Raw genomic sequence first — 72089 nt, forward strand, 5'->3', positions numbered from 1 at the left:
CAGGGGTCTGGGGGGTGGGCAGGGGGGGTCCTGATGGGTGCTGTGGGCGATCTGGGGCGGGGGGGGGGGAATCAGTGTGCTTGGGTGCAGACTAGGCTGGCTGCAGCCTGCCCTGGTGGTCCCTCGGACACTGGGACCACCAGGGCAGGAGGCAGCCTGTATAATACACTTTGTAAACATTACAAAGTGTATTATACACTTTGTATGCGGCGATCGTGGACTTAACATCCCGCTGGCGCTTCCGTATGGCCGGCGGGATGTTGCGGTGGGTGAGCGGCGCCAGGCGGAGGCGGAGGATCGCGTCACGGATGACGCGATCGCTCCGCCCATGCCCCTACAAGGACCGCCGCCTTTGGGCATGAGCTGGTCCTTGTGAGGTCCACTTCCCGACCGCCTCTGTGCGTTAGGCGATCGGGAAGTGGTTAAACCATTCCATTGTTGCCCTGGCTTTATGTTTAGGGTCGTTGTCCTGCTGGAAGGTGAACCTCCGCCCCAGTCTCAAGTCTTTTGCAGACTCCAGGAGGTTTTCTTCCAAGATTGCCCTGTACTTTGCTCCATCCATCTTCCCATCAACTCTGACCAGCTTTCCTGTCCCTGCTGAAGAGAAGCACCCCAGAGCATGATGCTGCCACTGCGAAATTTGACAGTGGGGATGGTGTATTCAGAGTGATGTGCAGTGTTAGTTTTCTGCCACACATAGAGTTTTGCATTTTGGCCAAAAAGTTCTATTTTGGTCTCATCTGACCAGAGCACCTTCTTCCACATGTTTGCTGTGTCCCCCACATGGCTTGTGGCAAACCGCAAATGGGACTTCTTATGTTTTTCTGTTAATAGCTTTCTTTTTGTCACTCTTCCATAAAGGCCAACTTTGTGCAGTGCAAGACTAATAGTTGTCCTATGGCCAGATTCCCCCACTTGAGCTGTAGATCTCTGCAGCTCGTCCAGAGTCACCATGGGCCTCTTGACTGCATTTCTTAACAGCTCTCCTTGTTCGGCCTGTGAGTTTAGGTGGATGGCCTTGTCTGAATGATCGCTTAACAGTGCTCCTTGGGATGTTAAAGGCTTTGGAAATATTTTTTTAACCTAAGCCTGCTTTAAATTTCTCAATAACTTTATCTTTGACCTGTCTGGTGTGTTCTTTGGACTTCATGGTGTTGTTGCTCCCAATATTCTTTTAGACAACCTCTTAGGCTGTCACAGAGCAGCTGTATTTGTACTGACATTAGATTACACACAGGAGCACTCTATTTAGTCATTAGCACTCATCAGGCAATGTCTATGGGCAATTGACTGCACTCAGACCAAAGGGGGCTGAATAATTACGCACACCCCACTTTGCAGTTATTTATTTGTAAAAAAAAAGTTTGGAATCGTGTATGATTTTCGTTCCACTTCTCACGTGTTCAACACTTTGTATTTGTTTTTCACATGGAATTCCAATAAAATTGGTTCATGTTTGTGTCAGTAATATGACAAAATGTGGAAAACTTCAAGGGGGCCGAATACTTTTGCAAACCACTGTATATTCTCCCTCCCTCTGACATACGCCTCCCTCTTAAGTGTCCATTTCCCCCACCCCTTAGATTTGTAAGCCTATTTGGAAGGGACCTCTTCCCCATGTGCTCTTCTACTTCACTATATGGATTCAGTGACTCATCTGCTATACTGATCCCTACCTTATTACATCACTTTTCTGCCAGATTCTACATTAACTACTTACTGCACCAGGGGCAGTATAATCACGTCCTGGGAAGTTTCATTTGAAGTCCCAAGGATGCAAAAGGCTATCATTACCGCCGGCTAGCGGGGACATGAATGAATGGAATGCCGTTCCCATTCATTAATCGAAGACCCCGAATGAATGAATGCCGGCGTCTATGAGAAGCCTGCATTCATTGTATCTTTCTGTTGTGTGCACGCATTACTTCTGATTCACATCCTTGCGTACATGAATCGGAAATAATGACTGAGGACATCTTGTGTCAAATAGTAAAACATCAAAAAACATTTTATTTAATAAAAATACCTACACTTGCATCTACAATTAACTATTTCCCTCCCCTCCCCCCCATAGTACCCAAAAAAAAAAAAAAAAAAAAAAATATATATATATATATATATATATATATATATATATATATATATATATATATATATATATATATTACAAATTTACATTCAAAAATACATAAAAAGTTGCCTTAGGGACTAAACTTTTTTAATCATTATTTCAAGGGGGTATATTATGGTTCTTTTTTAATTTGCGGGCTTATAAATAGTGATGGACACAAAACTTAAAAAATGCACTTTTATTTCCAAATAAAATATTGGCGCCATACATTGTACTAGGGAAAAATTTTAAATGTTGCAATAACTGGAAAAATTGGGCAAATAAAATGTGTGGGTTTTATCCATAGTAGAACATTTCATTTTAACTGTAATGGCCGAAAACAGAAAATATTTTTTTTCTTATTATTCCAATTAAAATGTGTTTAGAATAAAATAATTCTTAGCATAATGTACCTCCCAAAGAAAGCCTAATTGGTGGCGAAAAAAAAACAACAAGATATAGATCATGTCATTGTGATTAGTTGTGATTTAAGTTATTAACGAAAGAATGGGTGGAGCGCTGACAGGTGAAAATTGCGCTGGTCCTAAAGGGGAAAACCCCCTCAGTGGTCAAGTAGTTAATGCTGCCAAACTTTGTCAAGCTTCTTGTTTTTTGTTTTCTGTTTTTTGGATTGTATATTGGGAGGACAAGAGCAAAGCACACTGCTGCAGGAACTACAGTGCGGAAATACCAATTTAGTACTATAAAATCAGTCATATAAATGGGATAAAATGTAGCAGATCATTAAAAGGGAGGCCAATAACATTTGGGGACACGTAGTTTATGGTAGATTTTTACCTGAGATTGTCATCTCGGACAATGAGAATCTCGCATGTTTATCTCCTTAACACATATTTGATAAAATATAAGAAGGTTACATATTTTCTTAAACAAAGTCTGTTCTTTTTAGAAACTCAGTGTTATATATAGCCAAGAGTTCTGAGGATGAAGATTGAAGTGAAATATAAGCTTGTCATTTCTTCCAAGCTTAATAACAATGTTCATATCAAATGTTTTCTTCTTATCACGGTTTTATCTTTAAGGAACACTGTTGTGAGGAAAATATGACCATAATAAGCCAGTGAATAATAAGGTTAAAAATTAGCTGTGTAAAATTATAGTAATTTTACTTGCTCATGCCTTGCAGGGTACTATTAGCTATGCATCAACAGGATGTTAGTCTTTAACGTGAGCTTTGTATTATCAGTATATTTTGGATAAAACACAGAATGATGACGCTACTAGGATCTTGCATTCCTTTATGCTCACACTCCAGGCTTTGCATTTTGATCCAAAATGATCTACAGCGGCCCAATGCTTAAAGGGGAACTGAAGAGAGAGCTACATGGAGGCTGTCATGTTTATTTCCTTTTAATCAGTACCAGTTGCCTGGCAGCCCTGCTGGTCTATTTCTCTGCAGTAGTATCTGAATAAATGCCAGAAACAAGCATGCAGCTAGTCTTATCAGATCTGACTTTAAAGTCTGAAACACCTGATCTGCTGAATGCTTGTTCAGGGGCTATGGTTAATAGTATTAGAGGCAGAGGATCAGCAGGGCTGCCAGGCAACTGGTATTGCTTAAAAGGAAATAAACATGACAGCCTCCATATACTTCACTCTTCAGTTCCCCTTTAAAGATAAGCTCCAGATAAGTATTTTATTTTAGTTTTGGCTTGACTGCAAGAGAAGCCTTATTGTTAGATTGTAACCTTATTTTTCAGGGCCTCCCTCTTTGTGGGAAGGAAGTAGTTATGGTAAATTCTATAGGTGTGTTTAAGGGGAGCTTAGATGCTTACTATGTTACTAGCAACAAGACTGAAAGTGGATGTTGACCGTGACAACCCCATGACGTATTTGGCGTATTTTGACGGACAACGTCTTTGACAAAATTAATGTTGAGACCAACCTCAACGGAGGCTGTCGCAGAACAGGAAGTGGGAGTCGGTAACCTCAGAGGAATTGTATAGAAATGTATACCACAAGAAGTAGTTGTGGCAAATTCTATATCTGTGTTTAAGGGAGCTTAGGTGCTTTTCTTGTGTTGAAAGACATCTATGGCTATAATTACTAGGTAATTCCCATTGGTGTTTATCCAGGGATTTTATCTGATTGCCACCTGGAGTCGGGAAGGAATTGTTTTACCTTTTGGGGCTAATTGGACCATGCCTTGTAAGAGTTTTTAGCCTTCCTCTGAATCAACAGTGATATGGGAGGGTGTAGTGTATTGTTACTTAATTTTTTTGGTTGACCTCAATGGACGTATGTCTTTTTTTCAACCTAAATAACTGACGGACAATGTCTTTGACAAAATTGAGGTTGAGACCAACCGATATGCGGAGCAAGAGTTGAGTTGAGACTGAGGATGTCGCAGTACAGGAAGTGGTAACCGGTAACCTCAGATGAATTGTGTAGAATTGTGGTTTCTAGGGTTGGTCATCCTTAGAGGAGTGGTGGGTAAACCAGTACAGAAATGGTACTAGATGACCAACCGCTTACTTGCCACTCCATTCTTTGCCACGGTCATGCCTGAATACTATTTTTTTTTCTAATAACATTTTTGCACTTTGCAAATAATGAGTAGTATGACAAAAGCGCTTCTCCTGCCCTAAAACTTCAAAAATTTTGGAATGTTTACCGACTCATCCAAATTAATTTCAAAGAGACCTATGTGCTAGAAAGGGACATCAGCGTGGAGGAGAATCTGATGGTGTGTAAGAGAAGGCTAAGCTAGATACAGTATATAACTTCAACAGTGCAGAATTTGGACTAAAACCATTTAGACTGTGCCAGTCATTTTCCAGCTATAACTGGAACTCTTTAATGTACACAGGCAAGAGTACCAGTTTCGGCGAGACCTTCAGCAACTACGGCATGGCAACATCCTCAGTTTTCACAATTAAGCCATTGCTGAACCAGGTTTATTGTGTAACAACTTACACTTTTTATATGTCCCCAGAATTGTGTGAGGTTCTTGTGCAGAACAACACTAATTGCTATGGGACTGTTAGGCCTAACGGGTGTAACATCTTTTGCCTGGAGAGATTGTGGCCTGACAAAAGGGCAAAATGATGGCCCTGCGTGGCAGGACAAAAAATATGTTTGCCTCATGAGCATGGCCCATAATACCTCAACTGTTATGGTACGCACAAGAGATGACAGACATCCCAAAGCCACATGAAGTTATGGACTATAACAACACTGTGAGAGGAGTTGACAAAGCCAACAAGGAGATAACATTTTACCTGGCTATGAGGAAGTCGTAAAAGAGGTATTCTAAAAAATCTTCTGCCATCTTTTGGAGCAGTGCCTTTGGAATGCTGACATTCTGTTGCAAAAATACAGCAACCAGCCTGGGCATCACACAGACTTTATCTGAAGGGTTGTGGGGTCTGTTGTCCTGAAACCTCAAATGCCACCAGTGGCTGTGAGGAGACCTGGCTGCCATGCTGTTGGGGTGAACACCCCAGACTGCCTCACTGGCCTCCACTTTGTGGACTATGTCCCACCAATAACAAAAAAAGACAGCACCTACAGGGATGTTTGTCTGCAATGCCGGACTGTGTGCAGTCCCATGCTTTAACATGTATCACACCAGGGACATGTACTTTACTGTAATTTTTTTCATCTTTTATTTAGATTATTTTTTTCTTGCAAAACATATCTGCTGTATTGTATATAGTTTCTTCTGCAGTTTTTGTTTGCATTATTTTTTTCATGCTTAAATTATGCATGTTTTGTGTTCTTGTTGTTTGCATTGTTTTTTTCATGCAAAAAAAAAAAAATGATCTACATATTGTGTATATTTAAGTTATGCAGCAGGACTGCAAAAACATTCTTGCATAAAGTTATCATGTTATATAGTAATAAAAGTGAGTTTTTTTTAAGGTATTACACTGAAATAACTGCAGGTGTGTATATAATATCAAAATTCTTCGCACTGTTATTGGTGATTTATTCCTAAAGGCCCATACCCACTAAATGATTTTTATGCAAACGATTTTGCGCAGCAAATAATTTTTGGCAAAATCGCACACCGTTGTTTGATAAAAGTTTGTTAAACAATATTCATGCTTCACGTCATCACAACTGAGCTGATAGTTCTTCTCCCTTAAGTGCAGAAGGATTGTACTTAATTGAACTTAATCTGAGTGTAGGAACTGTGCAAAGTCGCATTTCCATGAAAACCTCAAAAGTAACTGTCATCGTATAAGTTCCTTGTTAAAGCAAGCCACAAAAAAGGTTAGTGTAAGCCAACAAGTGGGAATGATTCTGTTAAAGTGAAAGTCTTGTTTGCATTTTTATTTTAGACTATTTTTCTATAACTGTTTTTGGATTGTGGAATGGATCACCTCCGTTTCCATTAATCCTTACAGGGAGATGTGCTTTGATATAAGAGTGCTTTGGATTGCAAGCATGTTTCTGGAATTAATTATGTTCACAAACCAAGGTTCCGCTGTATGTGACTTTTTTTTTTTAATTTTGCTTGACTTTAAATAGGGGAGACCTTACAAGATTAAAGGACAGCTATGTGTAAAGTACTTTGCTGCGTAATATGTTAGCGCTTTATAAAATAAGTTTAAGAACAATTGTTAACCACGACTCTTGGGGAGGTTTTTTTTTCTCACTTCTTCCCACAGCTGACCAGGCTGTCTGCTGACCAATTTAAATGGCAAAGTGCTGTGTGGGAGTTAGTAATAACTTCTTTGTGTTTGGCATTCTGATTCTGTGGCAGTTGAGGGGGATTTCCTTGGTGGGGGAGTAAACCTGTGCTGCCCTTTGGGATTGCATGTGGAGTGGGGGTCCCGGGTAGTGGCAGAGCCTGGAGCTCCTACCTCTCCTGTGCCCCAATGTTTTGTGATTTTAAAATTGTGCTTTTGCAGCTCCTAGTGTGCAAGGCAGTGATCAGGAGGGGGGCTAGGAGAGGGATACCTGTACACAGGGCCACCTGCTGGTCACATAATCTTCAATTATGTGCGACTGAGCTCTCTCTCCTGTCTGTGGCTGTCTTTCTCCGCTCATACTAGATTTGGTACTGCAGATACAGGTTGCAAATATTTGCACTTTTTAATGGCTGACAAGGCTGTCTACAGACCAATTTAAATGGCAAAGTGCTGTAATTGCTTCTTTGTGTTTAGCATTCTTCCCACAGGGGCATGTTGTCTCTGGAGTAGGAACAGACAAACAGACAGAAATTGTTAGTGTTGTTCAGAGTAATGAAAAAAGACTAGTCTCAGATTTTCATCTCAGTCCATCAATTAAGAACGAGTGAGGAACGGTGGTGTAATGCCTGGGCACTAGATACTAGCAGATATATAGAAATTGAGAAGTCTGGGATAGCTAAAGGTCATACACATATCAGAAACAGAGGTAGTCAGTCGTAAACAGGCCAAGGTCAAAACAGAGTATCAGATGCCTGCAGTACAGGAAGCATGAGACTAAACAAATGGAGGGGCATGCCGGGTCATACACAGGAAAACAATCAGGAGAATATACAATATACAAAACTGATCTAACTAGAGTACATATATATTTGGCAGTATATATATATATATATTTCTGAAAACTAGATGACTAGGCACAATAGCAATGCAAGGTCCAGCGCTCAGCGAACTGATAGCTATAACGGACAGCAAGTAACTGAATGCAACATCCCTGCAGCAAGTGTCAGCTGACCGCAGGAATCAGCTGACACACATCAGACACGCCTCCTTAACCTATAAAGGCAGCTCTGAGCTGCGCGCGTCCTCCTAGGGAGACTGCCAGAAACACGCTGACTCACATCTACAGGGGAGTCGGGGATGCGTCTGAACAAAGAGGAAGAGGAAGCTTCTTGCAGCTGCTCAACATTGTCAGAGCAGCCTCCAGAGTCAACACCAGATAAGTTTGTTACAGGTGGCCACATGTTCAGCATTGCCACAATATTAACAAATAACCCGGGCTAAGAGTATTTTTTTTTCGTTTTTGTTTTTTGAATTCCCTGGTGAGTCTCCCTATTGGTTAATTAATTTGGACCAATGAAAAAGCTTCCTGAGGAGAATTCTCATTGGTCAAATTAAAGGACTAATAGTAAACCCCAAAGAAAAGTTGCTTTTTTACAGGAAGGACGATAGATCTATACAGAAAAAGGTGACGAAATAGGATACAATCATACAGAGATAGAAAAAAGCTTACAGCAGGGAAGATATAAAGTATATATATAAAAAAAAATTATATAAAAGTATATAAGACTCCGAGCTCTAACTAAAATCCAAATCTGAACTTACCTGGGGCTTTCTCCAGCCCACCGTAGGTCGGCAGGTCCCTCGGCGTCCATCTGGCTCTTATCCCAGGGCCTGGTCAGAAATGGCACCCCGGCAGCTACTGGCGACACTGGGCCCGAGTGTCGGGCTCCTTCTTCCTGACGTCGAGGGACCTCCCGGCCTATGGTGGGCTGGAGAAAGCCCCAGGTACGTTCAGATTTTGATTTTAGTTAGAGCTCGGAGTTCCTTTAAAATAAAAGCTTAATGTTTAATCCCTACATAAATATCAGTAACTGCCTGTGTATGTTTACCTGAGAAGGAGTTGGATTTCTGGGTGACCTATTATTATAGAAGGGGAGTCCCAGAATCCTCCATAAGTCCTCCCCAGGACATCAGGTGAGGATCCAGCATATGTAGCTACATAACTGGATTTCTGAATGACTGGCAACAAATGAGCATGTTGTTTTCCTACTTTTCTGCTTTGCTGGATGCCACTCTCTCCTGTGCCACCTCTCTAGGGATGAGCGTAATTACCTAATTACAATTACGTGAAATTTTGCTTAATTCCCAAAATTACGATTATTGCCTTGATCGAAAATTCATATTTTTGTGAAATTACATTTATGTAGAAATTTGTAATTAGGATCGTTTTTCATACTTACAATAATTTCCATAATGGAAACAAATCGGAATTGCATGTTTATCATGGAAATTTGGCCATTCTGAAAATTGTGTTCCAGTCTAGAGCCTCCTGATAGATTTAAAGTGACAGCACATGCAGTGACCTTTGCATATGTTCATAATTAAGGGAATTTCCCCTGTCAGTTGTCCTCCCATTCATCACCAATTACTTTATCACCACTGATCTTACAAAAATGATCTATGTCTTGTTTTTGTTTGTTTTTTGGCCACAAATTATGATTTGGGGTGGGGGGGGGGGAGAGAGAAATTTTTTTTCAGTAATTCCTTTATTTTCTTTCCATTTAAAAGAAAATACAAGAAAAAAAATTCTCCAATTTCATCCTTTATAGTTTTAAAATAAGCAATACTACTATAAATAAAACCCACCCATTTTATTTGCCTGCTAGTCCCGCCTATCACAACATTTAAATGATGTTCCTAGTACAATGTATGGCGACATTATATTTTTTGGAAATAATTGTCTTTTTTTCTGCCTTGTGTTTTTTTTTTTTTTTTTATTCGGACCCGAATATGTAATATGCCTACATGACATGCATATTAAAAAAAGCAGAGTCCCTGAGGCAACTATTTACCATGTTTCCCCTAAAATAAGACCTCTCCCTAAAATAAGCCTTAGCTTATATTTTGAACATGCTCAAAATATAAGCCCTCCCCTAAAAATAAGACACAGCAGCAGAGAGGAGGAAGAGGTCAGAACACAGCAGTGCAGTGCAAAGATGAACCCAGGAAGCTGTGAGTAGACACATCCTTGTCACTGCCAGCCTCAGCACCTTCCCTCTCATCAGTACTGTCACTCTCTCCCCTCCTTTCTGCAAGTTGCCCTGGTGATTGACGTAATGGCTGGCTGCTGCAATCTGTTATTTGTTCCGGGGCGTTGGGAGCTAGTGAGAAATGGCTGCAGTGAAGGAGACTGTGTGAAGCTTCTGCTGGTAACGGAGCGGACTGAACCTAATCACCACACTGTAACACAGGGTCTCTGAGAGTGGAGGGCAGCCCAGCGTAATGGAGGTTGAATTGCCCGCTCGGTTGGAGATTGCAGCACTGCTCCGATGCGCTGTACAATGCGCTGTCTGTATCAGACCAAGCCTCAGCTGCACTGTCGCTGCCATACAGCTATGCCGCCCCACATCTTCCTCTGTATAGTTGCAAAGCTGGATACCCCTCCTCGGCTGCCATGAATCCTCACTGACAGGGGAGGGCTCTGTCTCTCCAGTTCGTGCTGGACTTGCCATGTGCTACATATTCTACCATAGTTTTCTTGTCAGACATCATAAATATAACAAGTATGCTTATCGTGTTTCCTCAAAATAGGACATCCCCTGAAAATAAGCCCTAGCATATGTTTTGGAGCAAAAATTGTAATATGAGAGGTTTTTTTTCTATTTTCGGGGAAACACGGGTATGGTGTTTTTTTTGTTGTTGTTATCTTGTTTTTTTTTTTAAAGAGAAGTGAAGGGATTAATTTCATTAATTTTTAAATAAAATTTGCCCTCAGTGTATTTTTACTATTTCACCACTAGATGGTGCATATATCACTCTCCAGAGTTTGCAGGAAATGTTTGTTTTTTGGGGTTTTTTTTTCCTGTGTTTCTCTGCTTTGAATGTACATGGCCCCTGATCGTGGTCATGTCCATTCGAACCAGGCATAGGGATTGGAACGGGGAACATAATTTCCCCTTCCACAATCACTGCTGTGTAAAGGCCACTGGTAACGATTGCGCACCCACTGCAGAAACACTGGACACATATACGCATCCAGATAGACAAGAGTGGCTCCTATCTGGACGTATATAGTCGTCCAGATATAGGATTAAGTGGTTAAAGAGGAATTGTACTGAAAAAATAAAAATAAAATTGCTTATTTTTTAAGATATTACTTTATATATTACTTAGTCAGTGTGCCCATTATAAAATCTTTCCTCACCTCTTAGAGGAGAATTCCACATAGCTGAAGAACCTAGGTTGTGGCATCATTGGGAGGGCAGGGTTACATACCAATATATATAGATATTGGAAGTGTTTCTGATGCTGAAACCAGGATAATAACTTAAAGAGAATCTGTACTCTAATATTCTTACAATAAAAAGCATACCATTCTATTCATTATTTTCTCCTGTGCCCCTCTGTGCTGTTTCTGCCACTCTCTGCTGCAATCCTGGCTTGTAATTAACAGTTGTAGGCAGTGTTTACAAACAAACTAACCAGCTTCTAATAGGCTCAGCTAAGCATAGTGTATGAGTCATTCAGAGTATGCAGGGGGCCTGCAGAGGGTGTGTATCGCTTCTACCAATCACAAGCAGCCCTGCACATTCCACACAATCAAGCTTTAGCCCGACAAACAGGACAGAGGAAAGATACATTGATTTATTACAGAGACAGTGCAGTTAGGAAAGACTGCAGTAAGCCAGAGCAGATTAGAACAGGCATAGGAACTTATAGGATAGAAGAACTAAGGCTGAAAAATTTGTTACAGAGTCTCTTTAAGTGGGTATCCTGAATAATTAACTGTGTTTTACTATATGTCACTACGGTGAGCACATTTAAAAGTAGCACCTGGTAAAATGGTCATGGAGAAATCCTAATAGTTGGATATCTGTAAATATACTGATATTCTACTATCCCTCGCTGCAGGAAGGGCAGAGCTGTTAACAGCCAGCTATATTAGACATCAGGCAACCAAATTAGGAAGAGGCAGAGCAGCAAACGGCTATTACTGACTTCATTGTGTGCTGCTGCAGGGGAAGGAGCAGAGAGCCGCTGTATGTTCAAAGGGTAGGCATCATTTTCAGCAGCTACAGGGCTGAGTGCAGTAGTGTGGCACTACATTGGCTACATGGCTCTCCTCTGCAGCAGCTGCCAGCTCCTTGTTGCCCTCCTTCTTTTGTATTGTTTTAGCCTGAGAAAGGTTGTTTTGAGCATCTACAGTTGTTCAGGATTTTGCCATGTCTGCTTACCTGTGTATCTCTAATACAGCAGCACAGTGGCTTAGGGGGCAGCATGATGGCGTTAGTGCTCTTGCCTTGCAGGGTCCCCGGTTCAAATCCCAGCCAGGTCAACATCTGCAAGGAGTTTGTATGTTCTCACCATCTGCATGGGTTTCCTCCCACATCCCAAAAACACAGATAAGTTAATTGGCTTCCCCCTAAATTGGCCCTAGACTATGATACATACACTACACCATACATAGACATATGACTATGGTAGGGACTAGATTGTGAGCCCCTCTGAGGGACAGTTAGTGACAAGACAATATACTCTGTACAGCACTGTGGAATATGTCTGCATATTATAAATACTTAAAGGGAAGGTTCAGGGACTGTTAAAAAAAAAAAAATCCGCATCCACTTACCTGGGGCTTCCTCCAGCCCGTGGCAGGCAGGAGGTGCCCTCGGCGCCGCTCCGCAGGCTGCCGGTGGCCGACCCGACCTGGCCAGGCCGGCGGCCAGGTCGGGCTCCTTCAGCGTTCCAAAATGCGCCTCACAGCGGCGCGCTGACATCATCGGACGTCCTCCGGGCTTTACTGCGCAGGCTCAGAACTACTGAGCCTGCGCAGTAAAGCCCGGAGGACGTCCGATGACATCAGCGCGCCGCCGTGAGGCGCATTTTGAAACGCAGAAGGAGCCCGACCTGGCTGCCGGCCTGGCCAGGTCGGGTCGGCCACCGGAGACCACCGGCAGCCTGCGGAGCGGTGCCGAGGGCACCTCCTGTCTGCCACGGGCTGGAGGAAGCCCCAGGTAAGTGGATGCGGATTTTTATTTTTTTAACAGTCCCTGAACCTTCCCTTTAAATACAGTGGGTTGCAAAAGTATTCGGCCCCCTTGAAGTTTTCCACATTTTGTCATATTACTGACACAAACATGAATCAATTGTATTGGAATTCCACATGAAAGACCAATAAAAAGTGGTGTACATGTGAGAAGTGGAACGAAAATCATACATGATTCCAAACATTTTTTACAAATAAATAACTGCAAAGTGGTGTGTGCATAATTATTCGGCCCTCTTTGATCTGAGTGCAGTCAGTTGCCTATAGGCATTGCCTGATGAGTGCTAATGACTAAATAGAGTGCACCTGTGTGTAATCTAATGTCAGTACAAATACAGCTGCTCTGTAAGGGGCCTCAGAGGTTGTCTAAGAGAATATTGGGAGCAACAACACAGTGAAGTCCAAAGAACACACAAGACAGGTCAGTGATCAAGTTATTGAGACATTTAAAGCAGGCTTAGGCTACAAAAAGATTTCCAAAGCCTTGAACATCCCACGGAGCACTGTTCAAGCGATCATTCAGAAATGGAAGGAGTATGGCACAACTGTACACCTACCAAGACAAGTCCATCCACCTAAACTCACAGGCCGAACAAGGAGAGAGCTGTTAAGAAATGCAGTCAAGAGGCCCATGGTGACTCTGGACGAGCTGCAGAGATCTACAGCTCAGGTGGGAGACACTGTCCATAGGACAACTATTAGTCATGCACTGTACAAAGTTGGCCTTTATGGAAGAGTGGCAAGAAGAAAGCCATTGCTAACAGAAAGCATAAGAAGTCCCGTTTGCAGTTTTCTACAAGCCATGTGGGGGACACAGCAACCATGTGTAAGGTGCTCTGGTCAGATGAGACCAAAATGGAACTTTTTGGCCAAAATGCAAAATGCTATGTGTGCCAGAAAACTAACACTGCACATCACTCTGAACACACCATCCCCACTGTCAAATGTGGTGGCAGCATCATGCTCGGGGGGTGCATCTCTTCAGCAGGGACAGGGAAGCTGGTCAGAGTTGATGGGAAGATGGATGGAGCCAAATACAGGGCAAACTTGTAAGAAAACCTCTTGGAGACTGCAAAAGACTTGAGACTGGGGCGGAGGTTCACCTTCCAGCAGGACAATGACCCTAAACATAAAGCAAGGGCAACAATGGAATGGTTTAAAGCGAAACGTATCTATGTGTTAGAATGGCCCAGTCAAAGTCCAGATCTAAATCCAATCGAGAATCTGTGGCAAGATCTGAAAACTGCTGTTCACAAACGCTGTCCGTCTAATCTGACTGAGCTGGAGCTGTTTTGCAAAGAAGAATGGGCAAGGATTTCAGTCTCTAGATGTGCAAAGCTGGTAGAGACATACCCTAAAAGACTGGCAGCTGTAATTGCAGCAAAAGGTGGTTCTACAAAGTATTGACTCAGGGGGCCGAATAATTACGCACACCCCACTTTGCAGTTATTTATTTGTAAAAAATGTTTGGAATGGAGGGGTGTGGCTTGACGCTGCAAGAAGATGGCTGCTTAGAATCTTCTCTCCCGCTCTCTGTCCGCTAAAGCTTACTTTCTAGCTCGATCTGGTTGGCTGTAATAGCAATGTCGGGTACCCGCAAGCAGACTAACACCACTGCTACCCCTAAACCCTCTCAAACCCAACAGGGAAAGACGGTATTGGAGCTGCTTCGCACTCAAAAGAATGAGACCCAGGCCTCCAAGATGGCGCCGACTTGAGATGGACGCTCCACTCCCTCCTCCTCACCCGAGAAGACAAAGAGCTCCGGCAGCCAGCAGAGACCCCCTACCCTGGCAGACATGTATTCTATCGCCGACGACATCGAGTCCGTGCTGTTCTCCGCCATAACGGAGGTAAGGGCTGAAGTTGCAGCAATAGGCCCCAGAATTACCTCGCTAGAGGAGGCTGATACTAAACGAGCTGCACAATTAAAATCCTTGCGCACCACATCAGGCGAGCATGAAAACACACTGCTTGATCATGCCAGACAATGGGAGGATCTAGATAACCGGGGCCGCAGATGTAATATCAGGGTGAAGGGGGTCCCGAAATCAGTTGCCGCGAATGACATCCAAGATGCCCTAACATCTATCTTTAACAAGCTGCTGAACAGACAATCAGACTCTATGATAGAGTTTGTCCGCACGCATAGAGCACTGCGCCCGAGAGGTCTCGATAATGAAAAAGCACAGGATATCATCTGTTGTTTAGTCTCCTTCCCGCTGAAAGAGAAAATTATGAGTGCCGCCCGCACACAAGACGGCATTATGTTTAACGAAGTGCCTATTCAACTTTACCAGGATCTCTCAGCAATCACACTGGCTAAGAGACGCATGCTGAAGCCCCTACTTCAGGCCCTAAAGGAGAAAGGACTGGCATATCGATGGAGATTTCCCTTCTCCCTCACAGTGCTAGATGGAGGCAAAATCCACACTTTATGCAATGCTGCAGGTACAAAGGATTTCTTTAAAGATCTTGGGATCCCAGTGATTGACTTACCGAATTGGGACAAAGCGAACCCGTTTCAAAGAACGGGCAACACCTGGCAAGATAGTGATAGTCCTCCAGTGATCAATAGAGAAGCATCCCCCAGGAGTTTGGGAGGCCAAGGATCGGTGGCACACGACACTCCAGAGCGTGTAAGACGCGAATCCAGCTCCTCTGAAGACAATGTCTGACTAACTCTGTTGTCCTTGTCTTTACACAGTTAGAGTTTATCTTGAAATTTGAAGGCAACGGAAACAACACTCTTTTCATTATCGTATTTTTCTCAGGCCTGTTGCTGATTTGTCCGTCTGGTCGGTAAGGGGAGATCTGAACTGTTTTTTTTTTCACACTCATGTTTGGCCTTCGTGGCAATGACACATTTTCCCTTTTTTCCTTTACTTTGAGAGGCTTCTCTCCATGCTAACTGGCTTTCTGTTTATTCTTAGTAATGTTAATGGATTAATGGATCTTTTTCTAACTTGGTGAACTTTGATATGTTTTGAAAAATGACAAGTTTAATATACTTAGGCAGATAGTATACTTAGAAGACGGAGGTAGTAAAAGCTATACTGTTAAGCATCCTTCACTTATCAGGTTTCAACCCCCTCCTATACCCTTTAGCAGTTTTTATATGTTATGCTATCTGTTTTTTATTTCTTGGCATAGCTACAAATACGATTAATAGGTTCAATGACTTCATACATGTTACAGTTTTTCTTCTAGGTGATCCATAGGGTACCTAGCAACCCCTGATGATCACCCTTGGTGCCTTTGCGGGTGGCAAACTCCTAGTATCATCCTTTTAAGCATATCAATGGAGTCTGGCTCCTGCTCGGGCGCTTTGGTTGAACCATACAAGTCACTTCAAGCAGGTCTGGGTCCTCTGGATTCCTCGCTTGCCCAGTAACTGGGCGGCACGGGACCTAGGAAACCCAGCCGTAATTTATGTAAAAATGTCCAGATCAGGATAAAGATGATATTGGCGGATATAGCAGCCCCTTTATGCTACATTTTCTTCCCAATTACTTAGACGTGCATAATTGCGTGTCTTCCAAACCCCCACACAGTGTCTAATACTACACACTGAAAATTAAAACCCACAGGAGTAGTAGGCGCGGCTCTCCAAGTCGTGCTTATGTGGGACTTGATTATCTTACTGCCCTGTTTCTGGATACTCCTATACTATTGTCTTTTTCTAACATTGATCCCTGAGCCTAAACTACCTAGACCTACCTTTCCTAGCACGGGACCCAGAGCCATAAACCTCATGTTGCCCAAGATCTCAACAATTCCTGGAGGGGAGGGGGGCTGCTCAGAATGGAACTTGGTTTCCTTCAACATAAACGGCTTAAATCTACCTGAAAAACGCACTATGGTATTTGATTATTTACGCAAGGAAAAGGTCCAGATAGCTTTACTGCAAGAGACACACCTTAGATCTAAGCATATTCCAAACAGATTTGATCAGAAATATCCTATGGCGTTCCATGCCACCTCCCCGACCTCTAAAACTAAGGGTGTTTCCAAATGTTTTCACAAGGATGTGCCGTTTGTGTTGGAGGACACTGAACAAGATCCAGAAGGTAGATATGTGTTTGTTAAAGGTATACTGTCCAATAAGGAGATTACTTTGGCCAACATATATGCTCCCAATAGACGGCAACCTTCCTTTATAGCTTCTGTACTGAATAAGTTAGCGGACTTTGCCAAAGGAATACTCATAATACTCATCTTGGGAGAGGATTTTAATATCCCACTGAGTCCTCTTCAGGACTGTTCCAATGGTTCCACGACACCAGGGCCGGGCCGAGGCATAGGCTGGAGAGGCTCCAGCCTCAGGGCGCAGTGTAGGAGGGGGTGCAGAATTCATTCAGCTGTCATTCCTAATTGTGTTTGAAGCAGAAAGAAATAAGAAAAGGGGATACATGGCAGTGACTGCAAGCCAGATAACTAGATATTAAGGTGTTGGGGAGGTTGTGGGCCCTGTGCGCCTTTTAGTCTAATAGCAATCAGTGTGTGATGGCTGGGGTGGCAGGGATGGAGGGGTGCACTTTGGTGTCTCAGCCTTGGGTGCTGGAGGACCTTGTCCCGGCTCTGCACGACACTCTCCTACAAGGCTCTCAGATTTATTAAATCTAAACTCCAAAACATGACCCTAATGGACCCGTGGAGGATCTCCCACCCAGATGAGAGAGACTTCACCTATTTCTCTAATGTACATACCAAATACGCGCGGATTGATTATTTTTTCATCCCGCAGAGAGACCTTTCAAAAACATGACCCTAATGGACCGGTGGAGGATCTCCCACCCAGATGAGAGAGACTTCACCTATTTCTCTAATGTACATACCAAATACGCGCGGATTGATTATTTTTTCATCCCGCAGAGAGACCTTTCAATGGTTAAAAAAATGTCCATTGGCGTCAGAACCATTTCAGACCATGCTCCGATTTTTCTCCAGCTCATGATTCCTGACAGAATTAACAAAATCTGGTGTTGGAGACTTCACCCCAACCTCCTAGCTTAGAAGGGCAGATGCCAAGCAGCCTCAGTGGCATTGGATACTTATTTCCAGACAAACAGTGAGTCCCAGGCCAGCAAACTTTCGATTTGGGAAGCTCACAAGGCTGTTATTAGGGGGCACTTTATTAGAGTTGGATCTAGAATGAAAAGAGAAAGAGGAAGGGGTACTGAAACTTTTTGAGATAATCAAAAAACTAGAAAAAACACATAAGCAATCTTTAGCTTCCGCCCATCTGGAGGAATTAAACAATGCTAGAGCCGCTTTAGACAAATTGTTGTATTCTGATGCCAGACGTAAACTTCTGGCATCTAAAAGAATATTCTACGAACATGGCAATAAAAGTGGAAAATACCTAGCTAGAGCTTTGAGAAAACAATCTGTCCATTCCCATGTCTCTTCTTTGATAACTAACCAACAAAAAAAGTTGCACAGAACTGAGGATATCGCTGAGGAATTCAGGAAATATTACGCCTCTTTATACAACTTGCAGGATCCCAACCAAAAGCAGTTTGCAGAAACCTCTAGGAAAACTCATATCCAGGATTTCCTCTCTAAATATGCCTCAAGTTTAAACTTAGAACCAACAGAAAGAAAAGAGCTAGATTCTCCGCTTACGGAGGATGAGTTTTTCACTGCAGTTAAGGCCATGAAAACAGGCAAAGCTCCAGGCCCAGATGGGCTCACGAGTACATATTATAAAGCTTTCTCCAACAAGCTGGCCCCGGCCTTTATTACAGCTTTTAACGCCATTACCTCAGAGACTATTCCTTCACCACAATTTTTGGAGGCGCATATTGCTGTGATCCCGAAGCCTGAAAAAGACCCTCAGTTCTGTTCCAGCTACAGGCCAATCTCACTGCTAAATCTTGATGCAAAAATCTTGGCCAAGATTCTTGCAAATTGCCTGCTCCCATTCATTCCAGGACATGTTAACCCAGACCAAGCTGGCTTTGTCCCTGGCCGCGAAGCCAGGGACAATGTCATGAGAACTGTCGATATCATGACTTATGTAAAGAAAAGGGGTGTGAAAGCCTTTTTGCTATCCACCGACGCCGAAAAGATGTTTGACAGGGTGGGATTATACCCAGGCGGCCCTGTCACGCCTAGGAATTGGGACTCCCATGTGCAACTGGATTGGCCTCTTATACTCTAATCCATCGGCACGCGTCAAAGTCAATGGTTTCCTATCAGATCTATTTAAAATCACAAATGGGACGAGGCAGGGGTGTCCTCTGTCCCCCCTAATTTATATTTTGACTTTAGACCCCTTTTTAAATGCAGTCAGGGCAGATCCAGATATCCAAGGCTTGAAAATGGGACACTCACATCATGTCGTCGCGGCTTTTGCTGATGACTTGCTGTTTTTCTTACGCAACCCCATAATATCCCTACCAAATTTAATTAACAAAGCAGCATTCAACTTCCACTGGGCAACTGACTCTCTCAGATACCTGGGAATAGATGTCACAAGAGACTTGAAAAGACTCTTCCTGGCTAATTTTGATAGAATAGGTAGCTCCATAAAGGATGATTTGCAAAGATGGGGTGGACAGAATCACATTTCTTGGTTTGGTAGGATGGCCTCAATAAAAATGAATGTTTTGCCGAGGTTGTTGTACATAAGCCAATGTGTTCCGATAGACCTTCCTCCTTCATTTATGAAACAAATACAAAGACAAATTAACAGGTTTATATGGGGAGGCAAACCACCCAGAATTAAAAGGTCTACACTTTCAATTACAAAAGATCTGGGGGGGACGGGATTGCCAGACCTTCAAAAATATCACATGGCCTCCCACTTGAGCAGGGTCGTTGAATGGAACTCCTCTGAAAATCCCAAACCATGGGTTACTATCGAGCAGGAGACGGCGGAATGCCCAGTAGCAGCATTGGGGTGGACAGATTGTTCTGGTATCAAGCTACAATCATGGCAAAATCCTCTTATGACCGCTTCGGTGAAATGCGTTCGACAGAAACTACCTATTCTCGGCATGACACATCTTCATGGACCACTAACACCTTTATGTAGTAACCCTGCCTTTACACCCGCGTCTGATATCCCCTTTCTCTTTCCTCGGATTGATGGCAAAATCTTAAGGGTAAAAGACTTTATTACACAGGGGAAGATTAAAACCTTGCAGGAAATCTCTCTCTTAAAGGGACTCCGAGCTCTGGCTAAAATAAAAATTTTCACTTACCAGCGGCTTTCTGCAGCCCAGTGCTGGTCGGGACGTCCCACGCCGGCCTCCTGGCTCTTCTCCCCACGGCTGTCCATATAGGGCTGTCCGGCGGCTCCCCGGGCGATACAGGCCAAGTGTTGGGGCTCCTTCTTCCGCAAACCTCATCAATGACGTCGCACGCCGACCGCCTCACGTCATCACGGCGGCCGGCGTGACAGCACGGCGCATGCGCCGGACAGCCCTATATGGACAGCTGTGGGGAGAAGAGCCAGGAGGCCGGCGTGGGACGTCCCGACCAGCACTGGGCTGCAGAAAGCCCCTGGTAAGTTAAAATTTTTATTTTAGCCAGAGCTCGGAGTCCCTTTAAGGGAGGATGTTACGCTCTCCTCTTGGCAGTTTTTTTTAAATTAGGCATTTCTATTCTATTTCTATAATCTATTCTCAAATACCAGACCTGCTCAACACCACTGACAGGCTTTGAAAACCTACTATTGAGTGGTGGCCCACATAGACACTTGGTATCTACCCTGTACCAGATGCTTTTGGCAGCAACCTTTCCATCCAAAATTAAGTATCAGGAATCATGGGAGAAGGATATTGGACTGGAAATAGAGGAGGATCAATGGCAAAAAATGTTCACATTGAACCACAAAGGGTCCCTAAATGTGCATGTTCAGGAACTTGGATTCAAAATAATCTCAAGAAGGTATAGAACCCCACATATGTTAAATGAAATGTTTCCATCAATACCAGATCAGTGCTAGAGATGTGGCTCGCCTGGGGGGCACATCCTCCACATGTTTTGGTCCTGCTCTAAGATTATCCCATTCTGGACAGAGGTCCACCGTATTAGACAAGACAAATGACAAGACAAATAACATTTATATTGCGCTTTTCTCCTTGCGGACTCAAAGCGCCAGAGCAGAGCAGCAACCACTAGGGCGCGCTCTATTGGCAGTAGCAGTGTAAGGGAGACTTGCCAAAGGTCTCCTACTGAATTAGTGCTGGCTTACTGAACAGGCAGAGCCGAGATATTATAGAAAAGATCTCAGGAAGTAAGATTCCCCACACTCCAAATTGCTTACTACTACACGATACACATGAACCAATTAAATCTTATAAAAGATCAATTGTGATCCACCTTATCAATGCGGCTAGGGCCATGATCCCCCTACAGATTGGAAATCCCCCCAGCCCCCCTCCATTAAAAGCTGGTTGAAGCTGGTGGAAGGCGTCGAAACTATGGAGCATATGATTTTACTGTCTCAAGACAGAGCAGAACAGAGCACTAGTGTTGGGCGAACACCTGGATGTTCGGGTTCACGAACGTTCGCCGAACATGGCCGCGATGTTCGGGTGTTCGCGTCGAACTCCGAACATAATGGAAGTCAATGGGGACCCGAACTTTCGTGCTTTGTAAAGCCTCCTTACATGCTACATACCCCAAATTTACAGGGTATGTGCACCTTGGGAGTGGGTACAAGAGGAAAAAAAAATTAGCAAAAAGAGCTTATAGTTTTTGAGAAAATCGATTTTAAAGTTTCAAAGGGAAAACTGTCTTTTAAATGCGGGAAATGTCTGTTTTCTTTGCACAGGTAACATGCTTTTTGTTGGCATGCAGTCATAAATGTAATACAGATAAGAGGTTCCAGGAAAAGGGACCGGTAACGCTAACCCAGCAGCAGCACACGTGATCGTACAGGAGGAGGGCGGCGCAGGAGGAGAAGGCCACACTTTGAGACACAACAACCCAGGCCTTGCATGAGGACAAGAAGCGTGCGGATAGCATGCATTTTGCCGCCATGCAGTCATAAATGTAATAAAGATGAGAGGTTCCATAAACCGGGACCTTCAACGCTAACCCAGCAGCAGCACACGTGATGGAACAGGAGGAGGCGCAGGAGGAGAAGGCCACGCTTTGAGACACAACAACCCAGGCCTTGCATGAGGACAAGAAGCGTGCGGATAGCATGCATTTTGCCGCCATGCAGTCATAAATGTAATAAAGATAAGAGGTTCCATAAACAGGGACCGGCAACGCTAACCCAGCAGCAGCACACGTGATGGAACAGGAGGAGGCGCAGGAGGAGAAGGCCACGCTTTCAGACACAACAACCCAGGCCTTGCATGAGGACAAGAAGCGTGCGGATAGCATGCATTTTGCCGCCATGCAGTCATAAATGTAATAAAGATAAGCGGTTCCATAAACAGGGACCGGCAACGCTAACCCAGCAGCAGCACACGTGATGGAACAGGAGGAGGCGCAGGAGGAGAAGGCCACGCTTTCAGACACAACAACCCAGGCCTTGCATGAGGACAAGAAGCGTGCGGATAGCATGCATTTTGCCGCCATGCAGTCATAAATGTAATAAAGATAAGAGGTTCCATAAACAGGGACCGGCAACGCTAACCCAGCAGCAGCACACGTGATGGAACAGGAGGAGGCGCAGGAGGAGAAGGCCACGCTTTGAGACACAACAACTCAGGCCTTGCATGAGGACAAGAAGCGTGCGGATAGCATGCATTTTGCCGCCGTGCAGTCATAAATGTAATAAAGATAAGAGGTTCCATAAACAGGGACCGGCAACGCTAACACAGCAGCAGCACACGTGATGGAACAGGAGGAGGCGCAGGAGGAGAAGGCCACACTTTCAGACACAACAACCCAGGCCTTGCATGAGGACAAGAAGCGTGCGGATAGCATGCATTTTGCCGCCATGCAGTCATAAACGTAATAAAGATAAGAGGTTCCATAAACAGGGACCGGCAACGCTAACCCAGCAGCAGCACACGTGATGGAACAGGAGGAGGCGCAGGAGGACAAGGCCACGCTTTGAGACACAACAACCCATGCCTTGCATGAGGACAAGAAGCGTGCGGATAGCATGCATTTTGCCGCCATGCAGTCATAAATGTAATAAAGATAAGAGGTTCCATAAACAGGGGCTGGCAACGCTAACCCAGCAGCAGCACACGTGATGGAACAGGAGGAGGCGCAGGAGGAGAAGGCCACGCTTTGAGACACAACAACCCAGGCCTTGCATGAGGACAAGAAGCGTGCGGATAGCATGCATTTTGCTGCCATGCAGTCATAAATGTAATAAAGATAAGAGGTTCCATAAACAGGGACCGGCAACGCTAACCCAGCAGCAGCACACGTGATGGAACAGGAGGAGGCGCAGGAGGAGAAGGCCACGCTTTGAGACACAACAACCCAGGCCTTGCATGAGGACAAGAAGCGTGCGGATAGCATGCTTTTTACCGCCATGCAGTCATAAATGTAATAAAGATAAGAGGTTCAATAAACAGGGACCGGAAACGCTAACCTATCACAGATGGTCATTGTTCATGTTACTTGGTTGGGGTCCAGGAGTGTTGCATAGTCGTTTCCAATCCAGGATTGATTCATTTTATTTTGAGTCAGACTGTCTGCATTTTCTGTGGAGAGGCGGATACGCCGATCTGTGACGATGCCTCTGGCAGCACTGAAACAGCGTTCCGACATAACGCTGGCTGCCGGGCAAGCCAGCACCTCTATTGCGTACATTGCCAGTTCGTGCCAGGTGTCTAGCTTCGATACCCAATAGTTGAAGGGTGCAGATGGATTGTTCAACACAGCTACGCCATCTGACATGTAGTCCTTGACCATCTTCTCCAGGCGATCGGTGTTGGAGGTGGATCTGCACGCTTGCTGTTCTGTGGGCTGCTGCATGTTTGTCAGAAAATGTTCCCACTCCAAGCACACTGCCGATACCATTCCCTTTTGGGCACTAGCTGCGGCTTGTATTGTTTGCTGCCCTACTGGTCGTCCTAGGTTTGCGGAAGTCAGTCTGTCGGCGTACAACTGGCTAGAGGAGGGGGAGGATGTCAATCTCCTCTCTAAAGTCTCCACAAGGGCCGGCTGGTATTCTTCCATTTTGACCTGTCTGACTCTTTCTTCAAGCAGTTTTGGAACATTGTGTTTGTACCGTGGATCCAGAAGGGTATAAACCCAGTAATTGGTGTTGTCCAGAATGCGCACAATGTGTGGGTCGCGTTCAATGCAGTCTAGCATGAATTGAGCCATGTGTGCCAGAGTCCTGCCAGAATCCTCATCATCCTCTTGTGAGCGTTGTGATAGTTGTTGTGATGCATCATAGTTGTCACCTTCTTCCTGGTCTGCTTCTGCTGACCATTCGCGCTGAATTGTGGAAGTCCAACGTGCACCGCTCTGGCCCTCGTCAGTGGTGGCATGAAATTCCTGCTCCAACTCCAGCTGTTCCTCCTCCTCTTCTTCGTCATAGCTGCTGGGGCCAGCGTTTCCTGAGGCGGATGGCCTGATGTTGGTACCATCACGCTGATCGTTTTCTCCTTCAGATTCTCCCAGTTGCATCATGACAGCTGTTTCCTTGATTTTCAACATTGACTTCTTCAGTAAACACAGCAGTGGTATTGTAATGCTGACTGAAGAGTTGTCACTGCTCACAAGCAACGTGGATTGCTCAAAATTTTGGAGGACTTGGCAGAGGACCAACATGTTGGCCCAATTGGATCCACAGAAGCTTGGCAGCTGTCCGGATGCGCCTCGGTACTGCGCCGTCATGTACTGGACCACTGCACTCTTCTGCTCGCAAAAGCGGGCTAGCATGTGCAGCGTAGAATTCCAGCGCGTAGGGACATCACACAGCAAACGATGGTGGGGGAGATTGAAGCGCTCCTGCATCTTGGCGAGTGCCCCCGAAGCAGTACTGGAATTTCTACGATGTTTGGCCTCTCGTCGCACCTTCAACAGAAGATCGGCCATGCCTGGGTATGTCCTCAGGAACCGCTGAACTACTAGGTTCATCACGTGCGCCAGGCAAGGGATGTGTGTCAGCTTAGCCAACCTTAACCACCCTGGTGGTATTGACGAGCTCAGCTCGTCCAGGAAAAACTTGTTGAAAGCGGTATTGACGAGCTGAGCTCGTCAATACTGCCAGGGAGATTTATTGTTTCTCTGCCCTGCCGGCTGCACTTTTCCCTCATCAGAGGGATTCCCCAGGATGGCTGGATGCCTGTCAGCACGCTGTGGGTAGCGATCTGTGCTACCCACAGCGTGCAGAACTAGCATCCAGCCACCCTGGGAATCCCTGTGCAGCCATCGGAGCAGAGAATGTGCTCAGCAGCATGCGGGATTCCCCTTCTGTGCTGCGGGTGGCTGGTGCGGGGATCCCCTCTGTGGGGGGGCGGGGGGTGTCCCCTGCTGTGCTGCGGGTGGCTGGTGCGGGGATCCCCTCTGTGCGGGGGGAGGGTGTCCCCTTCTGTGCTGGCTGGTAGTGGCCGGTACTGGCGGGGATCCTCTCTGTGGGGAGGGGGGGGAGGGGGCATCCCCGTAATGTGCATGCGGGTGACCCTGTAGTGTGTGTGTGGGGGGGCGGGTATCCCCCCTATGGGGCTGGTCTTGGCCGGTCGGGGACACCCCCTTCTGTGCGGGGGGGGGGGAGGTGGGTGTCCCCTTCTATGAGAGCTGTGGATGGCCTTTCCCTCCTCCCTCTCTGTCCCCCGTGCCCCCCTCACCCCCGATCCTGTGTCCCCCCCCATCCCGTGTCTCCCCCCTGTCAGTCAGAAGCCCTGCTTTACTCACCTGAGGGCTTTCTCCTGCGCTGGCCGAGATGCACACCCTCCATCTCCATCGCCGAAGTCCCGGTCTCTGTAATTACAGTACGCGGCTTGGTGACGTCACCAAGCCGCGTACAGTAATTACAGAGAACACGAGACTTCGCGATGGAGGAGGAAGTGCGCCGCTTCTGCCGCAGGAGCAAGCCCTCAGGTGAGTAGATCAGGGCTTCTGACGGGGGAGACACGGGATTGGGGGGGGGGGGGGCACGGGGGATCGGAAGGGATGGGGGGAAGAGGAGGGAGAGGCCACCCACAGCCCTCATAGATGGGGACACCCACCTCCCCCCCACAACAGAAGGGGGTGTCCCCGACAGACCATGACTAGCCCCCATAGAAGGGGATATCCCCCACACACACAGAAGGGCCACCCAGCCACCTGCACGCACAGTATGGGGATCCCCCCACAGAGGGGATCCCCACCGGCCACTACCAGCCAGCACAGAAGGGGAGCCCCCCCACAGAAGGGACACCCGGCCAGAGTCAGGGGGCCTCGGGGGCAATGGGGGGGGGCAGAGGCACCCGCAAACCTGGCTCCCTATACATATGACTCCCTACACCTGGCTGCACATCTGTCTCCTATACACCTGGCTGCACATCTGTCTCCTATACACCTGGCTGCACATCTGTCTCCTATACACCTGGCTGCACATCTGTCTTCTATACACCTGGCAAACATCTTGCTCCCTATATACCTGGCAAAACATCTGGCTAAACTATTCCTGGCTAATACATCTGGCTAACTACACCTGGCTGCACATCTGGCTAACTATACATCTGGCTAACTATACCTGGCTATACATCTGGCTAACTACACCTGGCTGCACATCTGGCTAACTATACCTGGCTATACATCTGGCTAACTATACCTGGCTATACATCTGGCTATACATCTGGGTCTTATACTCACCATTGACATGCTGATCCCTCGTCGCGTACCTCTGATAGCTTCCCCGGTGCCTTCTTCCATGTCCCTTGGCGGATTTTGCTTCTCCCTTGGAGATCACATGTCCCCCGTCGATCGGCGTTGATGGAACCAGTGTCACACAGCATCATCAAAATCTCGCAGCAAACACTTTTTTTTAAAATTTAATTCAATACAATAACCTGTATTGAATTCAATACAAAAAAAAAAATGATTGCAAAAAAAAAAAATTGGTTGAAAATTATGGGAAATTAATTGAACCACTTTTTGCACGGAAATCCTGGGGAAATAGAACGCCAGGGTGGTTAAAGCGCGAATGAGATTACTCCCATTATCACACACAACCATGCCCGGTTTCAGGTCCAGCGGTGCCAGCCGCAAATCCGTCTGTTCCTTTATTCCCCTCTAAATTTCCTCCCCTGTGTGCTGCTTATCCCCAAGGCAGATCAGCTTCAGCAACGCTTGCTGATGCATGCCAACAGCTGTGCTGCACTGCTTCCACGATCCTACTGCTGCTGGGTTAGCGTTTCCGGATGAGGTACAGCTTTGAGATGCTTTGGAGGAGAAGGAGTCAGAGAGGTAGGTGCTGCTGTTGTTATCCAGTGGGAGGGACGGCGGTGCAGCTGTTTGTGGCGTGGGCAACACCCGCGCCGTAGCAGGTAAGGAATCGCTGCCAGGCTCCACAAGGTTCACCCAGTGCGCGGTAAGGGAGATGTATCGACCCTGGCCGTACGCACTCGTCCAGGTGTCAGTGGTGAGGTGAACCTTGCAGGCAACGGCATTCTTCAAGCTTCGGGTTATTTTGCTGACCACGTGCTCATGCAACTCAGGCACTGCAGAGCGCGCAAAGTGGTAGCGGCTGGGAACCATGTAACGTGGGATGGCCACTGACATCATGCCCTTGAAGCTGTTTGTCTCCACCACTCGATATGGCAGCATTTCGCAGGCCAGAAGCTTGGCTATGCTGGCTGTTAGTGCCACGGCCCGGGGGTCATTTGCTGGCAATTTCCTCTTGCGCTCAAGCATCTCCGAGACAGACAACTGAACCGTAGGGCTGCACACTGAACGGCTGTTGGTTGTTGTGTTTGATGACTAGGAGACCTCAAGAGCACTATTCCGGAAAGTGACAGTGTCAGCGTCGTCTGATGTTTGTGAATGTTGTTGTGAACCATGCAATGGCTGGGCTACTGCAGCTGCTGAGGAGGGTCTGGTGGTGAGTCTGGTGACCCCAAGGGAGGCAGTGTTGCTGGTACCCTGTCCTGGCGGCCACAGAGTGGGATGTTTGGATACCATGTGGCGGGTCATGCTGGTGGTGGAGAGGTTGTTAATATGTTTCCCCCTGCTCAGGCGGGTCTTGCACACCTTGCAAATCACCATGGTACCATCCTCACTGCAAGAAAGGCCAGACTTTGGAGCACCTGCCTTGCTGGCGATTTCTGTTTGCGCCTCTTTTGCGTCTCACTTGAACTTCCACGCTTGTGGTGCCTGAAATTTTTGCGCCGCCTACCTTGTGGCACAAGGTGAACTCGTGCAGCAGTGGGTTCTTCAACAGACTCATCTGTGCTGCTACGACGGCGATGTTCTCCTTCACATACAAAATCTGGGTCTCTGTCAACATTGTCCATACCCTCCTCCTCTTCCATCTCCTCAAACTCGTCATATGTGATTGTGGGCTGCCGCCGTGGAGTAGAGCTCCCCACATCAACCTCTGCGCAGCACACTCCAACGACGTCTTCAAGATCTTCTCGGCCGACCTCCTGCAATTGAAACCCCTCCTGCCCAACTTGCTCTGGGATTTGGGTTTTAAAGTCCTCCTCGGACTCGCCTTGCATTTCAGTGCGCGGTGCATTTCCCACAGTCAATGGTTGTGAATCCGGGCACAAAATTTCTGGCTGTTCCATTGGAAAAATACACACTCTGTATAGGTTTGATAGGTAGGTGCCCCATTGTGGGTGTGGTCACACATTTTACATTTTTTAGGCTACATTAGTGGATGCAACAGGTTATTTCAGATCCCTTTATTAGCAGAAACCCCAATCGATAAATGCAGCCACTGTGTGCCCCCAATAGACAAATGCCTCCACCGTGTGACCACAATAGACAAAGGCCACCACCATGTCCCCTCCAATAGACAAATGCCACCACCATGTCCCCTCCATTAGACAAATTCCACCACCATGTCCCCTCCATTAGACAAATTCCACCACCATGTCCCATCCATTAGACTAATGCAGTCACCATGTGCACCCAATAGACAAATGTAGCCACCATATGCCTTTAATAAAGAAATGCAGCAACCACATGCCCCAAATTGACAAATGCAAAAAGGAAACATTAATTATTTTTTTTAAATTGTACTCTACAAGACAGAAAAAACAAGTCACAATCCCAGCAAAACCCACACCCAGTGCTTTATATATGTTACGGCCAGAATCCGAAGTGTGGCCACTTCGCGTTCTGGCCAGCCACTTCGGGTTCTGGCCGGCCAATGTGCGAAGTGGCCGCAGCGCAGCGGCCAATGTCAGAAATGTAATGTTTACACTTATTTTACAGCCGTCTCGCTGCGGCCAAATGTATTAAAAGTTGCTTAATTTAATTAAATATAGCCGGCGGCAATGTGATAGATGAAGCCGCCGGCTTTCGCACTGCCTCCTCCTCCTCTCCTCCTCCTCCCCCCCCCCCGCCTCTCTCCTCTCCCTGCCTTCCATACAATACGGAGCCGCCGGGAGAGTCGTTCGTCGCGGCAGGAGAGCAGAGTGGGGAGGCTGCAGACATTGCTTCTGCCAGCACCCGCTCTGCAGGAACGGCAGGATTCCCCTGCCGCGACGAACGACTCTCGGGGACACGCGTGTCCCCGCCCGGCTGCTCCGTATGTCGTATAGGAGGCAGGGAGAGGAGGAGGAGGCAGTGCGAAAGCCGGCGGCTTCATCTCATTGCCGCCGGCTATATTTAATTAAATTAAGCAACTTTTAATACATTTGGCCGCAGCGAGACGGCGGTAAAATAAGTGTAAACATTACATTTCTAACATTGGCCGCTGCGCTGCGGCCACTTCGCACATTGGCCGGCCAGAACCCGAAGTGGCTGGCCAGAACGCGAAGTGGCCACACTTCGGGTTCTGGCCGTAACATATACACACAAGTCAGTCATTCACTGATCCATAAGATGAATGGTATACAAACATTTTATACTTAACTGGGTCTTCCCCCAGCCCCCTGTAGGTTGTTGTATCACTTAATGTGCATACAGTCCCATCCGTTCCTCCGCTGCCCAACCTGGTAGATGGGGACTATTGTGCATGCACTGCCCTGGCCATACTTGTGCTTGGTCTTGTTCCAATGGCCAGGAGCGTTCATCGCCTTCTAACTGTGCAGGCTCAGAGCACTACCATCCATGGGAACTAGACAAAGCACACGCATGGCCAGGGCCACACATGCACAGTAGTCTCTGAGCATCACAGTGGGCAGCGGAGGAATGGTCAGAACTGGACGCACACTGAGGGAGCCCACAGCATACTGGGGGCTGGAGGAAGATCAGGTCAATAGAAATTAATCATAGTATAAAAGCTTGTGTACCATTCATGTCACGCACACTTTAAAACTATACCAGCTGTACATAAAGCAAACCTCTATACATTACACACCAGGCATTGCAAAGGGTAAGGGTATATTTCAGGGAACTTTCATGGAAATGTCTATCATAAACATATACCGGAAATAAGTCTATTATAAATAAGATCTGATAGGCATCATGTAGCAGCAGCAGCAGCAGTGTTGTGCAGCTCACTTATTTTTAGTTTGCTGAGTGTTTCCTTATCTGGTGCACTTAATTACCTCTGGCTGCCCTTCAGAGCTGAAAGGGTTACACTAATTACAGGTCCGTAGGAGATCTGACTCACAGCCTGTGCAGTACGGGGCTGGATGCAGGGAATTGTGCTGTGACCCAGCTATCACTGTTTTCCTTGTGTGCTGCTGATAGAGTTGCCCCTGTCTGCCATGTGAGCTGTGGGGAGTCTGGGGACATGTTCTTCTTCTTTCCCAGAACGCGGGCTGCAGCTGCCACAAACTTGTTGTGGGGGCGGGTCGGGCACGGCTGCCTCACTCATTTCTATTGGCTGGAGGGAGGAGCAGGGATTAGTGACTGACTGGAGTGGAGCAAGGGAAGGGAAGGAGAAGGAGCCTAGAGATTATTATACTATGCGGCCGCTCAGGACGTAACTGCGGTGCGCACATGAGTACATTAGAGCAGGGAATAGGTCTGCTGGGTGCGGGGCCTTCTTCAGACGCGGGGCCTGGGGCGATTGCCCCTTTTGCCCCCCCCCAAAGGCCGGCTCTGATACACTATCACATGGTCAGTTTGGAATGAGTTCTAATGCACAGAAGAATACAAGCAATTTATGATCTCTGGGTAGGTAACCTCTTTTAGGGGAATGAGAGCCTACCCCATTAATCCAATTCTGAGTCGCTCTAGATAAACCTTACTCTCTTTAGAGAGCGGGTTGGTATAAGCAGAATCTAACTAAGCGAATTCCTGAAAGGGACAGGAATATTCTGAATCAGGTCTAATCTTCCCAATTAGAAGTATGTTACTAGCTCAAGTATATCTTTCGAATGTTATACAAGCTAACACTTAAATTCCTTTCTTCGGTTACTATATGGTTCCTATAATTAGCTATTAATATATAAGGCTGTATTCTTAATGTATTACAAAAATGCTACTCACACGCATTGTATTTCATGCTTATGTTTCGAAAATATTTTATTGTATTCAATTTATTCCTTAATAAACTTGAATTGCAAAAAAAAATAAAAAAATGTTTGGAATGATGTATGATTTTCGATCCACTTCTTACATGTACACCACTTTGTATTGGTCTTTCACGTGGAAATTCCCCTCACACTTGATCAGTTAACTCTATGTGTAGCTCTGTGTGTGACAGAGAAGAGAGCTCCCAACAGCTGCAGCTCCTGTGTCCTGTGTTTCTGACTGAAGTGTCTGAAGAGAGCAGAGTGTAAATATGTAAATAACTTTAAATAACTGTCACAGCTTTTCATACAGTTTTTGCTTTCAGAGTTTGATATGTTTGATATTTGCTTTCTGTAGTCTGATATGCAACTTTGGCTTTGCATTGAAGCATTGAAGCAGAAACCCCTTCTGCAATTGATTTGTCCCAATATAGCTAAATCCTACCCTCAATAAATTACAGCTTTTGCCTCTGATATTTAACATTAAAAGTAGGAAAATGTTTACACAGCTACTTAGACATTATTTGCACACTGTCATTTTAGAACACTTGGGTATCGATAGTATTCCTTTAAGTGTGCACCACATTGGTAGCATTTTTTCAGGCTGGTAACAAAGGCAGTTGCCATATTTCCACTCAGATTTCATTTAACAAATGTATAAAATGTAATTCTGCATACAGAGGAATTGTGGAAATATTTATTGAAGCACAAGGGTAGTTTTCCATTACATTACCATTTGATTGAGACAGTTTATCAACTATAGCTCAGCAGGATAGGGAAGCAATTATTTAATTATGTCAGGAGACATAATGTATTGTTTTTATTTCACAGAAACTAGACTATTCTCTTTCAGATGTATGTAGAATAATGAGGTTTGCCTGCTTTAATATGCTGCAGAGCGGTTTTGCTGGCCGGTTAATTACAATAAATGACATGTCTATTTACTTCCTAATTCCTACCGTTAATAAAGTTCCCATAAAATATTTTTTTTTTGGTTGCATCGTGGGGAATGTGAATCTGGTGTAGTCAGTTTGGTGCCAGTAATTTCTCCATGCCCTCACTTGTAATTTTCAAAGTTTCTAAGTTGGACTTATGATTAGTTAGTTGGTTGGTTAGTTAGTTACTTAGTTAGTAGCATTGTCCCTCTTTCTCCCCTTTTAACAACACATGCTGTGATAGCTAATCTACTGAAAAGGTTAAAGAGCTGTGGTCAAAATAAATTTATAAAATTGCTTATTTTTGTACAATATAAAGTTATAAATTATTTTGTCGGTGTTTTTCCATTGTCAAATCTTTCAGATTTACATTCTGAAGTTTATCACAGGCAGCAACATCTTTAGATCTGTCAGGTGATCTCTGCAGAGAGTTTGTTTCTGAGTGTTGCAAAGGGAGATGCTGATCGCTTGGCAGTTGGAAACAGACATTATTTCCCTCAATGCAATGAGGTCCACAGTCAAGAAACTGTCAGGGCCGTGGGCCTGACATCCCACTGTGGAAGGAGTTTCACCACAATATCAGCCACACAAATGTCCCTGATGATCTATTTGAGAAAAGGTAAATATTACTCATGGGAAAGAAGGTATCACCTACTGAGCGGGATGAAGTTCAATCCTGGGTTAAAGTTCCTCTTTAAATTGGTGACCGCGTCACGCCGATGGGTGTACACGTGGCACCAGCCCCAGGACCGCCTCACGCCGATTGGTGTGAAGTTCTGGGGTGAGGATTTGTAGGAGATTGCGCGTGGATCTACGCTTGGATGATGGAGCTCCGCTCTGCCATCAGTCTCCCAGCAGTGATCGCAGCTCGGAGACTGTTAGACTGCAAAACCGACGTCTTTTATCACTGTACAGCTCTGTGATCTATGGCAGCGTTGTACTGGGGACAGCCCTGTGACACGGCTGTTCACTCTAAAGGTCTAGAAGTGACCAGCTGTCATGGGCATCAGCACAGTGTTTGGCTGGCGGAAAGAGGGAGGGCATGGTTTAAAAAAAAATAAGCAATAAATAGCAAAATGTATTAACAAAAATAAAAATAAATATTTATAAAAAAAAGAATCAAACATCCAGGGAGCATCAAAGCCCACAAACAGAAAGCTCTATTGGTGGGCAGAAAAGGGGGGGGACTGCTGAGTTGTATGGCCATTTTATGAAAAATGGCCTGGTCTTTAGGGGGTTTAAGCACGTGGTCCTTAAGTGGTTAAAGTGGTCAGAAGAGTTGCTTTGGTTTCTTTTCTTTTTTTTTTTCAAATTCTTTATTTTTTAGAAAACATTCCATACAAATCATTAATATATATCACATAAAACAACCATAATCCACAGCTGGGTGTACATAATAAATATCACATAGGTTTTCCAGATTTTTAACCCACATTGACCTATTATTTATTTCCTTAGCCTGGAAAACATCTCTACTTGGGCGCTGGCTATACAAATCACTTCTTTTTCATAAATTGGTTTTCATCCCATTACAATCTCAGTCACATATCCATTTAACTTTTCCGTCTACCTGTACTCCACATCCAGCCATGTAGGTATATTTACTATATTCATCTACTATCCATACATTTCACACAAGCCATTAACACCAGATACCACTTTTTTTCTATTTTTCCTCCAGCCTGGATCCATCTCCCTTTCGCCATCGTTCATAGGTACTGGGATCGGTAGAGTTTGAAATATATATAGAAACCTTGGCATAGCATTCATCTTTAAGATGTTAATCCTCCCCATTATTGAGAGCTTAATCTTTCTCCATTTTAATAAATCTCTTTTTAAATTAGCCAGTATTGAGCCATAATTTAACTGGTATACTTTTTGGATCTCCCCTGATATTTTTATCCCCAGATACGTAAGTGCTTCCCCAACCCATCTAAATGGGAAATTTGCTTTTATATTACCGATCTCAGTGAAGGACAGTTTCATCCCCATGGCCTGGCATTTCTCCCAGTTAATTCTAAAATTCAAGAGTTCTCCATATTTCCCAAATTCCGACATTAAATTTGGTAGAGAGATGTGTGGACTCCGTACATAGAACAACAAATTGTCTGCAAAAGGCTGCTACACTATGCTCCCTATGTCCTACTTTAATTCCTAATATACCAGGGTTATTTCTGACAGAGCTCAGAAAGGGTTCCAGTACCAGAGCGAATATCATTGGTGATGGGGCACCCCTGACGTGTTCCATTATGGATCGCCAGGGGGTCAGAGAGAATACCATTGACTCTCACTGTAGCTGATAAGCCCCCGTATAGAGCAAGGATCCAAGTCCTCATGTTTTTTTCCAGGCCAATATGGTGTAATACAGCTCTCATAAAATCCCAGCTGATCCTGTCAAATGCCTTCTCCGCGTCTGTTGACAACAGCATGACAGGGTCAGCTGAGGTCCCGGCCCAGTGCATCAAATCCAGTGTCCTCATTGTGTTATCACGTGCTTCCCTAGTAGGGATAAACCCCACCAGGGAGACATTCTATTTGCTAGTATTTTTGCATATATCTTAAGATCCACATTCAAGAGAGATATTGCCCTGAACCTTGCACATAAGGAGGGATCCTTAGGGATCCTTGCCCTGCTTATGTATAACCGCTATATGCAACTGCAGGGAATCTCTACCCCATTTACTTTGTCCACCTTACTGCTCTACTAGTGAATTTAAAGTTGCCACCCAATGGGGTTCCAAGTCTTGAATACATTTCTCAAAGTACTCTACCCCGAAACCATCTGGGCCAGGGACTTTAACCTTGGCCATGCCTTGCATAGCCTTTCTCAGCTCCAATCCTGTAATTGGAGCCTACATTCCTTCTATCTCTGTTTTAGTTATTTTCCCCAGGCCCGAGTTCACAAGGTATTGTGTAAGCTCGTCTTCCTTTAATTTTGTTGTTCTTCAATTAAATAGTTTCTCATAAAACAGTTTAAATATTTTAGCTTGCGCTTCGCTGTTATGTTTCACCCACTAAAGTCGCATATATACGGGATATAATTTGCTGTTTGTTGATCTCTTAGGGCTCTGGTCAGCATCTTACCTGCTTTAAAAGTGTCTTTTGCATCTTAGTGCTGCGTATCGTGCCTTTGTGAACATCACCGATTTTAATTTCTCCCTCTCTGCCGCCAGCATACTCCTAAGTTCAAGGGATAAGGTATTCCTATGCTCCTTCTCCATTTTGGTTATTCTATGTATACACTCCAACATTTCTTTTTCCCTTTCTTTTTTAATTCTACTCCCCTCCTGAATCAATATTCCCCGGAGCACACACTTATGTGCCTCCCATATACTTACAGGGGATATGTCTGTAGTGTTATTAAGTTCAAAGTATTCCTTTAATTTCTTTGTTATTCTTTTAACAACCTCCTCCCTTCCCAGCAAGGACACATTTAATTTCCAGTTGTAGTGCTTTTTACTCAAATCACTTACTACTATCTCTAGGAAGACAGGAGCATGATCTGCCAGAGTTGCTACACCTATATCTGAGTGTATTCTCTCCGAGAGTAAATTGTGTGAGACCAGAAAATAGTCTGGAGTACGTACCATGTGGGTTTGAGTAGAAGGTGTAGTCTCTCTCCTTTGGATGCTGTATTCGCTAAACAGCTATCAATTGAGTTTTAATCAATCTTTGCCTACATCTTCGCATTGCTCCCTGAGAGAGACTAGACCTTCCCGTAGAAGCATCTAGATCAGGGTCAAGGACAAAATTGAGGTCTCCCGCAATCACCCTCGATCCCTCAGCAAATCCATTCAACGCCTCTAAGGCCCTATCCATAAATGAAATTCATTCAGGGCATAGGTTGTTCCCAGAGTTAATTTTTGTGAATTAAAGGTTCCCTTTATATATAATCTTCTACCTTCATTGTCTACATACTTCTCCATAGTTTCTATATTAACTGCCTTGGAGATTATTATTGCCCCTCCCTTCGTCTTAGAGCCCTGTGAATTTCTATAATAGGCATGCGGGAATCTTTTGTCGGTCAGTTTGGGGTGAACCGAGCCCTTCAGGTGTGTCTCTTGAATAAAAGCTATATGTGCATGGGACGTATGCAAAAATTGCATGAACATGGTTCTCTTTTCAGGGATATTTAGAACGCAGACGTTTAGGGATATGAATTTAAGTTGGCTCATCTGTCTCAAAGTAATCTTTCATAGCTAAGGATGGCATCCAGGGTAGGACCCTAGTGGTGAAATATTATTGGTGAAGCTCAATAGAAGAAAACCATTCATTCATCATCACATTCTTTCCTACAATTGGCAAAAACCAAAAATAAAATCTTAGTGGAATAGATCCACTATACCCCCTCTGGGGTTTTCTGAGAACATATCTCTTCATATGGGGACAACCACAGCCCCCTACATAACCCATTATTATGGTCCCAAGGGTAATAGTGCGGTCATGAACACTAGGGATGAGCGTAATGACCTAATTACGAATTTCCGAAATTTCGCGAAATTACTACAATTACGATTTTAGCAGTAATCGAAATTTCGTAATTTTCGCAAATTACGCAAATTTTCGTAATTACGATTACGAAATTTAGTATTTTAAAGTTTGCAAAGGTTTGTATCCCTCTAGATGCCTAAAATGAATAGCCCATCCATCCATCCATCCATCCATCCTCCTCCTCCTCCTCCTCCTCCTCCTCCTCCTCCTCTCTCTCTCTCTCTCTCTCTCTCTCTCTCTCTCTCTCTCTCTCTCTCTCTCTCTCTCTCTCTCTCTCTCTCTCTCCAGAGATCTGTAGTATTTCAAAACCATACTCACATTCATGACATGTCCAGGGATCAAACCCAGGCCAACCACATGGAAGACAGCTATGCTCACCACCATACCACCAAACACACACTAAATAGACTGCTAACCTAAATCTTACTTGTAGACAGTCATATGAGACACATGCTGGGTGCAGGGCTTTGTGATTGGACCATGCGATAGAGTGAGGTGCAAAAATGAAATCATGCCTAGCAGAGGATGGTTTCACAGTGCTAAATGCTAGGCTGGCTGTGGTGCAATTGGTTAGTGTGTCTGGCTGGTAACAGCAAGGTTACAGGTTCAATTCCATCCAGGCATGTCTTTTCCTTTTGCGTTCAACAGTTGTCCAAACAGAGCCAACAGAGCCCCAGATAGCCATGTAGAGTTAGGTCACAGCTAGCCTGGCTGTGGTGCAATTGGTTAGTGTGTCTGGCTGGTAACAGCAAGGTTACAGGTTCGATTCCATCCAGGCATGTCTTTTCCTTTTGCGTTCAACAGTTGTCCAAACAGAGCCAACAGAGCCCCAGATAGCCATGTAGAGTTAGGTCACAGCTAGCCTGGCTGTGGTGCAATTGGTTAGTGTGTCTGGCTGGTAACAGCAAGGTTACAGGTTTGATTCCATCCAGGCATGTCTTTTCCTTTTGCGTGCGCGCGCTGCGCCATTGAACCCCATGGGGTATTTTGCGTGCGTAAAACTTTACGCATGCAAAACTTTGTGCTCGGTGTTTGGACAACTGTTGAACTCAAAAGGAAAAGACATGCCTGGATGGAATCGAACCTGTAACCTTGCTGTTACCAGCCAGACACACTAACCAATTGCACCACAGCCAGGCTAGCTGTGACCTAACTCTACATGGCTATCTGGGGCTCTGTTGGCTCTGTTTGGACAACTGTTGAACGCAAAAGGAAAAGACATGCCTGGATGGAATCGAACCTGTAACCTTGCTGTTACCAGCCAGACGCACTAACCAATTGCACCACAGCCAGCCTAGCATTTAGCATTGTGAAACCATCCTCTGCTAGGCATGATTTCATTTTTGCACCTCACTCTATCGCATGGTCCATGGTCCAATCACAAAGCCCTGCACCCAGCATGTGTCTCATATGACTGTCTACAAGTAAGATTTAGGTTAGCAGTCTATTTAGTGTGTGTTTGGTGGTATGGTGGTGAGCATAGCTGTCTTCCATGTGGTTGGCCTGGGTTTGATCCCTGGACATGTCATGAATGTGAGTATGGTTTTGAAATACTACAGATCTCTGGAGAGAGAGAGAGAGAGAGAGAGAGAGAGAGAGAGAGAGAGAGAGAGAGAGAGAGAGAGAGAGAGAGAGAGAGAGAGAGAGGAAGGAAGAAGAAGGCTGGCTGTGCTATTCATTTTAGGCATCTAGAGGGATAGAAACCCTTACAAACCTGAAAAAGTAAAATTTCGGTTGGAGACACGAAATTCGTCATTACGGGAGTGAAATTTCGATTACGAAATTGTAAATTACGATTTGAAAATTAATTACGAAATTACGAATTTGGGTCGTAATGTTAAATTTCGCATTCGTAATAAAAGCAGTTCGAAATTTTGAAAATTTCGGCTCATCTCTAATGAACACCCACCTGCCCAACCCAACCGCCCAGCTCATCTCTTGGCATTCCCCCTCACCCTCGCCCCCCACAACAGCAGCTGGCCCCATCCACCGGAGACACGCGTCTGTCAGGTGCCAGTCCAACGTTACTAAGCACCAGCCAGACATAGAGCCCCCGGAAGCCAGCTAATGCCAGCCTGCCTTCTTCAATTCAAGGGGCGAGAGGGAGGCCAACCACCCTACTCCCTCCCCCATCGAAGCAAAACACATATTGCTGGTAGAAAGTACAAAAAATAATATTATACCTAAACCCCCGCTCCCCCCAGGCCACAAGGAGGGAGGGGGGCTGGGGCCACCCACTCCTTGAACAGCCCCCGGGGGACCCTGCCCAGGGCTGCCCCACCCACTCCCACAGGGAGGAGAGCGAGGGGCCACCCAAGACAAGCCCCCTCCACAGAATAGACCACTTTACTCCCCTACATTTGGGAGGTACAGACTAACCAGCAAGCTCATGGTGACCCAGAACTCATTGAAGTGTGTAAGGGACTACAATGGTCCTAAAAGCCTGCTTACTAAAATGCTAAGAAAAACAAAAGTTTGCTTTCTTAAAACAGAAAGAATTTGCGATAATTCAGGTTAGAGTGAGCTTAAGATGTCTCCCAGAGCATCACTGCTGAATATATGCAAATTAACCATTGTTACCCTTAGAAGCTAAACACACCTCCAGAACCGCTGGAATGCAATGATGTGTCATTTTGTTAATTTATACAGAGCCATAATAATCCTACATGCATACAGACTGTTTCGGATTGTTTGATCCTCATCAGTGCATGGCATGGATTAATTTGGCTCTATGAAATACATTTGGGAGAGAGGGAAAATAGCACAAGTTCTAATTTACTTACTTTTAGCATTGACTGCCCCCTAAAAAGGAAATCCCTCCATTAACCACATAATCTATCTTAATAACCTCGTATGTCATTCCTCCGTGATTTAATTTATGCATTTCCAAATTTTTAATCTTCCACCCCATTGCAAAAAAAAAAAAACAAAAAAAAAAACGGGAGATGAACCCCCCAGATGATCAGTGATCAATTTTGTTTGAAATTATCCCAGTGTACGCATTAAATCTCCTTTTTGTAATTTCATCACTATTCATACATCATAAAACCTTATTCCTAAATAGAAGTGAATATAATTTCAATCATTATCATGAAATATAATCCCTCAGGCATTGTATCATTTCAAAGGAAAAAAAAAGGGGGGGAAACGGTGATCAATTTTGTTCAGAGTACTCACAGGTCTATATACATGATCAAGGTAAAAAAAAAAAAAAAAGCATTCTTTTCCCCTGAGTACAAATATCTCAAACCTCATGTGAGTGTTATCATTTAAAGTGCAATTCACCTTATCGTCGTCGTCGTCCCCCCCTCCTTCAGGACAGGCGAGTCATACAACTGCGTTATACATATATATATATATATATATATATATATATATATATTTCCCCTCTTTTCTTTTCTCTTCTCTCCTTCCTCCCTTCCCTCCCCCTCCTTTTATTTTCCTCTCTATCTCCCTCCAATCACTATACAAATCAAATGATCTTTAGAATGTCTCTTGAAGGCCCAAGGGGGTCTCAGTCAGTCTAATCATAGCGTTGCTGATTTAAATACTATTCCAATAAATTATAAGTCACCATGCCTCTAAGACTGTGTCTGGCGTGCCAAGTCAGTAAACCTATGTACTTCATCAGCTCTCCATATTCATCTTAAAGATGGAGTATGCACGTCAGCATTTTTCCTTCTTCTTGTCCAGGAATAAGTCCACCAGGTCCCAATTAGAGATGGCCCGAATGGTTCGCCGGTGAATGGTTCCCGGGGAACATCCATGGTTCGCGATCGCAGTGAACCGGAAACTTTTCTGGAAGTTCAGTTCGCCCCCATAGTGCATCATGAGGGTCAACTTTGACCCTCTACATCACAGTCAGCAGGCACATTGTAGCCAATTAGGCTACACTCCCTCCTGGAGCCCCATCCCCCCTTATAAAAGGCAGGCAGCATCAGGCATTGGACTCACTCGTGTGCCTGCAGTAATTAGTGAAGGGATAGCTGCTGCAGACTCTCATAGGGAAAGCTTAGTTAGGCTCTTGTAGGCTTGTTAGCTTGCTCCTGGCTGATTGTTATTGCTAAAAAGAAAAGCACCCCTCAACAGCTCTTTTGAGAGCTAATCTTGTTCTTGTGATCTATTTTTTTTTTTTTTTTTTTTTTTGTGGCCCACTTGCATTATATACAGCCCTGTCAGTCAGTGTCACTGCGCCTGTCTGTGTGTGACAGGTGCACATGTAATACCCATCACTGCATATACCTACTACCTGTTGTGTTCACTTCAGTGCACCCACCTAACTACGTGAGCACACACAGTGTCACTGTGCCTATCCAGTACCTGTCTCTGTGTGACATTTGCACATGTAATACCCTACCTGTTGTGTTCACTTCAGTGCACCCACCTACCTACGTGAGTGCATGCAATGTGATCTACCACTCCATGTATACCTGTTATCTGCACCTGTGTGACTGACTGCACATTGTATTAGTCAAGTCAGTGCATATCTTTTACTTCTACCCCCCCCCCCCCCCCCCATATGGACAAAACAAAAGGCAGAGGCAGGCCACCTGGCAGGTCTGTTCAAGGTCGCGCTGTCCTGATTTCGTGCAGCCCGCAACCAAAGTACAGTGTTCAGAAGACAGAACGTGCCATCAACCCCAAATATTGTCAGGATGTAGTTGACTATTTAACATAGAACACCTCATCTTTCTCAGCTTTCGCACGGAAGCGTGACATGTATTCCTCCTCCTGCTCTGATTCTGGCACCCCACTTAACACTCAGTCGGCCGCCACCACCAAAGTGCCATCACCCCAGGGCTCAGCGGTGTGGAATTGTTTTTGTTTGTCTGCCTCCGATGAGAGCAATGCCATCTGTACTCTCTGCCACCGAAAATTGAGCCGTGGAAAGACCAAGACCCGCATAGGGACAACTACCTTATGAAGGCACATGATTACAAAGCACAAACTGCAATGGGATGACCACCTGAGGGAAAGCAGCACACAAAAGCAAATCCAAACACCGCAGTGGAAGATATGCAATTATTTCTCAAAAAAGGCGATACCCAAACTGTACCGTGATGTTGAAAGGCAAGGGGTCATCTCTGGCACACAGCGTTGGGTCAAGGGACCATCTGACCACGTGGTCTGGAAAGCACGGTCAGGCCTGCCCGAAGAATAAGTCAGTCCCCACACACAGCATCTCTGCCTGCACACCGTGTGACTGCCTGCCCCAAGACTAAGTCGCTCCCCACACAGCATCTCTGCCTGCAGGGTCCAGGACTCCAGGCGGATTCCTGAATTTTGCTATAATAATTTTTCTGGTGCATGTACATGCCTGCCTAAGTTTTCTGGCTGCACTGCGGCTGCAACAACAAAACAAAAGGCATGTACATGTGCCAATTCCCCATCATGATCATTACCTTGCCGCGGTGAAGGGGCTTACATATCACAATGAAGCAATGACCGCCGGCTATATGAGTGTCTCGGGGGGGGGGGCACACCCAAGATAATAAGGTCATTGCTTCATTGTGGACAGACCAAATTTGATCAGCTGAACAGTCACTGTTCTGTCATTCAGCTACCTCAGCCCGGCGACCATATGAGTGGGCTTGAAAACCGCCACGGCCTGCACTCTGGCCATGGTGCGCACCAGTCCAGCATGGCCGTCACTACACAAACAGCTGTGTGCGATACGTTACACAGTGAGTTTGGTGTATCAGTGTGAAGCAGTACTCTAATTACACTCCCTGATTGATGTATACACATGCAAGATGTTTTAAAGCACTTTAGGCCTGCAATTTAGCATTCAATGTGATTTCAGCCCTTAAAACGCTGCTTTGCTTCAAATCCAGAATTTTTCCCCAGGACTTTTGCGTCTATCCCACTCCACCATGCCCCCCTTCAGGTGTTAGACCCCTTGAAACATCTTTTCCATCACTTTTGTGGCGAGCATACATTTTTCTAGTTTTCCAAGATCGCCTCCCCATTGAAGTCTATTGCGGTTCGCGAAAGTTTGCGCAAACCAAACTTTTGTGGGAGGTTCGCGAACTGAAAATTGGAGGTTCGGGCCATTTCTAGTCCCAATCCGGCAGCTCGATCTCTGGAAGTTCCAATACCTTTAACATCTCAGGCAGGTCTCTCGGATGTTTTAAGTTGTATGACAGTGGGCCTTTCCGGGCTATCAGAGAGAAGGGGAACCCCCATCTATACGTCACCTTTGCTTTCTGCAGTAGCTGTAGCAATGGTCTTAGTGCTCTTCTCTGTTTCAGCGTAACTGGGGATAAGTCCTGAAATAATATCAGCAGCTTCCCATCTTGCATAAACTGTATCTGTTTACAGGTTGCAGTCATAATGCTTTCTTTGTCTGAAAAGTAATGCAAGTGGCATATAACATCCCTTGGCCGTGTCTCATCTCGTGATGGCGGCTTTAATGCTCTGTGCACTCTGTCCATTATCAGCTGCTGCTCCAGTTCCCTTCCCAGGGCACAATTAAATACTTTTTGCAGGGTACCCTTATTGCATTAGGTCCCACCGACTCGGTTAGACCACGAATTCTAATGTTATTCCTGCTGGAGCGATTTTGTAGGTCTTCAACCTGGGCACACAGAGCTCCCGATAACATTTGCTGCTTTGCTTTCTCCCTTCGGAGCTCTGACACCTCCAATTTGATTTTATTTAGTTCTGCTTCCAACTGCGTGGTTTTGTCTATCTCTCCCAGCTCTATTTTGATAGCCTGGACTTCCTGCGTAGTGGCTGCAAAGACTCTATCCATCTGATCGACAAGGTCTTGTTTTGTAGGGAGATTTTTTAGATCAGTCCATACCTCCTCTAAATTGTGTACCTTTTTAGTTGGCTGGGCATGTTTTGGGGAGCTTCCTGCCGCCTGTACTGTCTTTTCCGCCATTTTAGAAGATGCGGCTGTTGACCCCGGAGAAAAGTAATCGGCTGCTGAACGCTGCGTACCTTTGTTTGCACTTGGTTGTGGTGACACCGGGGCAGCGTTATCCATTCACTTCTTTCTATTCCTGTCGGCCATCGGCTGCTTTGTCAGGTGTTACGAGTCTTCCCCTCTTCACGGGTAGTAGAGGCGGCAAAGATCCACTGTCTCCGTCTAGGTGGCCATAGCACGCCAGCAGGGACACGCGGAAACAGTAGGGGTGGGTCGGCGGGCTTGTGCGCCGGCGCGTCTACATCATGATGCACACTCCTTCCCCCTCAACTTTGGTTTCTGACTAGGAATGGAACAAGCAAAATGTATGAGTTTGCTCGTAAGTGCATTTGGATCCAAACTTTCTAAGCAAGATTGTTCATGAGTAGTGAACTTTACTGCAAACTTCAAAAGTATGAAAAAAATAAAAATGCCGGTTTTTACTTTGAAAAGTATTTTGTGGTGATGTGAACAAGCTGACAGTTGATGCTGCTTCTATTAACCCTGTCATTTAAATGACCTAACCATACTGGCACTTGCCTTGGCCTAGTTTTTCTGCTAGTTAGTGTCAAAATTATAATGCCATTTTCATAAGATTTTTGAAAATCAAACTGGAAGTTCAATGAAAATCTTACGACCCTTCCAGTGACAATTTTGCTCATCCCTATTTCTGACCAAATGATCACTAGCAGCCAACCAGCGGTGTAGAAATGTTGCTAAAATAACTTCTATGTGCCTCTTTTTAATTTAGAGAGACACACCGATCAGTTAGGTATAGAGATTTGTATGTTCATAAAATGGAATTGTATACATAAACAGGCTACATGCTTGAACCAAATAAGACCTCTTTTACACGAAACACTGAAAAACAGATGTTTTAACTTTCCATGGCAGTGTATTGTAGAAAAAAAAAAAAAGATTTCAGTTAAAACACTGTGGATGTGCTGCAGTTGTGGCTTGCATGTGTAGGTAGGTTTACGTGGTAGATCACTTTCAGGGCTCTTGCACACTACATTCCATTTTTTTTTAATCTGATCCGATTTTGGATTCCGATTAAAAACGTGCATGCTGCACAGGTTTTTAATCGGAATCCAAAATTGGACATATAGGAAAATCGGAATCACATGTAGTGTGCAAGAGGCCTACTTTTTTAATTGTTGTAGCTTGCATGCTGAAAAAGTGTGAGCACCCTCTATTCAAGGCATCCCAAGGTGAGCAAACCATAGAAAGCGTTACTAACCCGTGGCTTCTTCCAACGCCGAAAAACCTCTCTGGTCTCTTACTGCAGTTACGTCTTTCTCCAGGGTCATGATTCCATCTCACAGATCCAGTTGATTATGATTAATATACCGTATATACTCGACTATAAGTCAAGAAATTTAGGACTGACTCAAAGTATAAAAGTGGGGAGGTTGTCTTATACTAGAGTCCGTCCTAATTTTCTCACCCTATAGCCGGGATTGGAGGAAGGGGGGCCGACACTCTCTCTCCCCCATGCCGCAGTGTTGTGTAATGATCCCCCCTCCATTGTGGCCAGCGTTGTGTTAACTATCTACTATCCCCCCTCCATTGTGGGAAAAATTGTAGAGTAAAATGTCACCCACAGCACCGCTGCCCCCTCCCCCCGCGAGCGGCAGCGACCAGCATACCTTCCCTTGTGTAATTATATGCACAATGAGCCAGTGTAATGAGAGATCCGGAAGCCTCCCTTCATGAATTTAGTGCCGGGCGCAGCATCGTGTCACTTGCTCTCTCACTCACGCTGGTCTGCCTGTGCTAGCATTGCTCTGGCTCCCGAAGTCACGTGAGCCGGAGCTACGCTAACACAGGCAGACCAGCATGAGAGAAAGAGTGGGTGACAGGTCGCTACAACCGTCATGAAACTCCTGAATGGAGGCTTCCGGATCTCTCATTACACCGGCTCATTATGCATATAATTACTCAAGGGAAGGTATGTTGGCCGCTTTTCTCAAGGGGTAGGTGGGAGGCGGTGCTGCAGGTGATGTTTTACCCTACTGACCAAAATAGAGGGGGAAAGTTCATACAACGCTGGCCACAATGGAGGGGGAGGGTGGTAATTAAACAACACTGGCCACAATGGGGGTGGGGTGGCATATTTACATAACACTGGCCACAATAGTGTGGGGAGGGGGATGTTTAATTCACAATACTGGCCACAATGGGGGGAGGGGGGGTCAGGGAGATTGGCTGCACTGACAGTGGACCTGAACTCTTGCACAAGAACAGAAGGAAAACATAGAGAAATGCACCTGAATGTATTTAGAGGGTTTAGCCTGTTTAATAACCCCTCATTTGTGTCTATTCACAAGTTGTCATTTGATCTTTCCCCTGTGTCACCTGACTGCCATGGCAGAGATGGCAGATAAGCACATTTGAAAGCACAGGAGGTTCACACTATGTCTGCTTCCATAAATCAGGAAGTAGAAACAGTGCAGAGAGGATGTTCTGAGTTCAGGTCTTCTTGAAAAGGGGAAACAGCTACTTGGGGATATGGTTTGGTCACAATGATAAGGGGAGCAGGGGGATGCAGGGGCCTGGAGGAGTTTATGGCTGCACTTGGGTGCCAGGAGGGGTTCATGGTTATAATACTTTATGCAGTGCAGCCATTAACCTCTCCTGGTCCCCAAGTGCAGTCATTAACTTTTCTGGATAGACTTATACTTGAGTCTTTGAAAAACTCCTGCTTAACCACTTCAGCCAACAACATCGAAAATCGTATGCATCCGAGCAACGTTCACCTCCCATTCATTTGCCAATAACTTTATCGCTACTTATCACAATTAATTGATCTATGTCTTGTTTTTTCTGCCACTAATTAGGCTTTCTTTGGGTGGTACATTTTGCTAAGAATTATTTTTTTCTAAATCCTTTTTAACAAGAAGATTAAGAAAGAAATGGAAAAAAAATCATTTTTCTCAGTTTTTGGCCATTATAGTTTAATTAATACACGCTACCATAATTAATACACGCTACCATAATTAAAACTCATGTATTTTATATTCCCATTTATCCTGGCTATTACACCGTTTAAATTATGTCCCTATCACAATTTATGGCGCCAATATTTTATTTAGGAATAAAGATGCATTTTTTCAATTTGCGTCCATCACTTTTTACAAGCTTATAATTTTTAAAAAATATAATAAGATACTCTCTTAACATGCATATTTAAAAAGTTCAGACCCATGGTAACTATTTATGATGTTGTTGTTTTTTATTGTAATTTCTTTATTAAAAAAATGTATTAGGGTAATTTTTGGTGTGGGAGGGAAACAGATAATTTTAAATGTAAAATAATGTAATTCTTTATTAAAAAATGTATGTGGGTGCAGTTTACAGTTAAAGTCCTAGAAGCATACGATCATGCTTCCAGGAACAAAAAAGAGCACGGGGAACTTTTTTCTTGCAGAAAAACTGCAGTCTCTGATAAGAGACCATCGGGTTTTCTGCGGGGAACTTATATCGGTGAATGGGAATTATATCCCCATTCACTGATCGGGGAACTAACGTCAGGCAGCACCTCATGCAGCAGCAGCAGCAGCAAAGTTTATCTGGACAGATATATCCGTCCAGATAGACTTAAAGGAGAACTGAAGTAAGAGGTATACGGAGGCTGCCATATTTATTTCCTTTTAATCAATACCAGTTATCTGGCAGTCCTGCTGGTCTATTTCTCTGCAGTAGTATCTGAATAACACTAGAAACAAGCATGCAGCTAGTCTTATCAGATCTGACTTTAAAGTCTAAAACACCTGACCTGCGGCATGCTTGTTCAGGGGCTATGGCTAATAGTATTAGAGGCAGAGGATCAGCAGGGCTGCCAGGCTGGTATTGTTTAAAAGGAAATAAACATGGCAGCCTCCATATACCTCTCTCTTCAGTTCCCCTTGAAGTGGTTAAGAGGGTCAAATATTGGGGTCGACTTATACACGAGGTCGACTTATATTCGAATATATACGGTAACGATACATAAATTCAACATATTGATCAATTAGGTCATAGTTGGATTAGCAGAACAAGTAGCCAAAATCCAGAACAAGGCATCAGGCTGCCTGTTTAATGGTCAGGTGTATACTCAGACAAATTGAGTCAGTGGTTAAAAAGACAAACTAGAAACATATCTGGTGTTAGTAGAGTCCTGGGTTAGCAAATAGCACTGACAATGCTGAGTTTGGAAACATCATTTTTGGAATGCAGAAATAGAAGCCAGAGCCATCCTGCAACATAGCACAGAAATTGATGGCCTTTTTAAAAGCATTACCTTCAGTGCACAACAATATCTGTTGAGGTTGCCTACTGTGACAGGTCCGTTACATAAAATGCAATATCTTAATGTGAGAGGCACTACTAGATAAAGTACAGATATTGCATGTTCTGCAAGATGCTCAAATCATTAAATAAAGTGCAAGTCTTCAAACTTTTCCTTTTTACTATAGGGCAGTTTGCCAGGATTCAAAAACCAGATAAAAAAAACTGTTGTTGATCTCCGAAAATTATTATGATACAAAATACATCCAGTTACCAAGTGATCATTTGTACAGGTCAAAGTAGTGGTACACATTAACTATGATATGAACTATGCTGATCTTCTGCCCTTGTATGTATTCAGCAAAAGTAAGTTTGTCTTATGTCTTTTCTAGGGTAAATTGTAGTTAGGATCCATGCTATTCTTTGTACAAGTATACTCGGTGTAAAAAGGTTTTCTGAACTTAGTTGAGGGCAAAGCTTATCTCTGTCTATTTTCTAGTACAGGAAGATATATTTATGTTTGCAACACCACATGATGTTAAGCCAGGATGTGGTCAAGTTGATGTAACAGGTTATATTCAAAATGGACATTCTATCCAATAAACTAACCCCAAATCTGATAATACAATGTTTAGTCTTCATTCAGTACTGCAACCACTAAAATAAATAGGTTAGCTAAAATAAAGTTGGACACATCTTTGAACTGATCTATAAAAAGTGTTGTCTTTGTTGCACTGACTGACTTCAATATAATGTTTTAAGAAAAAAAACACAACACAAAGTAGGTATCAAAACAAATTTCAAAGAGCACTCTTCATGCAGAACTTTGTGTTCTTGGTTTTTAAATAGGACAAGGATATTGATGGGACAGTACAAACAAAACAAAGCAATATGTCTGAAGGCTATCATGGTACCGTCATGGTACAACCGATGAACATTTTTATTTCAGAATCTTCTATTTTGCCAAGCACGACTAGGTTGTGCCCGGAATTGGTTTTGGCATGTACAGGGCTAGGTGTAGAACAAGACATACAATACAATACAATACAATAACGTACAATACAATACAATAACAGTACAGATACAGCTGTTTAACCATGACATTTACACAAAGATTGAGCTCGGGTATGTAGAAAAGTAAAATGTGCAGCAGTGCAGTCATGTGCTACTGGAAGGCGGTGGGTAAATAGTTCATAGAGTTTAAAGAGTTTACAGCTGAGGGAAAGAAGCTATTTCTGGGTCTTTCAGTCCTGGTGTAGATGGTCCGGAATCTCCGGCCCAAGGAGAGCCGCTGGAAGAAGTGGAAGCCTGGGTGAGATGAGTCATTGACGATTCTCAGAGCTCTGGAGTAAAGTCTGGAGTTGTAGAGTTGGACTAGTGAGGGGAGTGATTTCCCGATAATTTTCTCTGCTGATCTTATGACCCTCTGTAGCTTGTGTCTGTCGCTTGCAGAGGAGCCAGCGTACCAGACTAGTATGGAGGAGCAGAGGACAGATTCAATTGTGGCTGTGTAGAAGCTCGTCAGAACTTAGCTCCCGACCATCCCAAACTTCTTCAGTTGGCGTAGGAAAATAGCCTCTGCTGGGCTTTCCTCTGGGTGGAGGACGAGTTGGCTTTCCAGGTTAGGTCCTTGGAGATTGTAGTGCCTAGAAGGCGTGCGCAGGGAACCCTTTTCACTTCCGCACAATCAATGCAGAATGACAGCGTGTTTCCTAAAGTCAACAATCATCTCTACTGTTTTTGCGGTATTGAGGACTAGGCCGTTCTCTTTGCACCAGAGGCAGATTCTGTCAACCTGGTTGCGATATTCCTGCTATTTCATGCCCTGACCAAGAAGCTACTATATCAAAGGCTAAGTTTCCACTGTGCATTGTGTAATGCAAGTGCTGCAATGCGGAAATAACACAATGCAAACATGAACAAGATTTTTCACAACTTCTAGAATTGCTATGGCAACAAGCTTGTTATTGCAGGCTTTTCTAGCATGGTGTACTGTGTACAGCTTAAAAATGCAAATAGATTTATATATTTTTTAAGAAAAATAATTTTTTGTGCTTGTGTTTATCCATAATTTTGACAGTTTTATTATTATATATTTATGTTATATTATTAAAAAAAAAAAATGGCGTACAAAATATCTAAAGCATCTGACAAATCTGCAACTGTCCATAATGTGTTGCTATTTATTATTATGTGTAATTGTGTAATAAATTCAGATTTTGCAGATATGTTTATCTAATAAAGGTAACTGGGAGAGTACAATGACTGCAGTCTACACCTCTCTCACCCCCTAAACTCTGTATAGTACAAGTTGTCATTGTTTTTATGGTGTAGTACCCTCCCATGTCTGCTGTGATTTTTTTTTTTCATCTCACAACACAATTATGCGTATTTCTTGCCAGCATTTGTGCACTCAATATTTTATTCCTTTGAGAGAAAAATAATTTTTATAACTTTTTTTTTTTTTTTTTTACACTAAATGGGTCAATACCTTTTTGTAGTACTTTTAGTTAGAAAACGTATGTTTCCGCTTGCCTCCACTCCAGGGAAACGATGAGATTGCCCCGCCTGCCAAGGGGACAGGAAGCACAAGATGCAATTGAATAGCCACATCCTCTTACCTAGCCTCCGTGCTTTCCTGTCCCTTGGACAGACTGGATGCAATCTCTGGACTGCGGGAGGCCCAAGGGTAAGGCCAGCCATCCATGCCTGCCTGCACATAACCGGCCTTTAACCTGAGCAACCCGAGCGGTCACTCGGCACCGCCTGTCACAGGACCCCTAGTGGCCGGACCACACAATGCCTTCCAATCGGTTTCACCACACAGACCATGCAAGCTGTGGTCGCAATCGGTGCGCAGAAACCGCTGGAATTTTGGCAACAGACCGACTAGAAGGGAGCCTGTGAGTTACGGTAATTACAAATTACACACTATTTCAGGTTATAACTGCCACCACCTCTGTTATCATGGGACAGAGGCACCCACTGACTGGCTGAGTCTAGAACTGCAAATAAAAACGGTTAAACACACTTTATTCTGTCTAGCTAGCAACAATAGTAGTGACTCTTCAGAAGTCAGGGTTAAGTTTGTGCGGCTGAATAGCAGGGTAGCTGAATAAAAAAAATGACGTTAGTGTCGTTTATTAAAACGCAATATAAATAATATATACAGAAAATCATTAAAATCAACAATTATAGAAACATTAATAGCCAGTATGAAAATAAAAGGGAGAAAATACTTAGAGTTCGTGGAAATATCTCCTTCTGGGAAAACTCATAAAGTTCTTGGTTTCAGTTCAGTTCAGTTCAGTAGCAAAGTCCAAACAAGCCAGATGCCAGCATGTCCCCAAGCTGGCAAGGATCTAATCTGGATGATGTTTCAAAATGGGGGACATTGATTTTGGGTCCTCCGCCATTCTTATACCCCTGATCCAGTAGGAGGGAGTGAGGGCGGGAACTGCACACCCCCTTAGAACATGAGATGAGTCATCCCCCTTCCCCTGGGGACCAAAAATCATATCTAACCATATATGGGCTCTATCTCACAGAAACGTACAGGTCAGGGCAGATTTACTAACATTTTAAGGTCTGTCCCGATTTACCCAGCACCCTGATACCAAACATTAGGGGTAGGACCCCTGTGGTATCATCAGGGCACTTTTGAACTGCCTAACTGGCAGCCCTTTCCTCAGAATGTTCTGAAACTTTCTCAGTACCAGCGCCAGGCAAAGCTCAGCATGCTCTGTGAGTTTGGAGGGCCTGCCAGCCTGGCAACACAGGAAATATGACACATATAGCAGTTTATGGAATATTATATACATTTAGGAGGTACAGCAGGTCAGTTCTAGGTGAAGGCTCTTTGAAGCTAGGACAGCAAGCTATGTGTCGGCTTCCCTGCTGGGATCGGGGCCGGGGAGTCTCACTCTCTCTCCTCTAAATTGGTTCTGTCAGGCTACTTATCTGACTTCATCTGATGGATGGGCCCTTAGCACAGCTGGGTGCCTGGGACACTCTGCTGAAGGCTTCCTGCCATTTGGTGAAAGGTGAAAGGAAAAAGAAGGAATGTCATTCTGTTTGCTGCAATGACTGCACAAATCTAAGCAGGAAGCGATCAGAAAATGGACTGCGCGAAGCCTCCCGATTTGCCTGCGTTTCTCACGGCTGTTCCGTGACAGCGCCTTCCAAGGGGACACCTAGAGCTGGCTATCTAACTGAGGGAGGGCACCTACTCCTGGCTACATATACTGAGGATACCAACACCTGGCTACCTATACTGGAGGTACTGTTTCCTGGCTACCTACGGGGGGGGGGGGGGGGAACCTACACCTGACTTCCTATACTGGGGGCACCTATGCTTGGCTACCTATTTTGAGAGCACCTACACATGAGAACCTATGCCTGGCTACCTACCTATATAACTTTTTTTTGGGGGGGGGCAGGGGGACGGACTGCGGCTTTAACGCGTGGTGAAAATTGTCGGGGCTGTGCTATCTTCCAAATTGGGGAGGGGGGCTAACTGCCCCACTGAATAGCATATGGGTCTGTGTGTGTGTGCGTGTATGCACACGTGTGAAGAGGATGTAGGTGGGGGGGGCACCAAAATCAGGTTTCGCTCAGGGCACTGTGAAACCTAGGGCCAGCCCTGTGCCTGACAAGGACTGAGACAGGACACACATTCAGATGCATCCCTGCGGGTCAGATTCCCCTCCGCTTGCGACTGTATATTCAGTGCTGAAGCGAAGGGCGGCGTTTCCGCATGGAGTTTAGGCGGAAGTCATCATTGGTGGCATTCCTGGACTTCTGCTGGATGGGAGGCGGACCCGGAGCTTCATGTGGGACGCCGACGGTGTCTACTTTAAGCAAGACGCAGTGTGCCTGGTGGCTGGCTGTAGCACATTCCCTCTGCCATCCGCAATAGAGGGCACCTCCGCTCAGGACAGGGATGCCGAGGATGGGGATATCTCTCTCTCTCTCTCTCTCTCTCTCTCTCTCTCTCTCTCTCTCTCTCTTTGTGTTACAGACCCCCATGCCACTCAGATGCACAGAAAGTTCAAGGAACAGAGAGTGTGGTATCAGACATATAAAGCTTGCTCCTTATCCCAAACCCTTGTGCAATGCCTGTATACTGCAAGTAGTAAAACATGAAAGCGTTGACATGTTTAATGATATGCTTTCTAAATTTCAAGAGCGTTTGGCAGATAGATTTCTGACTGCAAAAGAAGCTCCTACTGCACCAGGCACTTCTTGCCTGGCAAAGCTTGCCCTCTGCTAAAGTGGACCCAAATAAAAATACAAGATTTCAGAAATAAAATATATTTTCCAAATTATAATAATAGCAGCCTTTTTTCAGCTGCATGGTGACAAATATAACATATTTTACATTTACTAAGAGGAACTCCTCCCTTCCTTTCATATTGCCGGGACAGAATCCGGCAGACTGGTGGAGTAGGAGATGTCCGGCAAAGGAGGAATTGCTAATGACTTCCACCTGTATAACCCTAGTTATGAAAAGAGAAGGGTGAAAAGCAAGTACTGAAATGCTCATAGGCGTAAAGGAGTGTTTATTTATCTTTGTATGTGTCAGAGTGGTGCAACTAAATATTTTGAATTAAAAAAAATGTTTTGTTTGGGTCCACTTTAACAGCGGTAGATTAACATGATAGTTGGATCTTTAATGATTACATATACAAGATCCCCCCCCCCCCTCCTCCCATGTCAATGTATAGCTAGAGCTGTACTAGAATTATCACCTAGCAATTTAGTTAAAGTGGAACCAAGAAGTTTTGAATCAGGATGATGCCATTTATTGGCTAACTTAGAGATGAAAAAACAGTGAGCTTTCGGCTTATAAAACGCCTTCGTCGGACTGGTTCCTGACAAAAACTGAAAAACACAGCTTATATACACTGACATACAGAGGAGAAAGATTTTTTTAGCAGACATAAATGTAATTCGATGCCTTGACTGTTACTCAGGAGGCTTTCCCGGGCATCCTGGCTAAATTGATAAGATCAACAGTTCCCTCAACATAACATGAAGTAGACTCTGGTGATGGGGAGACATCGTAAATTCCGAGTTCAAATTGTAACTGGGCTGGTTACATGCACCATTAATTCTAAGCTAAAGAGAATTGTGGCATTTAAAACCAGCACATGAAAACAAATAAAATGAATAGTGACAGTGAACACCATCTTACACAGCATATGGCACAAAAAAATGAATGGAAAGATGGAAAAATGAAAAAAATTGTGGCATTTAAAACCCATCGTACCAGCACAAGAAGTTACAGTCCATGTTTAAACCATCTTCTACAGTTTTGAACCAATGTATAAACTTTGTTTCTTGTGTTAGTCTCATGTTTTCCAATTTGAAGCCACCCATTAATACAGTGATGCGAAAATTGCTTAAAATGTGTCCAGGTAAATAAAAGTGTGTTGGTATTGGGAGATCAGTATATTTAGTAATATCCTCTTTCTGCTGTTAATAGTGAACCTGTGGTGTGTCATGCGATCACGCAGAGGTTGTCTTGTTTCTCCCACATAAATTCCTTTGGGGCATTTTGCACACATGATCAGGTATACCACATTAGATGAGTCGCAGGAAAAGGTGCCTTGTACTTTGTATTCCTGTTGTGTACCTGGTATTAGTATCCTTTCTTAAGATTTCCAGGCATGGGTTGTAGGTGACTGCCAGTGGAACACGGCTCTCTTCTTGGTTCCTCTTGTACTCCAGGAGTTGAGTCATGGGATGTTGTTAGCTTTCTTGATTTGGGTCTCAGCCATTAGAGAATTGTATCCCTGTTTAATGAAATTCTTCTTCAGGTCACCCAGGTGTTTGTCTCGGTCGTCCCTGTCAGAACAGATCCGATTGCATCTTATTGCCTGGCTGTAAATTATGGAATTCTTTGTGTTTGGGTGGAAACTGTCATACCTGAGGTCTGTGGGATGATCCGTCGGTTTGCGTTACATGGACGTTTGTAGGCTGTTCTCTCTGATGTATATGGTGGTGTCAAGAAAGTTAATATCCCTGTGAGAGTAGCTCAGTTTCAGTTTGATTGTGGGATGGAAGGCATTGAAGTTCCTGTGAAATTGGATAAGATCCTCCTCAATTGCAGACCAGATGATCAAGATATCGTCTATAAAACGGAAGTAGGCCATGGGTTTTATATGACAAGTATCCAGGTATTCTTCTTCAATCTTTTCCATGAAGAGATTTGCATACTGCAGTGCAAACCGTGAGCCCATTGCCACTCCTATTTGCTGTAAATCTACAATTCACTTTTGGAGAGGACCTCTATTTACAAAAACACAAAACACAAGATTCCGGGAGACTAGTTTACTAGTTGTCCCTGCATGCAACATGATCCTGCTCCAGGGATAGGCTTCAGAAAATCAGGATTTCATATTAAATTCTATCATGAATTATTGTGCAAATATGATCAGTACTAAAAGGGAATAATATTTGTAATTAATATTTATCATTATTATTAGAAACAAAACATCTGAATTTTTTTCAGACACTTTACTTTGCTAGATGTTTTTTTTTACCATTATTAATATATTAACTGGGCACAGCATAGTAGTTGCTAATGAGAAACCAACTTAAATAATAAATACAGAGTAGCACACAGGAGGATAAGAGGACAGTGCCCAATCCAGCTTACAAGCTAATAGGTGGGGTTGGGGAATATAATATACAGTAGGCATTAAATCCGAGAGAAAGATGTCTTTACTGACATGCAAATATAATAGTTACTATAGGAACAGTCGGTTATGCCTGGGAAGAGTTGTGCATCTTGCTATCTTTGTTCACATAGTAAGAACTGTAGAAATGCCCTGTGGCATGGTATGTAAACAAAGTTCACGAGATACCATACTAACTTTTTAATGGCAGGACAAGAATATTTAAGTAAACTGTGAATGCAGCTTATGCGAAGGGATAAATGTGTATGAAAATGATCTGTAATTTGGGAAATAATTTTATTTGATGCCTTGTGGAATTCTTCAACAAAGAGAAACAATTTTATAATATGACAGAACAACAGTTACAAAAATAAATCTTATTTTTCTGTTAAATTGAGTCTGAACGTTATCTAAGTATCATGATTTTGTTGGACTGTGTTATCAATGCATTTTTGGGAATTCTTGCTGGATTCATCATCAGACGTTTTCAAGGAGGGCAGGAAGCATTTCCTAGGCCACATGCTTAATCACTAATCCTTGAATTCCTTCCAGATAAATGTATACATTACTTCAAATCCCATCTAAAGACTGTTAGCTGTGTGAAACTCAGGAAATGTACGGGGATGTCCAGGATTGCAATACACAGAAAAGTATGTGGCACAGTCCAATGTTAGTGTCTTGAACAACAGTACAGAATGTATTCACTTTGTACGTTTCTTTTCATCTCACATATAAGTTTACTTCAATCGCACTAAAAAACTGAAATCTTAGTGTAACTAAAATATTTGATTCAAAAGAAAAAAAATATTTCTTAAAAAATGAATAAAAAGAAGGAACAATACTTGTAATCATTCTGCTAAAGCTTTTGAATAGACCAAAATGGCAAAAAAAAATGTTACAAATGAAAAAAAAAGGGGGGAGGGGAGAGGAAATGGTGACAGAATGGAAGTTAGTTAACATGTAGTTGTTGATAGGGAATCTGAAGTGAAAATAAACTTATGATATAATTGTTTGTATGTATAGTACTGCTCAAAAATAAAACATTATTAGCACAGATATGAGTCTCCTATAGTTTCCAGTACAGGAGGAGTTAAGAAACTTTAGTTGTTATCTATGCAAAAGAGCTTCTGTGAGCTCTGTGACTTTATAAAGCCGTGGACCGCACTGTCTTTTGAAGCGCTTATCTCAACAGTCTCATTGTTTCTTCTTTGTTCATGGTTTTCTTGCAGAAAAAAGGGTCACTAGCCTACTCTGTGAAATCATTTAAAATGCTGAGTGTATTGTGGAAACTGCAATGATTAGAGAATGATGCAATGTTATAAAAAAGCTATATACCTGAAAATAGAAATTAATAATGTTCTATTAAGTAGCCGTACTATACATACAATTCATTGTATCATGAGTTGGTTTTTTTTGGTTCAGTGTCACTTTAAAGGAATAAAAAGATACTTACCTTGAAAGTTGGAAGCCTCTGATCCTAACCAGGCTTCCCTGTCATACGTCAGCCTGTTCCATCGCTGGGAACCCCTAAGAGTCGCCTCCTTGCACATGCACACTAGCACCTTGTGCTCCTGAGGAAATGGTCTTGAGCCCAAGTGCAATAGTGTGGACCAGATCCAGTCTAGCTTTTTCCAAAGAAAGCCAAACAGGACGGTTCTAGAGCTGTTTTTTTTTTGGGGGGGGGGGGGACTAAGCACTGGAACGAGGATGCCAAGGAGGAGAGGATGAAGTCTCTTTAGGATCCAGAGACTTCCCCTTCTCGAGGTAAGTACCCACTAGGGGCACTTTATTTGGCTTCAGGGTCACTTTTAACACAAAGATTCAGGGGACTATGGGAAACATAAGATAGAACAGTACCATCAGACTGCCTATTAATTCATCTCTCAAGAATAAAGTATGTTTGAGAATTTGGTTCAGTCCTAAAGAATCACCAAACCCAGTTATTTATTGTATGAAAACCTACAGTATATATACATACACACATAAACAGTTTCGTTCATGTATGTGTGTGATTTATGGGGTGTGTTAAGTGAATTGTTTGTTTTTCTCTATTGTACAGTCTATATTGAAGGTGTAATACATAGTTAATGTTTCATAAATCTTTCATTCTGTGATTTTTATGTCATGTTCCAGCATGTAAGCTTAGTGAAAACAGAACACAAAAATGGCCGCCTGCCAATTCTTCCCATGAAGTTGTACACTAATTCAAACAACTGCCGCCCTTAAATGATCTACTTGTCCTTCCTTGTGAAATCACCCACAACGCTGCTAAGAATACTGAAGTCCACTCGCTGTTATTGTAATTTCTTATTTCAGATATATAGTTGCATCTGGAAAGTCAAAGGGCATCACTTTCCCATTTTTCATAGCACACCAAAATGACAACATGAAAGAAAAGTTTACTTGAGAAACTTAAGAAAACACATGTGCAGAGGTATTCACAGCCTTTGCCATGAGGCTCAAAAGTGAGCTCAGGCGCATCCTGCTTCCCCTGATCATCCTTGATGTGTTTCTGCAGCTCAATTGGTGTCCACTTGTGGTAATTTCAGTTCATTGGACATGATTTGGAAAGGCACACTGCTGTCTATATAAAGTTCCACAGGTGACAGTTCATGTCAAAGCACAAACCAAGCATGAAGTAAAGGACTTGTCTCTAGACTTCTGTCACAGGATTGTTTAGAGGCACACATCTAGGGAAGGTTAATGAAAAAATTCTGCTGCTTTGAAGGTCCCAATGAGCACAGTGGTATGCATCATCCGTAAATGGAAGATGTTCAAAACCACCAGAACTTCCTAGAGCTAGCCATCCATCTAAACTGAGCGATTAGGGGAGATAGGCCTTAGTCAAGGCGGGTGACCAATAACTCAGTGGTCACTCTGTCAGAGTTCTAGAGGTCCTTTGTGGGGAGAGGAGAAACTTCCAGAAGGACATTCAGCTCTGCAGCAATCCACCTATCAGGCCTGTATAGTAGAGTGGCCAAAAAGAAGCCATTCCTTAGTATAAAGCACATGGTAGCCCACATCGCAGATTTGATAAACTTGTGTAGTGACCCAGTGGCGTCGCTACCATGGGGCGGCCAGGAGCGCTCCGCTCCGGGTGTCAGCTCCAGGGGGGGTGTTATCAAGGCCTCCCCAGAAGCCTTGATGACACAGGAGGGGAAGCAGCGCTGAAGGAGGGGTGGCAGCGTTGGCGGGGAGGGGGGAAATACCCCCCCACATCTCCCTCACCTGGGTCCTCTCCTTCGGCGCTTCCCCTCCATGGGCACTGACAGGGCGGCTGATAGCCGCCCTCAGTTTACCCGAGCAGGGCTACGGGAAGATGGCCGCCGACGCCCGCACTGGAGACAAAAATAGACGGTAAGATTTCCGCCGACGCCATCTTGCCGTCTATTTTTGTCTCCAGTGCGGGCTTCGGCGGCCATCTTCCCATAGCCCTGCACTGATGACTCAGCAGGAGAGGGCGCGGGACATTCAAGAAGAGCTGCGGAGAGAGAGGCTGCCTGGGATTCGGAAGAGAGGTTTCATCTGCAGGTAAGTGAATGTTTTTTTTTTTCTTTTACAGGTGCACCGGCCCGGCCACCCACCGCTGCTGCCCACCTACCCACCGCTGCTGCCCACCTACCCACCACCTACCCACCACTGCTGCCCACCTACCCACCAGGCTACCCAGCAGGCTGCCCACCTACCCACCACTGCTGCCCACCTACCTACCACTGCTGCCCACCTACCCACCACTGCTACCCACCTACCCACCGCTGCTGCCCACCTACCCACCACTGCTGCCCACCTACCCACCGCTGCTGCCCACCTACCCACCACTGCTGCCCACCAGGCTGACCACCTACCCACCAGGCTACCCACCACTGCTGCCCACCTACCCACCACTGATGCCCACCTACCCACCACTTCTTCCCACCTACCCACCACTGCTGCCCACCTACGCACCACTGCTGCCCACCTACCCACCACTGCTGCCCACCTACCCACCAGGCTACCCAGCAGGCTGCCCACCTACCCACTACTGCTGCCCACCTACCCACCACTGCTACCCAGCAGGCTGCCCACCTACCCACCAGGCTACCCAGCAGGCTGGCCACCTACCCACCACTGCTGCCCCCCTACCCACCAGGCTACCCACCTACCCACCATGCTACCCACCTACCCACCAATGCTGCCCACCTACCCACCAGGCTACCCAGCAGGCTGCCCACCACTGCTGCCCCCCTACCCACCACTGCTACCCAGCAGGCTACCCACCTACCCACTAGGCAATCAGGCTGCTCACCCTTCACCACCTACCCACCAGGCTATCAGCTTGACAACACTCAAATCTGCTACTGGCATTGTGTATTTTGTGGTCAGATTAACTACCGATATTGTGTATTTTGTGGTCAGATCTGCTACCGACATTGTGTGTTTTGTGGTCAGTTTAACTACCGTCATTGTGTATTTTGTGGTCAGTTTAACTACCGATATTGTGTATTTTGTGGTGAAATCTGGTGCTGACATTGTGTATGTTCTGGTCAAATGTGCTGCAAGATTGAATGATTTTTTTCTGGTCAAATCTGCCGACATGATTGAATGTATTTTCTTGTGAAATCTACTACTATGTGTAATGTCTGGTGAAATTTTCTCGCATTACATGTATTTTATGTTGAAAGCTTCTGACATTTTGTGTATTTTCTGGAGAAAAGCTGCGCAATGATATGAATTTTCTGGAGAAAGGTTGACTAAAACTTGGGTGCACTTTTAAATTAGCTCTGCCCCATCCGGTCATAGCCACGCCCATTTTTTTTGCTGTGGCGCGCTTCGCGCGCCGCAGGTGGTGTACCGTGGGTGGGGGGTGTCTTCCAATACCTAGCACCGGGTGTCAAATGCCCTAGCTACGCCACTGTAGTGACCATTTTCCACTTCCCTACTTTTTAGGCAATCATAGCAATGGTAATGTGCAATTCCTCACATCTTTCAATATACTTCATCTTCTAGCTGATAAACCACATCCACAACCTATGAGAGACGAATGTGAAAGGGAAGTGTCCTCTAGTGCAGTGTTTCTCAACATTTCATTGGTATGTACCCCTTTTAAAACCCTGTACTCACCAAGTACCCCCTAGTGTAGTAAACATTGTCACAAGTTCCCCTCGACAAATCTATATTTAATCATAGTACATGATAATTGATTTTAAACAATGTCAAGCATTTACTATTGCTTTTAATTAACTAACATGCTAATTTGGTGCTGTTTAAATAAGATTTATCAACTTCTAAAACTCTAAATTTGTTCTTTTTGGGTAAGTATGTCAAGTCTGAGTACCCTCTGGAACCATCAGAAGTACCCCCTGGGGTTACGCGTACCACATGTTGAGAACCTAGGCTCTAGTGGATGTGCAGTATTTCAACTGTCTGTTCATCTGTGAACATTGAAATCCGCTCATTTTTACACAAAACAAATTTAAGACAAGTGACCCCATTTTAGAAAGAAGACACCCCAAGGTATTCCGTTAGGTGTATGGTGAGTTCATAGAAGATTTTATTTTTTGTCACAAGTTAGTGAAAAATTACACTTTGTGAAAAAACTATAAAAATCAATTTCCGCTAACTTTTGACAAAAAATAAAATCTTCTTGTAACGATCGGTGTAACACAGAGAGGGTCTGATTATTGGTGATCTCAAGTATCACCAAGAATACAGATATATACCCGATTATTGATGATCTGCAGTATCACCGATAATCAGATATATCACTAACCTCTGGACACCTGAGTAATATGAGTGTTTGGTGCAACAGTAATACTTTGAGGAGAGCACCTGTATAAAGGGTGCAAGGCAGTAAGAGATACTGCCCAAAGAACAGACTCCTTCCAATAGCCTGAGGTTCCCCAAGGGGAGGAGTCAGGCTGAGAATGGGAAGGACCATAGTGTGAGTGATACCAATGGTGGAGTGTCACTGACAGATCTGTGAACTATCTCTAAACAGAGGAGATAGTTCTCGAGGTCGGACAAGCCAGGTCGGCAACAGACAGACAGATCAGATACAGAGGAAGAGACTGATTCAGAATCCTAAGGCAAGCAAGGTTTGGCAACGGAGTATCCGATATCGTGAAGTACCAAATCAGAGATCAGAAGAGAGGTCAGGAAAGCAGGTCATAACAAATGATCAACAATGTCTAGTCTTAAGGTGTGAGCTGCTTGATCATCAACACCCTGGATCTAGTCTGAAGTATAACAGGATGGTAAGCTAATTCCTAGTCTTGGGTGTGAGCTCTGTAGTCATCAACACCCTGGAACTAGTCTGAATGAAAACACAGATAATACACAGTATTCCTAGTCTTGGGTGTGAGCTCCGTAGTCATCAACACCCTGGAACTAGTCTGAATAATAACACAGATAATACACAGTATTCCTAGTCTTGGGTGTGAGCTCCGTAGTCATCAACACCCTGGAACTAGTCTGAATAATAACACAGATAATACACAGTATTCCTAGTCTTGGGTGTGAGCTCCGTAGTCATCAACACCCTGGAACTAGTCTGAATAATAACACAGATACTGACAAAAAGGTCTGAGTGCTACCACGTAGTGATCGCAACGGCAGACACCAGAGAAATGACCAGCACCCAGTATATATACAAAAGCGCTCTCCAGCGCCTCCCCTAAGTGCTGGACCAATGGGAACTGATAAAATTGTCAGCTGACCGGCTTGGTCAGCTGACACCCTTCTGGCTGTCATAAAAGCTCTGCCTCTCAGCTCGCGCGCGCGTCCTTCTGAACCTGTGTGGACTATCAGTCCCAGCCACACCAGACATGTGTTGTAATGCATCCGCTGTGCTGGACGCGGAACCAGCCGCACCGCTATCAGAGCATGCGGCGGTTTTTCCGCGTTCAGCCATACTGACAGATGTAGGCTTATGCGTGCAAACCGCCGCGTTAGACGCGGAAACAGCCGCCTTGCTCTTAGCACCCGTGGCAGCTTTTCCGCGTTTTCTCACACTTCTATAAACTCGTCATACACCTAACAGAATACCTTGGGGTGTCTTTTTTCTAAAAAGGGGGCACTTGTGGGGTTCCTATACTGCCCTGGCATTTTACGGGCCCAAAACCATGAGTAGTCTGGAATGACTGTTCAGGGGTATAAGCATCTGCAAATTTTGATGACAGGCGGTCTATGAGGGGGCGAATTTTATGGAACCGGTCATAAGCAGGGTGGCCTTTTAGATGACAGGTTGTATTGGGCCTGATCTATTGGATAGGAGTGCTAGGGGGGTGACAGGAGGTGATTGATGGGTGTCTCGGGGTGGTTAGAGGGGAATATAGATGCAATCAATGCACTGGGGAGGTGATCGGAAGGGGCTCTGAGGGGGATCTGAGGGTTTGGCCGAGTGATCAGGAGCCCACACGGGGCAAATTAGGACCTGATCTGATGGGTAGGTGTGCTAGGGGGTGACAGGTGGTGACAGGAGGTGATTGATGGGTGTCTCAAGGTGTGATTAGTGGGGGGAATAGATGCAAGCAATACACTGTCGAGGTGATCAGGGCTGGAGTCTGAGGGTGTGGGCGGGTGATTGGGTGCCCTAGGGGCAGATGGGGGTCTAATCTGATGGGTAGTAGTCACAGGTGGTGACAGGGGGTGATTGATGGGTTATTAGTGGGTGTTTAGAGGAGAGAACAGATGTAAACAATACACTTGGGAGGTGATCTGACGGCGGGTTTGCGGGCGATCTAATAGTGTGGGTGGGTGATCAGATTGCCCGCAAGAGAAAAAGAAGAAGAACCGAGAGCCCAATATGGTGTAGTATGTTAAGGCAATTGGATAATGGAACGAGTATAAATTAGATACTCACAAACCAGGGTTACCTCCAGGCAACTACTGTATAAGCAGGTGAGGAGATTAGCCTGTCCTCACTCAGGATTAAGAAGTCGCTCTCTGTAGACTGGAAAACAAGAAGGGGTATCCCCCTCCACCAAGGGTGGATATAAGACGTGTTTATATTTGAGAACAGAGGCGCCAAAAGAATAAAAACAGTATTTAAACGTTTTAAAAATTTACGTGGGAGGCAGTGGTGGACTTACCTCCCGCAAGCAGACACAACAACTGTGTATTCAAACAAAGGGAATATTTATTGGTATACTCCAAAGGTAGATCGCAACGCGTTTCGCAGGTCAAGCCCGCTTCATCAGGCAAATACAGCACGGAGCACACAACTGGGGGTAAGAGGCAACACATTTGTACATTTCTGAACATACCCCTTTCCCTATTTTTTTCCCTCCCATTGATCCTATGGGATTAAATCACATACAGCGAATTCTTCTCACCCTAATATGCCCATTGCTGTTTATACTTGTGCGGTATGTTCAGAAATGTACAAATGTGTTGCCTCTTACCCCCAGTTGTGTGCTCCGTCCTGTATTTGCCTGATGAAGCGGGCTTGACCTGCGAAACGCATTGCGATCTACCTTTGGAGTATACCAATAAATATTCCCTTTGTTTGAATACACAGTTGTTGTGTCTGCTTGCGGGAGGTAAGTCCACCACTGCCTCCCACGCAAATTTTTAAAACTTTTAAATACTGTTTTTATTCTTTTGGCGCCTCTGTTCTCAAATATAAACACAGATTGCCCACAAGGGGCAGGTTAGGGGCTGATTGATGGGTGGCAGTGACAGGGGGTGACAGGGGGTGATTGATGGGTGATAGGTGATTGGCAGGTGATTGACAGGTGATCAGTGGGTTATTACAGGGAAGAACAGGTGTAATTAATGCACTGGCGAATTGATAAGGGGGGTCTGAGGGCAATCTGAGCATATGGGCGGACGATTGGGTGCCCGCAAGGGGCAGATTAGGGTCTGATCTGATAGGTAACAGTGACAGGTGGTGATAGGGGGTGATTGATGGGTGATTGATGGGTAATTAGTGGGTGTTTAGAGAAGAGAACAGATGTAAACAATACACTTGGGAGGTGATGTGACGGCGGGTTTGCGGGTGATCTAATGGTGTGGGTGGGTGATCAGATTGCCCGCAAGGGGCAGGTTAGGGGCTAATTGTTGGGTGGCAGTGACAGGGGGTGATTGATGAGTGATTGACTGGTGATTGACAGGTGATTGACAGGTGATTGACAGGTGATCAGGGGGGATAGATGCATACAGTACACAGGGGGGGGGGGGTCTGGGGAGAATCTGAGGGGTGGGGGGGTGATCAGGAGTCCCCAGGGGGCAGTTTAGGGAATTAAAAAAAAAATTAGCGTTGACAGATAGTGACAGGGAGTGATTGATGGGTTATTAGGGGGGTGATTGGGTGCAAACAGTGGTCTGGGGGTGGGCAGGGGAGGTCTGAGGGGTGCTGTGGGCGATCAGGGGGCGGGGGGGGCAGATCAGTGTGTTTGGGTGCAGACTAGGGTGGCTGCAGCCTGCCCTGGTGGTCCCTCGGACACTGGGACCACCAGGGCAGGAGGCAGCCTGTATAATACACTTTGTATACATTACAAAGTGTATTATACACTTTGTACCGGCAATCGCGGGGTTAACAACCCGCCGGCGCTTCCGAACGGCCGGCGGGTTGTCGTCGTGGGTGGGCGGAGCCTGTTGCCGGGGGAAGCGCGCGTCATCAATGATGCGATTGCTCCCCCGGCATGCCGAAAGGACCACTTTGCCGCTGCCCATCGGCTGTGGGTGGTCGGCAAGTGGTTAGGCAATAGCTCAGTTTATTGCTCATTGATAGAGGACCCCACCTCAAAGTTCAAAAAGGAGGATGATTCATTAATGCCTCAGTAAAGGTAGTATAGTTGCCCCAGTATCGGTAGTATAGTTGCCCCTGTTGCTGCCCCCTCCCTCCCTCTTCACGGCCACTGCTCATCTCGCCATCTGAGTCGGCAGCCGCTTCCTCTAGGATACTCCCCAGCCTCCTCGCATCCATCCATCATAGACATTAGATCAACACAACCCGCGGCTGCTTTGAAGAGGAAGCAGGAGAGCGGTTATCCTGGTAATGTGGGTAAGTACTTCCTGTATATGCACCGCTATATGGAGCCATTCTCCTGTGTTTCCTCATAAAAGCAGTGGGTCGCGTGTTTCCTCATCACAGCAGTGGCGGGTCGTGCTGATCTGAGGTTTATGATGGACGGTGACGAGTATGCCGGGTACTGTCCTAGAGCAAGCGCCTGCTGGCTCAGAGGGTGAGATGAGCCACGGCCAAGGGGAGGAGGAGGGGGGGTAAGCGGAATGCTGCTCCAGTGCCCATGCCGCCTGAACTAGTTTCTCCTGGCATCATGGACTGCTCCTGCAGCTAAAACTCTTTTCTCTAAATTTTTATTAAATTATATAACAAGAAATACTAGTTACAGAGAATCAGTTCAGTTGGAATGCTGCTGCCTAGATTGTATTATTCTGTTCAGACTGGAGTGAAGGCAATGACTAAGAGAAGACAGCAGCCTAAAGTGATGATGGCCTGTGGTCCGGAAAGTCCTGGAAGTGACTAGTGTTATGGCTAGTGATTACCAGGTACAAAAAGCTCTGCAGATAAATGCCTATGCAGAACTAGATATTTGGACCAAGATGCTAATATAATTAATAAGATGCTAATAATTCAGAGTTGAAGTAAAGTTTATGCTTTAACCACTTCATGCCATGTGTGTGCAGGAAGTGGTTAAAGGGTACCTAAAGTAAAAAAAAAAAAAAAATAGATACTTATCTCAGTAGGGGGAAGCCTCTGGATTGTCCAGATGCTTTCTGGTCTTTCTACACCCCTCCATTCTTACACTGGGACCAATTTTACCATATTTGACATTAATTTCAAATATTGCTTGTGGCTGCGCGCACCCCTCTGTGTATAGGCACAGTACGTGCAAGCAGAAAGTACAGCCTGTGCAGTAGCATTATTCACGGCTTCCTTCTCCCTGTACAAGTGACTCCGTTCTACCGTACAGGCACGAACCCTATTGGCACCTGTGCAGTGCAGCTGCACTCCAACATGGAGAGAAGCTCAACTGTAAAGATGAAGAGGGTCCCAGCCAACAGTGAAGGTTGGTGGGAAGCATCCAGAGGCAACAGTGGTATCTAACTTTTTTGTTTTTACCAGGCTCTTTAGGTTTGCTTTAAGTGATTAGAAATGTTATCCTTTGACACCAGAATACTATTCCACAAGCTGTGTCACTATTAAAGCAACTGACCTGGAGACTCTCACTGCTCTACCACATCCATGCAAACTTTGCAGCTTGTGATATCCATGTGTTTTTCCCAACATTTGTAAACATCACTATACGTCCAATGATGAAGCTGCAAAATCTGTCAAGGCATATGTGTGAAAGCAGAGTGTAAATAAGTATAGCTTCCAAAAAAAAGTTTATTTTTGTAAGAATGTATATAGTCATCTGGTAACTATGTAGAAAAATAACTATGCATTTACTATGAGATTCTCATTCCAGTCACGACGTTACATAAAGGTGTTACTTCTCGTTCAACCCTTGTAATATGCCATTACAAGACAAACACATTTCTCAACAAATGAGACACCGCAGATCTCTACAGAAAAATGCTGTAAAAATTCTTAGACAGGAATTTCAGTGAACATAAAAAAAACATTAGCCATAGCAAAAACAATTTAGCAACACAAAGTGCAGTTACACTATGCAAAAAAAAAAAAGGTCTCTGCAGATAGCCTGTGTACAGTTGTTTTGTACTGTTTGCTCGGTAAGGGCTCAGAAATGTGTGGTTTTTAATGCTACAATGAAAGTAGCCCAGTCCAGGAATACTAAAATGCAAGCCTCAGGCTAACATTTTAATCTGTATAGTAAAATAGGAACTGTTTCTTTATGAATATTGTACCTTATTTCCATGCTTTCATTTACAGCAAATAAAGAAAGTACATTTACATTGTTATTGATTTGCAGCCTGGTAGAGGCATACAAAATAGTTTTTTTTTTCCAGCTAGATTTGCTTAATTCAAAAGGTGGTATGGTCAGATAAGAACAAACTTTGTTTGGCCTGAACACCCAATAGTATAGCTGGTGGCTAACTAATGCAGATCATCACCATTCAGAAACACCATACCTACAAAAGTATGGAAGTAGTAGACTCGTGTTGTAGAGTTATTTCTCTTCAGCAGAAGTTAGGGCACTTATCAGAATAGAAGTAAAACATATATGGGCAAAATACAATCTCTGTGAGAACGTTATCAGTTAGAAGATGGTTACGCTTCCAATGTAACCGTGACCCAAAGCATAGCTAAATAAACCGAACAGTGCCTGAATGAGAACATATTAATGTCCTTGCGTGACCCAGTTAGAGCCTAAATGTAAAACCTATTTGGATAAAATTGAAATTACTTGAAAATAATGGTCATTGTTTTATTTGACTGATCTTAAAATGCTCAATAAAGAAGACTTGGCAAATATTTTACAGTCTAGATGTTTACAGTTTATAGAATGCTATCCAACAAGCGTAAATGGAACCTGAAGTGAGATGTGTACGGAGGCTGCCATATTTATTTCCATTTAAACAATACCAGTTGCCTGGCAGTCCTGTTGATCTCTACTGCCTCAGTAGGGACTGAATCACACCAAAAAAAAGCATGCAGCTAATCTGGTCAGATTTTCGTCAGAAACCTCTGATCTGCATGCTTGATTAGGGTCTATTGCTAAAAGTATTAGAGGCAGAGGATCAGCTGGACAGCCAGGCAATGTGTTTTGGTTAATAAGTAAATATGGAAGTATCTACAGTATATCCTTCTCACTTCAGGTGCCCTTCAAGGCATTAAAGAAAGCAAAGGAGGGTTCCACAAAGTACTGACCAGGGGAATCAATTATGCATCTTTTTTTTTATTTTTATTTTTTTATATAGCTGTTGCTTTTATATCTGTCACTGGACTGCTATACATTGCATTGAGTACAAGTATACTTGAAAGACTTCAAATTGCAGGTCAGTGGTGAGTTTGCCGTCACTAGCCCTGCTGGTATGTTTTTTAATATGTGGGTTTAGATGGACTTTAAAGCAAACTAGTGTCACAAGTATGATTAGTAAGTTGAATGTAAGTACAGCTATAAGAAGTGGTAATTAGTAGTTTCCTGTTCTGTTTTTTTCTTTGTGTCGTTTTAGTTTTTGTAATTCTGGCTTTATATCGCAGAGTACAGGAAGTCTTTGGCTCTGTGCTGTATTTTGCCTTCCTCACTGCATGCAAGAAGGGTTGTTGGTTCCCCTGAAATGTGTCCTGCTTCAAACTGTTATTTTTAAAGCATAATGCAAGTTGTTGCTATGGGCAACAAGCATAAATACTTCATATCCATTATTATTATTATTATTATTATTTAGAATTAGACCCTGGTGCGCAGGTTTACCCCTCTTACAGGATAAAGGTTTTCTGGTGAATGGTTTCTACTAAACCTGTGCTTATTCCTGTTACTATCAATCTCATACACCTAGAGTTGGTGAAAGTTGTCCAAAGGGAGCATTGGGAGGAAAGGGTGAGCACAATTTATTACTAAAGCTGAAGTCTACTGTGAAACTACTGAAACTACCCCCTATTCATTATAATTATTTAGAATTAGACCCTGGTGTGTAGGTTTATCCCTCTTACAGGTTCAAGGTATACTGGAGACTGGTCTCTACTGTTGATATTCCTGTTACTATCAATTTCATAAAATTGGAATTGGTGAAAGCAGTGGCATAACTAAGGAGCTTGGGGCCCAAGTGCAAGTTTTACACAGGGTCCCAAGCACTCTATTGATATGGATCCCCAAAACCTACAAAGGACAGCCACAGAGGCGGAGAGGTGTAATCAGAGTAAGACAATAGCAAGGATTACCACTATTCAAGTCATAGATGTGTTCATTATCAGAATGTCACTAATAAAAAAAATAAGATGGATAAAGGAGGGCCCCTAGCCCAAGGGCCCCAATGCAGTTGCATCCTCTACATCCCTTATTGCTATACCATTGGGTGAAAGTTGTCCAATGGGAGCACTGGGAGGAAGGGAGTATTGGAAGGAAGGGGGAGCTCAATTTATTACTTAGGCTGAAGCCTCATACACATTGTAACACAGGGTCACTTTTAGGTGTGGTGTAAATGTCCTATCTTATACTAATGTACTAATGGGCTGATTTTTTGGGTGGGAGCAAAATGACTGATCAATTTTGTATATTATTACGTTCATCGGTAGGTTCGGGTTATAGTACTATAAGTCAGTGTTGGGGGCTTGGTTTTCCTGTGTAGGCTGTGGTCAAACACGTAGTTGTTATTGGGTTTGTATATGTTAACTAACCTAATGGTATTGACCCTATAAAAATGTGAATACACTTTTGCAGAATTCATTCATGGGAATTTTTGAAGAGTACCTTTTGGGAGTGTCTTCTTTAAAGGCCACAAACCATTAAATAAAAAGCTCTATTCAACGATGCTTCCATTGTTTAGCTTGTTCTGAAGCCACCTCTCTGCTCATGCACACAATGATTTGGTGAGAGGTATGATTCCACTGATACTTCTAGTACAGGTAAAAGCTGGACAAGCAAAAAATGTATAAAGTGAGCCAGAATTTCCCCATGGAACATGCTTCTGACTCTATCTGCTGTCTGTAAAGTTTGGGTATCAAAATTTGTAAATCTCTATCTAGTTCATGAAAAAAAAAAAAATATGTACATGACATGAACATGTACTGTATATTAGCAGACAACTGTTGAACTATAACATCACTACATCCAAATGGCTTATTTAGGGTCAATGACATTCCAGACCAAGAAATACCCCTTTGATCTGCCTTTGCCATCCAGTCTACAGGAAGAGGCCGCCATTCATAAGATGTATGTGCAAGACTGCAAAGATAAGTGTCAGGGTTCTTACGACCTGCCGGAGTTATGTTGATCCCGTCACTGGTATCAAGGGGCGAGCAGCCCCAGGGCGTGGTGTCTATGCAAGCACAGGTCTTACCCAGTGCACACCGCAAGGGATGATGGGCCATCACCCCTAGGGGGTGGTCAACTACTTTGCTGCCTGGTGCTTTCCAGGTCACGACCCCCACGACTACCACACCAGTAACAGGAAGAACAGAGGGCATGTGACTGGATAGGAGGGCTTTCATGCAGAGCAGGCCGCAGTGCTATCAGCCCAGGACAGGCTAGCTGGGCAGGGAGGCCTAACCTAAAGGGAATCCCAGGTAGAGTACTGACAGGCAGGGGAATACCAGGAAGGGATCTGACTGAGGGGATTCCCAGGAGGGGAACAGACAGGTAGGGGAAACCCAGGAAGTTGCACCTGACTGGGAAAGTGTGAGACAGGGAGACTGACTGGGAAGTGAGTGCGGGGAGACAGACAGGGACGGGACTGCGGGGATACTGACATGCAGGGATCCACTGGCAGGGAATACAAGCAGGAATAGGAACAAAGAAAACTAACATTCAGTGAAAATCCCCGGAGGGGATCAGACAGGCAGGGATCCAGGGCTAAGTAATGGCAGGCTGTCTAGCAGGTGATTGATAGACAGGATTTAGGGTAAATGACTGGCAGGTGCTAACAGACAGGGATCCAGGGTTAGGCACAGGCAGAAAGGCTAAGGATCAGCAAATAAGGTTAGCCAAAGGGAAATGCATACAGGAGAAATCCTGGAAGGAAACCTGGTCGAGAGGGAGAGGCAACGGAACACCGTGGCTGTGACCAGGGATGTAACCGCACCTGTGAATGAGAGCACAGGGTTTAAATACCCTGGTTCTCAATTACAGTACCGCCCTCCACCACAGGGATAAAGGAGAAGAGAGGTGTGCATGCACACGCCTAGCAACAGAGCAAACTGAACCCAGAAGTCTGCTGGGTTGGCGTCCCTTCCCCATCTTGGAGAGAGTGCGAGGAGTAGCGTGGGACTTGGCGGTTGGAAGGTAATAAATGATTGTTACCCTCCACCATCCTTACAAAAGCTGGCGTGGGCTGCCTAAATAGGTCTTGCTGTCATTCCTTCCTTTCAGATTGCTCTATTGCACTTTGCATAAACTGCCATAATTTTTCTATGCAATGCCTAGGCAAAGTATGAAAACTGGCAGTTTATACTGACAATATATTCTTTGCCTAAAAACATCAGGCATGCAAGATATCATAGTTACATAGTTATTTGGGTTGAAAAAAGACATACGTCCATCGAGTTCAACCAGAGAACAAACACCAGCCTGCTCTCTCACATATCCCTGTTGATCCAGAGGAAGTCGAAAAACCCTTACAAGGCAGGGTCCAATTACCCCAAAAGGGAAAAAATTCCTTCCCGACTCCAGATGGCAATCAGATAAAATCCCTGGATCAACATCACTGGGCATTACCTAGTAATTGTAGCCATGGATGTCTTTCAACGCAAGGAAAGCATCCAAGCCTCCTTTAAAGGGACTCCGAGCAGTGCAGAAACTATGGAAAGATGCATATCATTTTAAAGCTCTCTTTCTCCTCTTTCCAATGATATATAAACCGCCACCCTACGTCTTTTAGTTTTCGCTATTTTCGCGATTGAAATTGCCGCGGCCGCGATTTCGA

This window comes from Hyperolius riggenbachi, chromosome 10 (genome assembly GCF_040937935.1).
Source record: "Hyperolius riggenbachi isolate aHypRig1 chromosome 10, aHypRig1.pri, whole genome shotgun sequence".
Taxonomy (NCBI): Eukaryota; Metazoa; Chordata; class Amphibia; order Anura; family Hyperoliidae; genus Hyperolius; species Hyperolius riggenbachi.